Below are 72,089 nucleotides of genomic sequence, written 5' to 3'. Positions count from 1 at the left end.
ATGTTGAAAGTCATATATTTATAAGTCACCTGCAGTACCAGTTAGGACCCAGTCACCAACCACACCAGCAGGTTGGTCATCGTAGTAATAATAATAGTAAATCATCTGTAACTCACCATTACACTTAGTGCAAATGGTTTCGATCCATAATCCTCGTGGTGAAAAACACAAAATCTTCAATCCAAAACAATTGCAGTAATACTCTGTAAAGAAAACTAGTGTCTCTTAATATACACTCTATTCGTATTGTCACGCTCATACGTCAAACTGAGGCTTGAACACACTTCACTATCTCCCAACTCAATTGCTGTATCCTCCAACTTGGCCAGCATATAATATAAGTATTAGCTAATAATATGTATCATTCTCTCACAACTTCTCTGTGCTCAAAATTTATACAATCTGTCTTTAAATAATAAACATTAACATCAATTACCATTAAATACCTTAATGTGTAAGTTGAATCACCTTCCAATAATTTGATTCGCCTCAGAGTTACAAAATCAGCATGGTCTCAATCAGACCCTCGTAAATATTCCACAATCTCACGTTGTCCACGTATCTGTAGACCGAGATCAATATATTACATATATTAGCAAGCACTCTTATATCAATAGCATCATATATGCTGCATTTACCAAACTCTAATTATCTGTATTAGTATCAGTAATCAATAGGTACCTCAGTCTTTAGGTGAGTTCTCAATCCAATATAATTCCTGGTATACTCCGTTCCTAGTCAACAGTAAGAGACTCTCAAAGTAATCCAAAGTTTATCGCTATCCTCATACCAGTGGGCTGTGAACAAATAATTATAGTACATTAACGAGCGCCCTTCTGTCAAATAAGCATCTTGCGCCCAGCGTCTGTATTGCCATTCCACTCACCGCAAATCCGCTCCTCACTCCTCAGAATGACATTGGTTACTCTCGATGTGGTATCACTGTATACCAACATCGATCATGAATTAGGAATTCATGCAATTGACTTCTTTTTAAGTAAAAGAAGTGCTGAATACTACGATCACAATCAGATGATTTTGGAGATGACTAGATTAGTGCTTCAAAATAATGTGTTTCTTTTTGACGGAAACTGGTACAGACAGCGCCTTGGTACCGCGATGGGTTCTAGATTTGCTCCGTCCTTTGCGAACCTCTTCATGGGGTTCTTTGAGGCGGAGAGAATCTGGGGCCCATCCGGTAATAGATGGATACAATACATCTACTATTGGGGGCGGTACATAGACGACTGCCTCCTTATTTGGACAGGTTCAGTTGATGAACTTAAGGGTTTTTTTGACTATCTAAATGACAATTCACTGAACCTGTCATTTACTACTCATTATGACAAAAGTAGCATCAATTTCTTAGACATTGAACTGTTCATTAAAGATGGGAAAATTTGTAGTCGCATGTTTCGTAAACCTACTAGCTGCAACGCAGTTCTGCATGCTCAAAGTTGCCATCCAGTCAGCCAAGTAAATGCGATACCTTATGGTGAGATGGTAAGGGCAAGACGGAATTGCTCGATGGATAGCGACTTTGAGCTTAATCTCAATGATCTTACAAAAAGATTCTTGAAACGTGGCTATCAGAGTAAAGTGGTTGAGGAGGCTGCGACTAGAGCCAAGAAACTAAAGAGGTCTACAACCCTCAAAGACAAGTGTAGTATCCGTAAAGATGAAAAGATCCGCCTAATCACAAATTATGGTACTGATAGTGCCCAACTGTACAAAATCCTAAATAAACACTGGCATCTCTTACAGATGGATAGTGACTTAACACCTTTTATTGGAGACAAACCAGGACTAACGTTTAGAAGGGGTCGTACTCTTTCTAATTATGTCAGTCCTAGCTACCCTTTGAAAAATACAGTTCCCGACTGGCTCACTGGGAGATCTACAGGCTTCCACAAATGTGGGAGATGTAGCTCCTGTAGGTGGGCGGTAAACAAAATCAGAACTTTTAACTATAACAATACAGGTGAATATCAGATTAACATGTTTATCAACTGTGACACTACTTTTGTTGTTTATGTTATAGTTTGTTCTTGTAAACAGATTTATGTTGGTAGCACCATCAGAAAATTGAAAGATAGAATGGTTGAGCATTTCCGGGCATTGAAAACAGGGGATACCCGCTATCCAATAGCATCTCACATCGTTAGGAATTTTCACGAAAAAGAGAAACATGTTTTTAAATATCATGGAATAGATCACATTAAATCTGATGCTAGAGGTGGGAATAGGCAGTTACAGCTAAGACGTAAAGAAGTTATGTGGTTATTGAAGCTTAAAGCAGTTGAACGCGGTTTGAACATCGACCACGAATTTGAATACTATCTAGGACAAAGGTGAAGGATTGAGTTTGAGTAAGGTGTTTATCTTTACTCTGATAGAGCTATAACGATGTACAGATGAACAGATTGTACTTTGCACTTTGTAAAGTTTAAAGGATGTACAGATGGACAGATTGTATTATGTATGTTACTGTAATTCTTACCCTGTCTTCCTTTCATACTCTTCCTGACTCCTGGATGTACGATAAAATTCTGCTAAACTGGAGCCGAATGTTAATACCATTGGGACCCTTCTAACTGATACACACTGCCAGGTGTAGGTCGATTGGATTTTACCATGATTATCTAATGAATATTGAAAATTACTTACTGTAGTAACGCAATAGGTTAGTGACATTGAATAGATGATATAAATATCATACGTATGATTTGAGATAGCCATAGCAATGGGCTGTTAACAGTAATGAATGTAAATAGCGCACGGTGTTGCGCTTGTAATTAATAGAACTTATTCTCCTCCCTTTTACGTAATGTTGAAACAATGGTTTATAATTAACATTGAGTCTATGGGACTAACTGATAACGAGAACTAATAGTAACCCAGTCTTAGAATTGGTAATACTCTTAGGTACTATGACTACATACTCGTAAACTACTATTCTAAGATGGCGCCTGCGTATGTGGTTAGAGACTACTATACGAAGATGACACGCGTGCATAACGCGTTAATCTCAAGTTGATTTAGGAGTAATTACGCGGCGGATATTATTTGATCTAACGCTAAGGTACTGAATGCGGATAGATGGGATGTATATTTTAGCTAAGACTGGGAATACTGAGTATACTCACAGATACACCACTCTAAGATGGCGCCCGCGGATTAGAGTATTTACTGTCACTCTAAGATGGCGCGCTAGTCGAACGCGACCGTCTACAGAGGAGTGAGGAGCGGATTTGCGGTGAGTGGAATGGCAATACAGACGCTGGGCGCAAGATGCTTATTTGACAGAAGGGCGCTCGTTAATGTACTATAATTATTTGTTCACAGCCCACTGGTATGAGGATAGCGATAAACTTTGGATTACTTTGAGAGTCTCTTACTGTTGACTAGGAACGGAGTATACCAGGAATTATATTGGATTGAGAACTCACCTAAAGACTGAGGTACCTATTGATTACTGATACTAATACAGATAATTAGAGTTTGGTAAATGCAGCATATATGATGCTATTGATATAAGAGTGCTTGCTAATATATGTAATATATTGATCTCGGTCTACAGATACGTGGACAACGTGAGATTGTGGAATATTTACGAGGGTCTGATTGAGACCATGCTGATTTTGTAACTCTGAGGCGAATCAAATTATTGGAAGGTGATTCAACTTACACATTAAGGTATTTAATGGTAATTGATGTTAATGTTTATTATTTAAAGACAGATTGTATAAATTTTGAGCACAGAGAAGTTGTGAGAGAATGATACATATTATTAGCTAATACTTATATTATATGCTGGCCAAGTTGGAGGATACAGCAATTGAGTTGGGAGATAGTGAAGTGTGTTCAAGCCTCAGTTTGACGTATGAGCGTGACAATACGAATAGAGTGTATATTAAGAGACACTAGTTTTCTTTACAGAGTATTACTGCAATTGTTTTGGATTGAAGATTTTGTGTTTTTCACCACGAGGATTATGGATCGAAACCATTTGCACTAAGTGTAATGGTGAGTTACAGATGATTTACTATTATTATTACTACGATGACCAACCTGCTGGTGTGGTTGGTGACTGGGTCCTAACTGGTACTGCAGGTGACTTATAAATATATGACTTTCAACATATGTACTCATACTTGGGTACTAGTTTTTGATAGATACACATTGGGCTTTCAAGCTTTACTCTTGGTGACGGGTACTTCTTTGAGTTACTTTTTCTTATTGCACGGATTTGGTGAATTTTATGGAGAATTGTATTGTGAATGTTGAGCCCAACATTAAGTATTTCTTGTAATTTTGGTTAATGTATTAATTACAGCCCTGAAGAAGTCTGTATATCATATACTGATCAGACGAAACACGTGTTGGCTGGTATTTGTCGTATATTGGATGAAGAAATCGGAAGAAGAATTATTGGAATAAATGAATTTTGAACTTTGAGATCTTTGAGACTATATTTGAAGACGAGTGCTTGGTGGATAATTGCCTACCTTACACAACATGTTTTGATAAAGCCAAACCAGAGTTGCTATATAACCGCGAGGATTATAAGGCACTTAAGAGTATATGGTATGGCATTATCCTGAAACAGCTTAGGGAGTTGTTCCCGACAGCTGCAGACAGGCTCAGCTCATGCTAGAGCTCCATCTCACATTAAACCACGCACTCTGCCTCCAGGATTGATGAGGCCTTCCATAGGAGTGGCTCACAGGTTTATATGTGTCCAGATATAGGTTTAGATATAGGTATACTATATCTAAGTAAGGGGTGATTACACCACCTTACCCCAGCTGAGTGATCAGCCAGTTGTGTAAATTTAAGAACCAGCCAGGGGTGGCAAAAGATATGCTGCAGCCCCTGGTAGGCCTTGGTGGCTCCTATGCCCTGGGCACCTATAGTGCATTATACAGGGGCTGACAAGGAGTCCATTTTCAATTGTGGTATGTACCTAGGGTACATGGAATCCATTTTACAGAGAGAGCAGATGGCCTGGGGCCCTGATTAGCAGGGAACCAGGTCAACTAAGTCAAAAAACCAGCTAAACACAGGCAACAAATCTGGGGTAACCATAGTCAGGTAGCCACCTTCCTACAGTGTCTAGTGGGGAAGTACCACTTCTAGACATGGCTGTACGTGTGCTGTTATGTTATGTTATGTTGTTATGTTAAGTAGCTTTTATATAGTGTACGGCTACATCCAGCAATTTGGCCGCAACAGGGTCGTCCGCCGTGTCAAGGTGGAAGTTGAAATCACCGGCCACAACACAATGCTGTGTGGTCAGCGCCAGCTCAGAGACGGCTGTCTGCAGATCCTCCAAAAAGGAACCCACCGGGCCTGGTGGTCTATAAACCAACAACCCCTTCAAGGCCTGACCTGGGGACAGTCTGAGCGTGAAGGCGAGCGACTCGGCATTCCCAATGGAGTTCAGGGGAAGCACCGAGCAGGAGACGCTCTTTTTCACCACAACCGCCACTCCCCCTCCCCTGCCCTTAACTCTGTCCTGCCGGAAGATATTGTACGCAGGAGGAATGGCTGAGAAGACGTCCGGATTGGAAGCCTCTCCCAGCCAAGTTTCGGTCAGTAGCAAGCACAGGGGATTTTCCCTGACCAGAAGATCGTAAATGTGCAGGGCGTGGCGCCCTACCGACCTCGTGTTCAGCAGCGGGCAAAGATGCTTCACGCCAGCTGTTGCCGGGTGAGGAACCGTAGCACAAATCCAGGAAGGCGTCCAACCACAGCCCGGACAGCGTCGTTTGCCCCTAAACCGCCCCGGGAAAATGGAGCGGCAAGAGCTAGAATGGCCCCGCATGTCCCGCAATGACGCAGAGGAATAGCAAATCATCTCAGCCAGAGTATTGCCGGACCGGGGTCCCCCGCCGCCCCGACGCCTCCGGGACGCTGACGGGCGCAGACGGGCAGGACTCCGGCACGACTCAGGCTAAGCGAGGGCGTCCACCTGCGCGTCACGCTGCGCGTGAGGGAGCGACTTTAAGTAGGCGCTCCAATCAAGCCTGAGCGTGCGAGTCCGCTCCAAGATGGCGGCCGCCGCTGGCTGAAGTAGCCCAAACAAAGATGGCGCCCAAAATGACCCCCAGGACCCGGACCCACCAAAGTGGTGGTGCTTGGCAGGCAGAAAATGCCGTTTTTAAGGTGCAGGTAAGGGGAGAAGGGGGCGCTGGCAGCAAGCAGGCAGGCTAAAATCAGGGAAGAATGAAACAGAAAAACGAACCCAAATGCAAAACAGGATGTTTTAAAAAGTACTCGGCGCTAGTAGCAGCGCGAGCGCGGCGAAGTGGTAGATGGTCTAACCAGCACCATGCTAGAGCCTGCCTTAAGTAGGCGCTCCAATCAAGCCTGAGCGTGCGAGTCCGCTCCAAGATGGCGGCCGCCGCTGGCTGAAGTAGCCCAAACAAAGATGGCGCCCAAAATGACCCCCAGGACCCGGACCCACCAAAGTGGTGGTGCTTGGCAGGCAGAAAATGCCGTTTTTAAGGTGCAGGTAAGGGGAGAAGGGGGCGCTGGCAGCAAGCAGGCAGGCTAAAATCAGGGAAGAATGAAACAGAAAAACGAACCCAAATGCAAAACAGGAAGTTTTAAAAAGTACTCGGCGCTAGTAGCAGCGCGAGCGTGGCGAAGTGGTAGATGGTCTAACCAGCACCACGCTAGAGCACGCCTTAAGTAGGCGCTCCAATCAAGCCTGAGCATGCGAGTCCGCTCCAAGATGGCGGCCGCCGCTGGCTGAAGTAGCCCAAACAAATATGGCGCCCAAAATGACCACCAGGACCCGGACCCACCAAAGTGGTGGTGCTTGGCAGGCAGAAAATGCTGTTTTTAAGGTGCAGGTAAGGGGAGAAGGGGGCGCTGGCAGCAAGCAGGCAGGCTAAAATCAGGGAAGAATGAAACAGAAAAACGAACCCAAATGCAAAACAGGAAGTTTTAAAAAGTACTCGGCGCTAGTAGCAGCGCGAGCGCGGCGAAGTGGTAGATGGTCTAACCAGCACCACGCTAGAGCCCGCCTTCAGCAGGCGCTCCAATCAAGCCTGAGCGTGCGAGTCCGCTCCAAGATGGCGGCCGCCGCTGGCTGAAGTAGCCCAAACAAAGATGGCGCCCAAAATGACCCCCAGGACCCGGACCCACCAAAGTGGTGGTGCTTGGCAGGCAGAAAATGCCGTTTTTAAGGTGCAGGTAAGGGGAGAAGGGGGCGCTGGCAGCAAGCAGGCAGGCTAAAATCAGGGAAGAATGAAACAGAAAAACGAACCCAAATGCAAAACAGGAAGTTTTAAAAAGTACTCGGCGCTAGTAGCAGCGCTAGTAGCAGCGCCAGCGCGGCGAAGTGGTAGATGGCTGTGAGGGTGCTGGTGTGTGATTGGCTGGAGTTGGCTGGGATACCAGGATCCAGGATGTCTGGATGGGTCTGCCCAGTGGTGAGTGCTCAGATCAGCATGCTGATGTGAGGGGAGGGCTGCACCTGGTTCCTGATGGGGCTGGGCTTTCCCCACACAATGCTGGCCCCGCCCCCTGTGGTGCGTCTAACGACCCTAGCCCTGCCAGTGAATAGAGTGAGGTGATGAGCACATCAAGGGTGCTCCAAAACCAGCTGTGACTGTTTTCTCCCCCACCCTGCACCTACAGACAAAGGAATGTGCTGCATAAAAATGGGGCTGTGTCGCCACACAAACTGTTCTCTGCCAGGATCCTGCCTGAGGGGGCTGCTGCTGTTGCTGGGGCCAGGAAGACCGCCACTTGGATTATCTCCCTGCCTGGAGACCCAGTGAGCTGGCTCTGGGCCCAGCCTTGCCCCCTGCCTGCTTTAAGGAACTTTGCTGTGCCCCTAGCGCTTGGGAGCGCTGTGCCTGCACCCCTAGCGCTGAGAGCGCTGCGAATCGTCTTTGAGCGCTGGGAGCGCTTTACTTTCCCTTTTCGTGGCTGCCCACGCCACTTTTTGCCGATTTGACAGTCCCCTGGCAGGTGCCCACCCTGCCAAGGACCTTGTGCTTTACCCTGTCACGAGCGCTTTGGGAGCGCTTTATTGAGCTTAAGGCCGGTGCCCACCCGGCATTGCCCTGTGAAGTTTTCCCCGTCGCCGCCCGGCCGTACAGGAAGTCAGGCAGGCCGTGACCTCATTCCCCAGGCCGCGCTCTGATTGGCTGCCAGCCCGGGACAGGAAGGAGGGAGCCGGAAGCTACCGGGAGCCGACCCTGGGATCCGGTGCACTCACCCAGGAGAGAGAGAAGCCTTCTGTCCAGCAGCGGGGCAACCGTGGTGTGGGGAGAGCCCCGCAGCTGCCGAGGAAGAGAAGGAGCCTGGAGACCCTGGGAGCGCCCACCAGAAACCGGGTAAGTGGGGCTCGGTGTTCCCGTCTAGGGAGGAGGGCGTCGGGGCACATTGCCGGCGCCCGCCCTCCCCTCCAGTACCAGGGCTTTGTTGTCAAAGAGCCTGAGAGGCCCCGGGGGGGCCTCCCTGCAGATTTGAGCCCTGGGCGGGCTCCTACGTTACTGGGGCATTTCTTCAGGGCCGCGAGAGGCTCTGGGTGGCATCATTTCCTTTCGAGTCCCCCGAAGAGGGACTCCAACGCCCAGAGCCATTTGTTCTCTTGAGTCCCGGAGGGACTCCAACGGCCGTATTTTGTGTATGAGCCTGAAAGGCTCAAGGGGGCATTTTGATTTACTGAGAGCCCACGAGGGGCTCAGGCGCCACAACTATCTTTGAGAGCCCAGAGATTCTCAGGGGCCATTTGTTTATTCAGAGCCCAGCGAGGCTCCAAAAAGGGGACAGTCATTTCTACAGAGCCTGTGACACTCAGTAACACCAGCAAGTAGCAAACACAGTAAAACATTTTGGCCTGTATCTTTCCGCCGTCTTTGTAAGCCTGTGACACTGTGAGTTTCAGGAATTCCACAAGCAGCACTATAGGTGGACTCACTACTAGTACATACATAGTCAGATAGTACTAAAAAATGCCTTTTTACTTTTTTCTCTTGTTTTGCAAAAGAAATTACTGGTACGTGAACTTGTGGTAGCCGCCATAATGGCAGCTCACTCAGCTTTAACCCAAGAAATACAGACACAGGCCATGATGATGCAGACTCGCAGTACTTTAAGCAGTACATGCAGGTGGGAATAGGAATGTCTTACTTTTCTATAGGGGTGGCACTGCCACTGGCCATACTTCATCCACTCAGCGTCTGCGCTACTACATCATACACCTCTGCTATCGACGAGGAGGATAAAGAAGATAACATCCAGGCTTACAAAGTACGTCTATGATTCTTCTTAATGTCTCAAATGTACCAAAATTTCTTTTTGTTAACAACCAACTTACACCCTTTTCATTATATTTTGGAAACCGCTGTATTCTTTCTTATGTTGAATTGCATTCAACAAAACCATTTTTTACAGTCATAAATAAATATTAAGACTCGCTCGTCCTTCGTTTCACTCTTCTTTAGCTTTTCGTTCTTCACATCCCTAAACTACATCTGATCTGATATGACTTGGCTTTAAAATAAAAATTGGCCAGCTGAGTTCAAGTGAAATAGAGGGGACCATTGGTTACCAGAGAAGTACAGCCACTAATGCTATTACAAGTCAAGGTTGACTGTCTTCTCCGTGATAGCCCAAAAAGTAGTTATAAATTAGTAAATGTTCTTGACAGTACAGTGTACTTATACTAGTGTACTGTGTACTACTGTACAGTACATCATACACTCCTTTACGAGCCTACTCAAAAAAAATATAATAAGTAAGTAGTATAATAACTTACCACCATCCGCCGCCGCTGAGCCTTCCCCCCCAGCTCCTCCTGTTGGCACCGCCGCATCCAGAGTGGACCCCTCCGCACTGCTGGCCCCAGCACGGATGGTCATCTGTGCCGCATCAGATGTTGTGACGTCTAGGAAAAACATGTCATATTTTCAGATGCCATACACAACCCCCTATTTTGTCTCGTAATGGAAGGAAATGTTACATAACACATTTTGTATTACTGGGATTGAAAAAATGTTACGGTTTTGGGGAGGGTGTTAACCTTTTAGATGCTTATTCCATTAAATGCTACACTTCTTCTTTTGACAACTGATTAATGCTTGCTTAACGTGCACCATTTTTCTCATTACAGAAAGAAGATTCCATTGCCCTTCAGCCAGACGATTCACCAACTACTACTGAGTCACCACCAGCAGTACTTAAGTACTTTAAAGAAGGTGGGGGCTCACACACAGTTATTCTACTAATTTCCTGTGTCTGTTAGTGTTAACTATTTTTAAGTTTGAGTCATACTAATTTCATTCATGGGAATGTTGTTTAGAGTAAACTTTAACGTCATCTTCATCCATAAGAATACTACGCTATTAAAAAAAAAGAAATAATGTTTTCATTTCTCAATTGAAAATAAAAATTAAAAACTAACAAACACTGTGTGGTTTTTGTTCACGAGTGAGTGAGCGGAATGGTTTGAACTACTGCACTTGGCAGTCATGTTTCAGTAACTCAGATAGGCCAGGACTCGGAGGTAGTCTCTCTTCTTCTGTTCTTCTGGGTCGTAAAATCATTGGTCAGACATTCTAGATAGTCGGTCAGGGGAATTGGGGTTCAACTTCTGTTCGGACTGAGGTATGTCGAAAGTCGAACTGCACCTATCATCAACAATGTCCTATTTATCTTGTTCATACTTCTTTGTGTGAAGAATAGTCCCTGAAACAGTAGCGGTATGGGATGTGCTCCTCTCAAATCAAAAAGGCAACTGCTACCTTTTACTTGGTGTAAACAATGACATTTTGTTGTTGGAAATTGTCAAAGCACTTACATTAAGAAGACTGGAATAGACAGCAAGGGCAACCCAGAGGACTGCACTCAGTGCCTAGAGCTATTGCTGTATCAGAGTTTTGTTTCACACCGTTTGCCGAATGGACAAGCTTAGCTACCTACACAGACCGACTCATAATTGTAAATAGTAGTAGCACAGAGAGTGATGGTAGAGGCAGGATAAGAATGTAGAAAGTAGTCCACATTAGAAGAAGATCAAAGACTATTTTGTAAAACATAGAATTATTAGGAACCAGTTTGTAATGAATAGGAGCTGTAAAAGTTAGGGAAGTATAAGTATTAATATAACAATAGAACAACTTACTGGGGCCAGCAGAAGAGCCTGCAAGGGACTGCTCCTGTTCACCTTCTGCCACCGGAGTCTCTGTCGCCGTCGCCTTGCCCCTGGGAGGTCCTGGTGATCATGAAATAATGAAACACAACATGGATGATTGTTTTTTGGGAAATATTTGATTTCTTTGTACTCAATCTAAAATTATGTCAGGGAAACAAATTGCATCTGATCTGGTCAAGTCCCCCATTCACACCTTCATTCATACTACCGTGCTTCCCATTAGACTCACAGACATTCCGCACCCCGCTCCAGATAGGGGCGGTGCCAGAGTTCTTGGAGCGAAAGGCAAAATTCAATTTGCCTGCAAAGAGAACCCCAGGAATTGCTATTAAAAGTTGTTTACTGCAACTACACGGAACCTCATAAGGCCTTCCCACACCTTATGGAAAGCTCCGTCCCCCCCCACCTCAAAGTGCATCTCTCTGGTGGTCTGCGAGGTGCTGCCTGTTTTCTCCCACTGAACAACCAAACAACACTCCCCCCTCCGGCCACGGTGTTTGAACCTACCTCGCGCCGGGTTGGTACATTGGATTCCATAACAGCGACTAATCATGCGTGGCATTCTTTGGCTCGGAGTCACAGACAGGACCTATTGTATTCCCCACTAGTCCCTATTGACTGGGCTGTGTGGCTCTCACCGCTGCGGGAGAGGGGGGTCCTATGCGCGCTTCGACAATTGGGCATCCTCAAACTGGGAGACCTTTTCAAAGAGGGTACAGCGATCACCTGGACACAGCTGGCGCAATCCAGGCCGTCTGCTACGCTAATGCAGCGCTTCCATTTCCACAGAATCCGCGCGGCATTACGGGACACGTTGGGCGCGACCATGCAGGAGCCTCCGGAAACCCCGGAACTGACGTACGTTATCAAGACGCCATCCCCTAGTCACCTGGTGTCCCGGTTGTATCGGATAGGCCAGCGTAGCGGCCAACACACTATCTCCAAAGCCCGATCGGCATGGCAACGGGATCTGCAGGCAGAAATAAGCGATTCTATGTGGGAATACTGCTGCCGCAATACCAGAAAGGTTTCCATGAATGCTCGACATAGACTTATCCATTTTAAATTCCTCCAAAGAGTGTATTACACCCCTGAACGCCTACATAGGTATGGCCTCCGACAATCAGCGGAGTGCGAGCGCTGCCACTCTCCAGTTGCGGATTTCATGCATCTTGCGTGGACGTGCCCGGGCATCAACAGATTCTGGGCTGACATTTTTGGGGAGCTGGGCTCCATACTGGAGACTGAGTTACCGGTTGACCCGGCGCTGGCGCTCCTGGGACACTCCAGAATTCTCCCACCCGCGATGCGTCGCCTTGCAGACCTGGGACTCATAATGGCCCGACGACTGGTGGCGCGATGTTGGATGCGAGGTCCTCTTCCGACCAAAGATGGATGGTCCAGAGATATGCTATATGGGTGCACTCAGTCACAGCTCTATAGCGAGCTTCTACCCCCTCGCAGCAGACCGAAAAATTTCTGGGACCAGTACCTAACATATTCTACCAAAAAGTCTGATACGGATTCGGGGCATGAGGAGGAGGAGAACCCGATAGGGGAGGAGGACACTGAGGCTCAGGGCTCTATTCTTGTGGGTTAAGTGCTTAGTGGAGACCTGGACACGTAGCTGGCTGAATCTCCGGGGGCGATGGGAAGAACTTCCTAGTATGTCCTTTGACCGCTATTTCCAGTGTGTTACTTGCAGGGCGGGTCGTCACAGTACACAGGGGGCTCTGAGATTTGGAGTGGGTGGAGGGTATGTCACGGTTTGGGAGGACGGGTAGGGTGGAGGCATAGGTTTGGGACTCACGCAGAGGCGAGCACAGGGGTAGTTAGGGGGGGTAGGGGGTAAGTTCAGGAGGGGTGGTTGTAAGAGAAGTTATACGCTAGGTTTCAGGGGATAGACAGACATTCCACACCAACACACATATCACACAGTGGGACTGGGTGGGCTCCAAAAGGGGGGGGCGAGGTTAGGAAGGGTAGGTCATGGAACTTAGGGTATGTGTGCTCAAACAGTGGAGAAGGGGCAGGGTGTCCACTGTTCACTGTGGGGCTCCTGCTCCGTTGACCTGCCGGTCCTACCATGCTGATCTTGAAGTTTCCTTACATTGCTGCCGGCCTCCGGGTTGTAGGCATGGAGCTGTGTGTATGTACTGTCACTGAATAAAAGTTTATAACCCAAAAAAAAAAAAAAAAAAAAAAAAAAAAAAAAAAAAAACAACCAAACAACACATGGCAGAGGCCTTGAGAGGCAGAACTGCCGCGGCCATCCTGTGAGTCTGATGTTAGCTCAGTGCCCCCAAGTCCCCCATTCACACCTTCATTCATACTACCGTGCTTCCCATTAGACCCACAGACATTCCGCACCCAGCTCCAGATAGGGGCGGTGCCAAAGTTCCTGGCGCTCAAGGCAAAATTCAATTCACCTGCAAAGAGAACCCCAGGAATTGCTATTAAAAGCTGTTTACTGCAACGACAAGGAACCTCATAAGCCCTTACCACACCTTATGGAAGGCTCCGCCCCCACCTCAAAGTGCATCTCTCTGGCGGTCTGCGAGGTGCTGCCTGTTTTCTCCCACTGAACGACCAAACAACACATGGCAGAGGCCACGAGAAGCAAAACTGCCGCGGCCATCCTGTGAGTCTGATGTTAGCTCGGTGCCCCCAAGTCCCCCATTCACCCCTCTTTCACACCATTCATAGCCCAGTCCACAGACTGCACACACACTGCAGGCCTCCCCGACTATGCCTCTATATATAGCAAAGAGGTGAATGATGTCATAAAGCCTGCGAGACCCAGGGGTGTGATGTAGTACATGATGTCACAAACCTGCCAGGGTCAGGGGTGTGGTGTAGGAGATGACATCACAACCGATTGATGGGAAATGCTGATAACACTCAAGGCTGCCTTTGGGGACCAGTGATACATTATGTTGGTAGATATAGGTCCATCTTTCGCATAACATCACGGAAGCAGAAGATTGAGCGAAGGAAGTCAGTTATAATAATCGTATTATTAAGGTTTCCTGTTTTCTCTTTATTGCATACATGTTAACAGAATCTGTAAAATCGATGGTGAGATGGGCCTAGTGTACTGCACAGGAATGCACAGCTTGTCATTCTGTTTCTTCCTATCTGCTCTGCCCATTTCACAGGTGTGATTCAGGTATTCAAATGGCAGGGTGGGATCTAAGGGTTAGAAGACACCTTACATCAGTCTTCTGCACAGACTAGCAGAGCCTGGCAACGGTCTTATGGCTGGGCTCTGAGTCTTCGTCTGTGTTAGCCTTTCTGCTGGCCTGGCCTCCCATAGACTCCTTCTTGTGTAACTACACACGGCTTCAAGAGCATTGCACACACACATCCATTCAATAGAAGGTAGTTCTGGGTACCCTGGGGGGTCATGGTGCCCAAGGAATATGTAGTCTTGGGATGTACTGTTTCCTACTCCCAAAATTAAGATATCACACATAGCTGCTGGCTGCTTCAACCTTAAAAAAACATGTATGTTTTGTGCAAGAGGCATTCCAAATGTAGAATTTGCATTCCATACATAGTTCGAACGTTCCAAATTAGAAGCGGTGTTCCAATCTACATTCTAAAGGAATTCTTTCAATTCTAAATTAGAACTCTCATTCCAAACTTAGAACATCCTTTACAAAATAGAACTGTCAATCTTAGAACTCAAATGTTATTTGAGCAGAAAGCCTTGACATTACATCATGCCTTCATTGTGACACCAAAAACACCTTCATTACAAGTTTGTAAATTCGATTTTGCGCAGAAACTGGAGTTTCTGATCTAAGGGGTGTTGCAAAAAGAGTAACAGTACTGCACTTTGTGGGTTTCTCATGGACACATTTGGTCAGGTAAAACCTTATGAAACTTGTCCATGGAAAACAGCTCTGTGCTTGGGAAAAACCCAACAAAATCTGGGCAGAAAGGTGGACATCAGCTATAATTCTCCCGTGCTGAGAGGTAATTGCCTAGCAGTGCAATATTCTGCAACGTTGAATGTTTAAACACTACAGTATCGTCGATTGAAGTTATGACATTTCTGATGAGCTGGGCCTTCCTGCGTGCTGTCTGGGCAAGACTGGTCTAGAGCCAGGCATGAGCACCAACATCATATTTAACCTTGACAGCCTCCATGCTCAATAATGGACCCCATAATATATCTCAGATTATATAAGAAGAGTGGCTAGGGCTCATTTCCAGCCTCCAGGTACATGTCTGACTCCTATTTGTGACATTTTGAGGTGTTTGGTGTCAAATTCTTTTTTTTCCATTATAGCTTCTAGATATCAGAGTCACATCAGATTTCTAGTTCTGGACCCAAGAAGACCATAGTATACCTCAGATGACATACCAAGAGTGTCTAAGACCCATTTCTGGCCTCCAGGGGTGACTTTTTGAAGTTTTTGGGTGTAAGGGGGCAAAGTGACTTTTTCCACCCAGCCCAATGTTCTCAAAATCGGGTACGATATCAGGTGTTTCCCTTGGCTGGTAGCGGAAAAAAAACTTTATATAATATCAAAGTTATATATATCACATGAAAGCATCAGAGCTGACCTTTCTAACAAGTGTATTCGTATCTTGCGCACTCAAACAGTGTCTCTGATATCCATTCTGAGCTATTTGGAAAATTAGCAAATCTTGTCAAAAAAATGTTTTGGACGATTTTTGCTAATTTTCAGTATCAACCCACCTGACTGTTTTTGGGTCCCTGTGGCCACCAGGACCCTATATTATATCTCAGGTGATATAGCAAGAGTGTCTAGGGCTCATTTCCAGCCTCCAGGTACATGTCTGAGTCCTATTTCAGACATTTTGAGGTGTTTGGTGTCAAATTCATTTTTTCCATTATAGGCCTTAGATATCAGAGTCACATCACATTTCTAGTTCTGGACCCAAGAACACCATAGTATACCTCAGATGACATACCAAGAGTGTCTAAGACCCATTTCTGGCCTCCAGGGGTGACTTTTTGAAGTTTTTGGGTTTAAGGGGGCAAAGTCACTTTTTCCACACGAGGTCGTGGAACTCGGAGCTGGGTAAAAGTTTAGCTTGAGTGCCCTCCCCATGGAGGTCAAAAATGTTATTGCATCAAAATCATTTAAAAACTATATAGGTGTAATTGTAGTGCCCTGAATTCTATATGGCTGCATTTGCACCGTTCTAGGTATTTACAAAATGAATTTCTAACACTTTTGAAGTCTCCATGAAGTGAAAAATGACCAAGTCCTAAAACTTCACTGGTGCATCAAAGTGGTCAAAAAAGGTCAACATTGGGTTAAAATTAACAAAACATAGTGCTGCAGTGGTCCAATAGCAGGCTAAAGACATAACGGATGACACAGAATGAACAGTTTTACTAAACACTTTGAAAATTCGATTTTCAATTTCAGGGGGACAAGTTCATGGAAGTCATGGAACTCCGAGCTGGGTAAAAGTTCAGCTTAAGGGCCCTCCCCATGGAGGTCAAAAATGTTATTACATCAAAATCTTTTAAAAACTATATAGGTGTAATTGCAGTGTCCTGAATGCTATGTAACTGCATTTGCACTGTTCTGTGTGCCTCCAAAATGAATTTCTAACACTTTTGAAGTCTCCATGAAGTGAAAAATGACGAAGTACAAAGACATCATTGGTGCATGAAAGTGTTTAAAAACGGTCACAAATGCATAAAAATGAAAAAAACAAAGTGCTACACTGGCCCAATAGCAAGCTAAACACACAATGAATGACCCAGAATGAATATATTTACAAATTACTTGGAAAATGCTATTTTAAATTTCAGGGGGACGAGGTCACAGAAGTCATGGAACTCCGAGCGGGGTAAAAGTTCAAACTTTCCACCCCTCATGGAGGTCAAAATTTTTAATCCATCAAAATCATTTAAAAACTATATAGGTGTGATTGGAGTGTCCTGATTGCTATATAGGTGCATTTGCACTGTCCTGTGTGCCTCCAAAGGGACTTTCTAACACTTTTGAAGTCTCCATGAAGCAAAAAGTGACTAAGTCCAAAGACCATTTGGAGCATCAAAGTGTTCAAAAACGGTCAAAAATGCATAAAAACGAAAAAAAAACAAGTGCTACAGTGGCCCAATAGCATGCTAAACACACAATGAATGACACAGAATGAATAGTTGTACACATTACTTTGAAAATGCAATTTTAAATTTCAGGGGGACAAGGTCACGAAAGTCATGGAACTCCGAGCGGGGTAAAAGTTCAACCTTTCCCCCCTTAAGGAGGTCAAAATTTTAATACATCAAAATCATTTAAAAACTATATAGGTGTGATTGCAGTGTCTTGGATACATCCCACATGAATTTTAAACACATTAGGAGCATCTCTGATCAAAATAACCATAAAAATCCCAAAGCTGCATCAGTGCTTCAAAGTGCTCCAAAACGGTCAAAAATGGACGAAAATGAAAAATATTCTCCATATCTGAGTTTTTATAACATTCCTTAGATAATGTATATCTTGAATTAGTTTTAAATCCTTTTATTAAAAAGTTTCTTTTCTATGCTGCACTGGTGCAACGCCTCAAGTCTGAGAAGCTGCACCAGTGCAGCCGAAGCAGCACTGGTGCAGCCGAAGCAGCACTGGTGCAGCAAGAGTCAAGCTGGTAGCCTGACCTTTGACCAATCCGAGAAAAAAAAAGGTGTTTTTTTCCCTGGGCCCCTCCCCCAAACGAAAACACATTGACCTGAAGCCTAAGTGTATTCTGAGTCATAAAAAGTTTATTAGATGAAAAAATATTGTACAGGCACTTTTTTGCACAAAAAGTCACTTTTTGGCACTTTTTTGAGAGAAATAAAATAGTTCGCAGATTTTTTTTAAATCGACCGAATTAAAAAAAAATGCTCTTGTTGGATGGCTTTGGACATAAGGCCGCATAAACAAAAGGAATTTTTCAAATATCTGTTTTTCTCACTTTTTTATTGCTGTTTGAAATTTCTGACTTGACTTTTTGCATCATTGGTGATGCATGTGTTTAACATTGAGCTTGGGAAAATTGAAAAAAAAATAGACTTTGGGGATTGTTTACTAGGGCAAGTGATACATCAAATTAAGACGCATATTAAACTGAACCTCAAGCTGAAAAAAAAAACAAAATAGCATTTACGATCACTTTTTTATAAGCGACTTTAACAATTGTTTTTTAGCTATATTAAAAAACAAGGTAACGCCGTAAATTTTAGAAAAGAGATTTTTTCAAAGTAAAACATAGGTGTGACCTGCCTTCACATTAGGCTTCATAAACAAAAGAAAAAACATCTCTATGTGTTATATTCACTTTTTAATAACACATTTTCGTTTTAGGCACAAGCAAAAAGCAGCATTGGTGATGCATGTGTTTTTCAATGGGGTTTTTTAAAGTCTACCAAAATACGGTTTACCAATACATTTTCATTATTTTCTCTTTGGTATCTCATTATGCACATGTTAATAAACAGGTTCATGCATTATTAGCTAAATAGCATAAAAACACACTGAATTATTAACAATAATCTTTGAGATTCGGGTGACCAGATGGCCGGAAATCGAAAATCGCCTTGTATGGATTCAACTTCCATTTCGTGCACTTTCTATGTGGGCCACATGCATAAGAATTGGTACAATAATGCATACGAATCTTAGCTAGAATCTGCAATTGAAATTAAGTCTTTAACTTATATGCTTCAAGAATTATAGGGCACATTCTGCTATGTATAATATCCTATCCATTTCAATGGGACGACCAGATGGCCGCAAATTGAAAATCGCGTCGTATGGAAAGAAAATTTAGCTTGAAACAACCTGGAAAGAAAGGAATGGGAAACGAAATCAGTAAGCCACTGATGAACACAAACTTTTAATTAACATAACAAGCAAGGAACAATAACGCTAGAAACAAGAACGGTAAACTGTAGAAAATGAAAGTCAACAGAACATTCCTCCCCCCCCCCCACCCCCCCCACATTCTGGAACCTTCCAAAGTAGGGCAGGGTTACGGCTACGCCCAACTGGCGGCAACCCATATAAGGCGGGCCCTGCTGCCAACACTTGGTCAGGAAATCTTAACATATGGGGGAGCCGGAGGAGAGGCAGGGGCCAGCGGAGTCCAGCCGCAGCGGCCCTGGGTAGTTGCAGGTAGTCCCGCCACATGTCCACCCGGTCCGACCACCCATGGCCAGGGACCGACGGGGGGCCAACTGAGGCCGGCTGCAGCCGATAACCTAAGGAAGCCCGGTCCAGAGAAGAACGAGACACCTCTTCCTTTTCCCCTCCGTGACAGCCGCAGCAGCTCTGGGCGGCGGGATGTCCTGTCCATACCTCTGCAGAAATTTGTCCAAGTTGGGCTGGGAGGGAGAGGCGACGCGGACGAGCCTCTCCCACCTCCACGGATAGGAGGTCTCCCAGCCCCCGGCCCAACGCCGAACTCCCCCAGCCAGGCGGTGGTGCCATATTTTCGTAGCACCGAACATACCATGGTGGTGCCCCAGTACTTGCGCAGCACCGAACGTGCAACGGTGCCCATATTTTCGGAGCACCGAATATGCAATGACTGCACCGATACTTGCGCAGCACCGAACGTGCGCCGCAGGTGGCCATACCTCCGTAGCACTGGGCATGGGCCTTGTGGAGCACAGGGTGTGGAGAGACCATCGTGCATGCCCATGAAAGAGAACGGCCTAGAGTGCACCGGGAGAAGGAGACGGCGCGAACGAGTCTCCCTTGCCCCCCCCAGGCGGGGGCATCACAGCCGCACCCCAGCCGAATGTCCCGCTTCCACAACACAGAGTTCCACTCCCTATTTTGTCCTCAGAAAGGTCTCTTCCACTCTTGCAGACTCGATGAGAGGGGACTGCTGCAGGGCCTCAAAATGGCGTCTGGGTCCGCTGGAAGGCGGGTCTCGGCCGCTAGAGTAACTTTGAACAGCAATGTAACTCGGTCGCTTGCCCACCGGGACACGAGCCCCCACCTCCGACAACATCTCCACAGCCTTGAAGAGTCTGCAAAGGTACCCGGCGGAGCCCTCGGCCCCTGCAGGCTTCCGGTAAGGGACAACTGCCTTGATCGCCAACAAAATAAACATGACATTGCCACTCCTTCTGTTAGCATGAATTCTTGAACTGCCGAAAAGGACTCTGGTCCAACTGCCGGTTGTAGGAAACTTTTTCCTGATGCTACTTCCGGACTGACCCGGCCCCGCCCAAAATGGCGCCGGTATCAATAGGAACTTACGAACACCTCGTGGTGTTTCTTTTTGCTAAATAAAAAAAAACTTGATGTTCTGAGACATGTATATGATCCTTTGTACACTTGACAAGAAGAAAGGAGAGCTCACTCGACGAACATGTAAAAAGGATCCCGTTACAAATGATGATTACAAATGTACAATGTATTATATTTTTTATATATATATAGCTGATGTATAACCTCGCTTATGACGCACGCACACGGTATGCATATAGGAAATCTGATTGCAACTAGTCTGACTATGCTTCTAAATTATGAAATAAATGCCCCCGAACCCCCCCAGCCAGTTGATAGACGTTTTAGTTTGCTACAAATGAATTGATAAAACTTTCTAATGTTTTTTATTGCTGCAAAACAACATCCCCCACTGTACGCACTTTAGCCATTGCCGTGTCCGGCCAAATACGACTGCACCCTCATAAATCCACGTACTATGATTTTGCAAAAATAAAGGTTTTCGAAATTATGAACGGGTATTGCATGCTTTATTTGAAATATGGGATCGGCGGGAGAGTTCTTTTCTGTGCACCCTACCCTGCTCTCTCTTTAAGGTTATTAGAAGATGGTTGCCCAGCCCCGGAGGAAGGATCGGATCTACGACACGATACTCTGCCTTCAAGGTACGCGACTGACTCATGAACTCTCGCGTGGAGAAAAGACCTCGACTTCTGAGGATGGGTAAAACGAAACGGGATAAATAATGGAATGTAAAAGAAGGGTAAAATAAAACGATGTAAATGTTATAAAGTACGACGCTCAAAGGTATTAGGGAACAGAGCTGACCAAAGAACTGAAGAACCTTAGAACGTCACAGCATTGAAGGAGATTTAAGGATCCCGATAGTGAGATACATCTACTAACTAGATACCTCGCACTAGGTACCTCTGGTTTCCTTTTTACGTTTCCCTGCACACGACCTATAAGGACACACTGCCCCCCCCCCCGACTCCAGAAACCATACCCCAGGGATTCTACCCCGAGGAGGAAAGACGAGTATGAGGTAAGTAAAGGACTCTCGAATCCATGTATTTGATATGCGCGAATGTTGTCCCCCTCCCTTCCCCTCTTTTCCCTCCCTCTACAGGTTACATCAGGGGCCGCAACCGAGGTATGGCGAAGATCTGAAGCCTTGCCCCGTCTGATACGCGAAGCGGACCAACGCTGCAAGGTGGCGCCTAAGCACGCCCACAAACTACTCACGTAGCAAACGAGCCCATAAATTTAGTATGATCTGATGAAAAATGATCACCCTTAACCCATGCTGCACGAATGAACCCATGTCACGTATGATTTGAAACTATGAGAGAATGTGTGTGTGTGACTGAAGCGTTGACTCAACTGGTCGAAGGACCAAGAATGCAAGAAAGTGCGACACAGTGGTACCCGTTTTCCTTTTTCTCAAAGCATGTCCCCTCTACCCTGTCTAATGCTCGTCCACCTCAAACTGCATGCTTTCAAGATTCTAACGCAGACCCGTAAATGTCCTTTGCTGTGTAATGCACTAAATAGCCTTTCTTAAATACACTGCCACTCTCCATGTCGCACGTGTACTATTTAGCCTGCTGTTGCACTCTCTCTCTCTCTCTCTCTCTCCTTCACACTCCCACTCTTCCGAGCGATTAGCTCCGAAATTGGCAGACTGCCACCCCTAGCGCACCACCCAATTGGCTCCAAATACCGCCAGTATTTGCACAAAACTTGTCTTTAATAAAATCACCATGAGACCGTGTCACTACCTCTCCTTTCTGCTAAATTGACGAAACCGAGAATTGGCCATAAGGGAAAGGACAGGTAAGACGACTGAGGTTCCCTAATCTGACCCGTAATGAGGGAACTACATGTCAGCGGCTCCTATTATGAGATAAAATGCCTCAGATGACGCGACCTTCCCCGTTCCGAATTGTCGCAATACCCAAACCGTAAAGGTAATCGAAACCTCCCCATCTTCCCAGGACGCACCCAGTATTGCGTTCAGTTGCCCCCGATAAGAGTTTTTAACTATCCTTCACCCCCCGATCGTAAGAGATGGGTCGACTTGCGACTAACGCAGGCCAGCTGTGGTCCCTAGAAATGATTTTTTCGATAGGCAAATTTCAGAGTTTGGAATTCGAGAAATGCCACTGAACGCTCACCAACTGAACTGTGGCCTTCTGCCGATAGTACCCTTATAACCCAAAGTAAGATGATGCCCCCCCATCACAGTTTTCTATGTCCCTAGTTATTTTCCCATGAGACCCCTGTCTTTTCTAATTTAGTAATCAGGCCGCGAGAGGCTGCATAGGAACCAGAATGATGTTTTACAAAGTTAAAGATTAGACCGAAGCGAAGAAAACCATTACAATGAACCTTGTCGAAAGCGAAAATGTTTAGTTAAAAGGCAGGATGCATTGATAAAATGAAAGATGTTTAGCCTATGTTCGTCCCTCAGCGAGATACCTATTAGTACCATGTTGATAGCTCACAACACCCTTTTGTAAATATAAACCCCTAGAGAACGGTATAGCTTTGTCAGGCTTGTATTACGAAGGTGGGTCTCCATCAGATGAACTGTCGTGACTATAGTAAACAGTTGTGAAGGAAAGTCATAGTAAATCCAGCAGGCCCACCATCGATCATTTATATGTCAGTTGTGAACCCTAATATAACGGACGTTTCTATTGTCATTTACCTGGAGCTGGGAGAGAAATAGACTTGTGTGATTACCTTCCTCTGCCCATTCTCTAAAGACTGTCTTTTCAAACTCCTTCAAGGGTACAGCTGTCGGAGGAAAGAAGGACCGGATGTGGGAGCACGTGGCCTGACTACAGACTATGGAACGTCTGCGGCATGGGCCAAGGCGAGACCGCGACAGAACGGAGCTGCAGGACGAGGCACTATTTCCGACAAAACAAGAGGAGAGGGCTGACCTGATGCCCCTGTCCAATGTTCAAATGTGTGCCGAAAGGTCCCCGCTCCCTAAACTCGGTCATAAGCCCGCCTACCTGAAATCTCTCGTTCCCCTAGTTTGTTCCCGACCTGGCCATTGCTCCACCCCCCTTTTTCTCCGACCTACCCTATGGACTATTTGTACACTCTTCTTCCACCTGAACTTTTTGACTATCGACTCCGAAAGACACAGGGCGAAAAAGACCTTTTCGACCAGAAACGCGAGGAAAAGGTCGTGCCCTGCAACACGGGACCTAGAATAGAGCTGGACCCTTAGCTCCACCGCCGGTGCTCCACAGCGCCAACAAAGGACTGAGAACTCAGTAACTTCGAACATTGACACCCTCAATCATCGTTTCTGCTACGTCTCGTTTCTCTCCCAGCCACCATTGTATTGATTATGCTCCAACCAAATATATACGGAGCCTGTATATAATAACCTGTATGCAATGTACTGACTGCTCGCTACAGAATCATTTTTTGTATTACCTTACTATGACTTTCCTGCTAACAAGTTTATCAAAGTTTTTCAATAGGCCCGCCTCCTAAAACTAGAGATCTTAAATGTAGTGTTTACGACTCCTTCACCTGGGGTCCTACTGCTTTTTCTTATGCCCACCATAATAGACTTGAATAGGAAATAGATCAGCAAGATGTCTTGAATATGTTAAAGGGAGGACTGTGGAAAATTAGTACGGTTTGGTAAACATTATCTGCGCCATCTTGCCTTTTCCCCTGATGCCACACTTTTGTCGTGCGCGCCCGCCATTTTTTTAGGTGCCTCGATCAGGACCATCCCTTTTGCACGCCACTGGCCCCCAACATAGCCCTTCGCCCTCGCCAAGCCTGCACGCTGACCAACCCCCCCTCGCTCGCACATGCTTTGAGTCATAAACCCCTCTTCAGCGCAGTTCTGCCTCAAAGCCCCATCCTGTTCCCAGCGCGACCCCTCCCTTCATTCTTTTCATAGTCCCCGGCCCTTTGATACAAAAAAACCCCCTTTTCCTGTGCCCGTTTGTCTTCCTTGTTCCCAGGCAGACACCTAGCTCTGCCGATACTATTCCTTGCCCCTCCCCGTACAGTTGAAAGCTTCCCTCATCAAAGGACCCCCGAGTTGATCAGAGCCCCCACCCCACGAGATCCGATCGAACCCCCCACACTCCATGAATCGGCGGAATATCCAGCTGCGCGATAACCATCACCTGTTGTGACCGGGGTGGGGACTTCTACTGTAAATGTGTGTGGGAACGGGCCCGAAGGGGAGATTCCGGGAATGTCTTTCCGTACATCAAAGCATTGCCATGAATATGTAAACTGTAATAAAGCCACAAAAACCTGTATATAAGGGGCCAGGCCTCAGAAATAAGTTAGAGCACCTCATGACGATACCTGCTGTCTGATTTGTCGTGTTCTCCTCCGGAGAGAATAAACCTTGTTTCCTGCCTTCCAGTCTCCAGCGCCTGCCTCTTCATTGATTAATGTTTCGTGGGTTAAAGAGGCGATACCGCCGGGCAAATACCGATTGTCCCCGACCTTAGTTTCTACACTAGCACCATTGGTTTTGCAAATGCTTGCTTGATCTTGTTATTAGCTACTGTTGGTAAGAACTCCTGCAGCAAGCTAGAGCCTCGAAGGGCGGCATGAATCGAGGGATTTGTTATTTGTAGACGTGCAATGAAGTCTGTGCTGGCCAGCCTGTGGCATGTTTATGCAGACTCGAGGTGGCGCTTTTCCTATAGTCCCCACTTTGTTTCTGGAACTCAGAGTTTGTTGCTTCGGCCTGCATGGGGGGGCTCTCAGGGGGCACTGTGGATGGTAATCCCCACCCCAGGTGACCCCTAAATGTACATCATTCAAGGTGATCAGTAAAAGGCGATGTTGATGAGATGATGTCTGAAGGGTGTGATCGTAACCTTGGCTTCCCCACTTGACCACGATTGCATGAACCTGTGACACGAATGTCTCGTCCTGCACCTCTCGCTCTCTACCTGGCGAGCACCGGCAGCAGACTGAACCTCAACATCAAGAGTATCTGTTTGGGACCAGCCATGCCTAGAAGTGTCTCCCTTGCCTTATATTGTACTAGTCTCACTATTCACCATCTGGTGAAGTGAGACCACGAGAGCTGTCTCGTCTGCTACAATAATAACCTTTATGAAGTGCTACGCCGGCGTCTAGGCGCTGTTCATCGGGTGAGGTGCATGCTATGTGGAGGCCACGATCATGAAAGGCTTCTGCTGTGTCTTAAGAGGTTGGCGAGATGCTGCTTGCTTGCGCTGCCGCAGTCCACAGGTGACCGGTCACTTCGACATGTACAGTGGAGTTGTAGTCCGTGTGTGCTGTGCGGTGCATCCTGCTTTTTCCTTCTACACCGGCTGTTTTTGAGTGGAGTTGGAGTTGTAGTCCGTGTTTGCTGTGCGGTGCATCCTGCTTTTTCCTTCCACACCGGCTGTTTTTGAGTGGAGTGGGAGTTGTAGTCCATGTGTGCTGTGCGGTGCATCCTGCTTTTTCCTTTCACACTGGCTGTTTTTGAAAGGAGTGGGAGTTGTAGGCCGTGCGTGCTGTACGGTGCATCCTGCTTTTTCCTTCCCCACCGGCTGTTTTTGAGTGGAGTGGGAGTTGTAGGCCGTGTGTGCTGTGCGGTGCATCCTGCTTTTTCCTTCCCCACTGGCTGTTTTGAGTGGAGTGGGAGTTGTAGGCCGTGTGTGCTGTGCAGTGCATCCTGCTTTTTCCTTCCACACCGGCTCTTTTTGAGTGGATTGGGAGTTGTAGTCTGTGTGTATTGTATGGTGCATCCTGCTTTGTCCTTCCACACCCGCTGCTTTTCAGTGGAGTGGGAGTTGTAGTCCGTGTGTGCTGTGCAGTGCATCCTGCTTTTTCCTTCCACACCGGCTGTTTTTGAGTGGAGTGGGAGTTGTAGTCCGTGTGTGCTGTGCAGTGCATCCTGCTTTTTCCTTCCACACCGGCTGCTTTTGAGTAGAGGGGGAGTTGTAGTCCGTGTGTACTGTGCAGTGCATCCTGCTTTTTCCTTCCACACCGGCTGCTTTTGAGTGGAGTGGGAGTTGTAGTCCGTGTGTGCTGTGCGGTGCATCCTGCTTTTTCCTTCACACCGGCTGCTTTTGAGTGGAGTGGGAGTTGTAGTCCGTGTGTGCTGTGCGGTGCATCCTGCTTTTTCCTTCCACACCGGCTGTTTTTGAGTGGAGTGGGTGTTGAAGGCCTTGTAGCTACCTGCTGGTGTCCCTTCTATCCACCTGGCCCACCCCCTCCCATGCATACTGTTTGCACTACGCGCCTGCACCACTGAAATCCTTGCACTGCCCCTACCTGCCCGCCACTGCCAGGGCGTTGAGCTCTGGTGTCTGTTGAATGGCAGAAAGGCAAATTCCTCTTCTTGCCATTACATCTTCGCTGGATGGGGCTTGGAATAAAGCAGATCCTTCTCTGCACCCCTCTTCCAAGTCAGTCATCTGTTAAACTTTACTCCTCCCAGAGCAGGGTCTGCTATCCACCCCTGCTAGGGGAGCTCCTGTTGCTCCGGGGTGGACCTTACAAAGCATGTTAACAAATTGCTGTATTTTGTGCATGCCTTCGGGTCCCTCACCTCTGTCCTGAGTAGACTCGGCCTTGGATGCTGTATCCTGTCCTTGCCGTTGGGTGGACAGAGTAGAGAATTTACCGTCTGTAGCCTGTCCCTGTAGAGGGTGCTTCACCGTCACGCCGGTGTGGCCCCGGTACAACTTTACTGGCTGTCTGTAGTTAGTGTATGACATGGGTTAGTGGAGTTGTTGTTTTTTCTTTACTCCTGGGTGGAGTAAACCGGAGCAATGAAATTCTGACATTCCCATTTCACTTATAATTGGTGATCATAACTAACTCACTCTCAATAACTCACTCGCTAACTCTCTCACTCTCACTAACTAAATCTCACTCACTCTCACTAACTCAATAACTCTCTCTCACTAACTAACTCACTCGCTAACTCTCTCACTCTCACTAACTCTCTCACTAATTTCATCACTCTTACTAACTCTCTCAATCTCTCACTAACTATCTCCCACTAATTAACTCACTAAATCTATCACTCTCAATAACAAAGTAAGTAACCTTCACTCTCCTGTTATTTATACCCACCCCTTTGTGGAAAAGTAAATTTTGCCATGTTGTATGTGCCTACGTGTTCCCTATGTTATGTTATATGTGCATGATCGATATGCATGTATTCCCCTATGATCGATTAAAGACGCAATTATAGTTGTGTCCATCTCTAGTATGCCAGTTTCCAGTTTTCGTGAATACAACGAATATCGGGCCTATGTAAAGCTACGTTGCCACGTTTTACAGTGTGCACGTTAATTCATTGAATTATCCCCGTTTCTAGGCCTCAAAAGGGCCCGGACTTAGATTCAGCGCCTGTTTTCTGAACCCTCTCCAAGGAGCGATACAGCCCCCACCTGTATCCCTGACTCTTAGCTTACTTTCATGCCTCGCAGTGCCCGGCTCGGCCTGGCTCTGCCTCCCAGTCTGCCAAGAATATGTTATGTTTCTAGTTATCAGTCCAGCCCTCCTTCTCTGCATTCCTAAGCTACTGAATCGCATCAATAGTTTCCGTCATGGTCTAGCCTTTATGTCTCCATGTAAGAGAAATACTGTATTAATATTTATAGAATATTCCCCGCACACGCACTACATGTAGAATTATGCATGCACCAGTCTTAATGTCTGTTAGCCTTTACTCTGATAACTTTTGGATTCTATCAACATGTACTCTAAACACCAGATACTAGATATGCCTGGGTACATGTCGCTCTGACACTCCAGACTTTAGTCTCCTCTTCTAGCGCAGAAGTCATAGCCCCCCAGTTCTCCCTGGTAACACGTCATTGTCAGTTTGCGCGCACCACTAGGTTAGAGGTCCCAGCTGCTCAGGTAGCCCCCTCCATGTTTCCGCCCCGTTTATGACATATTCTGTTACGTTTACATCACATGTCTGTGTATACGCCCTGTACACGCCTTCTTGTTACCTCATTTTGCCCTTATCTTTCGCGACTGCTACAAACTCCGCCTACTGCTACGCCTACTGTATTGAATGCAATGTATTTTGTTTAACTATATATACTAATGTTCTGTTATTAAAAGTTATGCGCATCATTCCCAGATCCTGCCCCCGGCAGCTGTCGGGCCCTGCCATCCCATTCCCATGCAGGCTGTCCTGTTCCTGTCCTTTTATGCCTGATTAAAGCCTGTACACTCTAGCTACCTCGAATCTTGACTCTTATTTATTGAGCTATCTGTTTGTATGAGTATCCCGAAAAATAGAACCGGTAATTAATTATTTATTTACCACATAATGGCGCCCGAATAGGGACTTGCCCTTTCCCCACGCGCCGGAGAAGCCACGCAGGCCCCCTGATCCTCTGCAGCCGTGACGGAACCATACCGTGCACGTGCAGATATTTCTGCTTCAAGTATCCCTCAGGCCCACGGAGGAGACGGAGGTTGCGGTCCAGCGTCCAGACGAGGTGGTGGAGGAACGCGGCGAGTCCCGACCAGAGCCCAAGCCGAGAGTCCAAGGTCCGAGGTATCCGGAGGCCCACCTGTAACTAAAGTCCGAGGTTCGTCCGTCCGTCGTTGTAGCAGTCCAGTCCAGTCCGAGGCCTTCCGTTCTTGCTGCCCGGTGAGTACCATTGCTGGGGTAGTATCTAGACAGGGTCAATTGATTTGTCTCTGGTCCGTGGGTTTGGGTACACAGATCCAACACGAAGTGTCCACTTAGGTGGATGCGGGTCCTGACGTGTCTCTTTATGGGACCGGTAAGTTTCGTACTGTTTTAGCAGTGCATCTAGTCATTCTAGTAAGTTTCTGTTCCAGTAAGTTCTGTTTTTGAGAAATTCATGTATTCTGTTTTCAGTATTTCAGGTAATATTCTGTCCAAAATGTTATTTCATGTGTTTTCAATGTCGTGGTATGAATGATTCGTTTTTCAGTTATTATTGTGTTTATCGTGTATTGTATTGTGTCCAGACTCCAGCCTAGTTATGCCTCTGTTCTCAAAGTTACGTCAGTTAAAAACTAGAAAAGGTCTGCTCGAGGAAGCAATTCCTGTCCCGCCTAGGGACAGTCCAGGTCATTTTATGTATCAAAAGCATGGCATAAGTGCCATATTATATCTAGATTTATGGGTGGAGTACACCAAGGAATTAGAGGAAAAGTATAGATGGCCCGTATCAGGTACGTGGGATGCCGAGTGCATCATGCGAGTAGAAGAAGCATTATGGAAAAAGAAAGCCAGACAGTCCCAGAGAGACGCCATCGAGTTATGGCGCAAAGAATCTCATAAAAGAACAGAAAAAGAAATCATAAAGTCTGAATTAAGTAGAGAATCCTCAGAAAGAGCCCAAGAAAGGGAATTAATTGAAGTAGGTGAACGAGTTAAAGCCGAACAGTAAGACAGACAGAGAAATGCCCTCATTAAGGGTATGTATCCTCTTCTTGCCGAGGGTTTGCCAAAAGCAACCCCGGAAGCACCATGTAATTTTCCGCCGCCATTAGTTCCGATTAAGCTACGTCACAAACCGACCGCAGCTGATATTTTTCTCTCGTCCTATTTGGACGACACAGTCCCAGAATATGCGAATCCTGCTCCGCCAGCTCCGGTAAATAATGTAATTCCTGTTCCTCCAGCCACCGGGGCACCTGTTACAGCACGGTACCCCCGGTCCAGTCCATAGTACAAGTTCCCGCTACATCGGTCACTCTGCCAGCACGAAGAGTATCAGTCGACGATTCCAGTTTAGGGGCCGCGGGAGGAGGTCCTCCGGGTACCCCGCCGCCACACAAACGTATAACGTTAGTCGAGTTACATGAACGTGCGTTACAGCGTACGCCCAAACATCAGTCCGTTGCAGATATCAGGCGAGCTCTCACCGAATGCCGTTATGATCCAGTCCCAGGCGATGATAATATGGTTATATATTCATTGCGCGCAAGACGGGTGACCAAGTATTTGGACACCCTACCGAATATGAAAGAAGATCTAGACAGAATATATCGTTTCATCCGTACAGGAGAAGATCCAGAAAGTATTGGCGAAATCATGTCTCTAAGGAAAGCTGAGACTCAGCTCATGCTATTAAAGTTTCTAATCAATTGTTTAATAAGGGAACAAGATTATCCAGACAAAGATCCAATCGAAATGAAAGTCCTGACAAAGTGGAGTGATCATATAGCCGAGGGAAGACACAAGACACTCAGTAGTATAGACAGTATGTACAAGAAAATTCGTAAGGAAATAATAAGGTTACACGAGAAACGCAAAACAGCACAAGTAAGCGAGAAAGAAGATAACTCTGATACTGAAGAAGTAGAAGACGAGAATACCGGCAGAATAGCGTATGTAGGTAAATCTAGATTTCCAGACCGACATTCACGCCTAGAACACAAGAAAGTCTTTCATCTTCCAGCACCAGAACAATATTCTCTAGAACAAGTATTTCAAGCTACCGATCACATTCTGAAATCACGAATCGGTTATAGTGAACTTAGTACCATGCATGAACAAGAACTAGCTCGATCAGCAGTCCGATGGATTACTGATTCTACCACTTTTCCAGACAAAATAGTGGCACAAATGTTTCTGAAACTGCCCCCAGCCGAGCAACGACTGGTGGGTATGTATATGATCCAGCACCTCATTACACTATATGAAGGACAACATTCTGATCCAGATCCGTTACATGATATTCTGAACGAGTTACTCCAGTATAAATGGAAAGGTTTAGGTACCGATTTAAGTAGTGTCATTCTAGAACAGCGCCACAAATATAGAACGTTTCTGAACCCGCATTTTGTTCACGTCTCACCTCCAGAAAGTAAACCATTTTACATAGATAGACAGCATCCGTTACGAGAAGTACACCCAGTTAGGACACCGGGTGGTGAAATGCAACGAGTATTTGTTTACACCCCTATCACATAGATGGAACTCTTAGAGATGAAGAAATTAATTCCCTGTCACGACAAAGATCCAGCAGGGTTCCATCGAGAATTAAAAGACATGCTCCGTATGGGAGAATACACGTATCCAGATATCATTAAAATGTTAAAGGTCCTGTTGCCCGCAGGGGTATATGAAAAACTCAAGGAAAAGGAATGGGAGGTGGGAGAGAAAAAGATTGATTGGACAGCTCTAGAAGCTGAAGATAAAATACGAGTACCAGGTACCGGTCTTGGGGACAAATGTAAAGAATTGCCCGAGTTATTGATACAAGTTTTGCCAAGGTTATTAGCCACGAAAAAGGAAGATTGGGATGCAATCTCAGCATGTAAACAGAAACAGGATGAAGATACTAGTGATTTTTATTCTAGATTTGAAAAATGTTTTATTATTAACAGTGTTTTGAAGACAGGTAGCGAGTCATACCCTCATCTTTTTGTTACTAAACTAGTCGAGAATTCAAGCCCACAAGTTAAAAATCGAGTTTTTAAAGTCGAAAGTACCTGGCAAGCTAGTACCCCGTCACAAATGTTACAGATGCTCCAGTATCACCAGAATAGAATCAGGGAAGAGCAAGAACACGAAAGGAGACGTATGAAAGACACGAAAATGAAAGTACTAGTTGCACAATCTGTTCCACAAGACAGTCAGAAGAGGGGTCCGAATCAAGCCAGTCATCCTGCAGCTCCCGTTAAAGGGACATGCAATTATTGTAAACAACCAGGTCATTTTATAAACGAGTGTGCAGTTCTGAAACACAACATAGCAACTGGTAAGACTAAAGAAAGACCACGTCCGCCTAGACAAGAACAAGTTTCACAGACTTCCCAGACACCACAGAATGCACAACAGACAGTTCCAGCACCGCAGCCTATTGCTGCAACACAGCATGTTACACAGCAGATGTACCAGTATGCCCAGACAGAGTATCCAGAGTATCAACCGTATTCATGAAACAGCCTAGAGAGGGAGGTAGGCTTGCCTCTCATCGAGATACCTGTAGATCAAGAGGGTCCCTATGTACATAGTCAAGTATTGGGGAAAGACAGAAAGTTTTTGATTGATACAGGGGCAAGTAGGACTACTATCAGTCATGACGAGGTTCCAGGGGCTCCGCTCTCAGGCTCTAGAAATGTTTCCCTTGGATTTTCAGGAAAGCCTATTGTTAACGAGATTTCAAAGCCAGTTACTCTAGAAGTTGGTCCATTGTCCCGAACTACTGATTTGTTACTTACGAAGTCATGTCCAGAAAATTTGTTAGGCATTAAAACATTAAAAGAATTAGGTGCAGTTATTTGCTGCTCTCCAGAAGGAATACGATTGTTTTTAAGAGACTTTAAAGGTCATTATGTATTACGTGATTTTGATCCAAGATTGTCCAATGTTCCACAGCATTTATGGGCGCAAGGTCCAACTGATGTAGGTTTTATGCGAATCACACCCCATCGTGTGACCCTCAAGCAAGGTATAGTCTTGCCACGGATCAGACAGTACAGATTGCCACCTGAGGCTGTAGCAGCCTTATCCAAAATTATTGACGAGCTCATTGCTCAAGGAGTAGTCGTAGAAACTGACTCCAATGTATGTAATTATCCTATCATTCCAGTCATGAAACGTACTGATCCAAATGCACCTCCAGTATATCGATTAGTGATTGACCTTCGAGAACTTAATAAATGTATCATACCCCAGTATCCAGTAGTCCCAGATATTTCATCTCTATTGACAGCTATTGATTCTGAAGCTACATTTTTTACTGTTATAGACCTCAAGAATGCATTTTTCAGTGTCCCGATTCATCCAGACAGCCAGTACCTTTTCGGTTTTTGTTTAAATGGAAGGAGCTATAAATTCACACGAGCTCCTCAAGGTTTCACAGAAAGCCCTAGTATTTACAGTCGAGCACTTAAAAGACAACTAGACAATATTCACATGCCAACTGACACTGCCCTGCTCCAGTATGTAGATGATCTACTGATCACAGCCCGTTCTGAACGTGACTGCGAGCGAGCGTCACTTACAGTTCTGTATTTCCTAGCCGAGATGGGGCACAAGGTGTCCCCTTCGAAGCTTCAATTCTGTGTCCAGCAAGTGATCTACTTAGGCCACTTACTGTCCAAGTGGGGTAGGCAGTTGACACCAGACCGTATCCACTTAATAGCGAGTCTTCCACAGCCCAAGACACAGAAGGAGGTACGTGCTTTTATTGGCCTCACTTCTTATTGCAGACAATGGATTCCTCAGTATGCATTTCTAGCAAAGCCACTGATACAGTTAACGACACAGGAGGCAGCCATATCGACTGTCCTCCCTTGGACATCTGAACATACACTTAGTTTTAATGAGTTAAAGAAAGCTTTATGCCAAGCACCTGTTCTAGCTACACCGAACTACAGTAAGCCTTTTACACTTTTTGTCACAGAACGTGATGGTACTGCATTATCTGTTCTCACACAAGATCAAGCCGGACAGTACAAGCCTTGTGCTTTTTTTTCGAGCACATTAGATCCAGTAGCCCAGACTTTGCCTGCGTGCCTCAAGTCAGTTGCAGCCACAGCTCTAGCAATCAGACAAAGTGATTCCATAGTATTAGGACACTCCCTGACAGTACAAGTTCCACACTCCGTGGAAGTTCTTTTAAACCGAACACAGACTCAGCACTTGACCATTGCACGTTTAACAGGTTATGAACTGACACTGTTCCAGCCACACATAGAAATCAGACGCTGCAACGTTCTAAATCCTGCTACTCTGTTACCATCAGTTACTTAAAATCCTGCCACACATGACTGTGTGGAAGTCATTAACACTATGACTAAGCCAAGACAAGACCTGACAGACATTGCATTACCTGATCCCGACCTGACACTTTATGTGGATGGTTCATGTATGAGAACGAGTACAGGAGAACTAGTAGCCGCGTATGCAGTGACTACTGACACTGAAGTTATTGAAACACACCGTATTGACACACTGTCTGCTCAAGCAGCAGAGCTAGTTGCTCTGACCCAAGCCTGCATACGTGCCAAGAACCTGAAAGTAAACATATATACAGATTCACGTTACGCATTCGGAGTTGTACACGACTTCGGAGTGCTCTGGCAGGAGAGAGGTTTCATGACTTCTCATGGAACCAAGATTCAGCATGGTCTCCTCATTCAAGCTCTGTTAGATGCAATACATTTACCGACAGCTATCGCTATCATGAAGTGCAAGGCACATACGAAAGTTACTGACATCATTTCCCAAGGTAATGATCTAGCAGACCGAACAGCCAAGCTTACAGCTCAGACACCAGACATTCCAGTTAACAAGACACAGACATCCACTCCAGAACAGATTACTTGTATGACAGTTAAGGACCCTACACAAGATGTCATAGACATACAGTTACATGCTACTCCTGAAGAAATCAAGAAATGGTCCGAACAAGGAGGGGTCCAGACAGATCAGGGATGGTTGACGAAGGGAAAAGCCACATGGTTTCTCCCCGACTCTATGGTTCAAGTCATTATCAATACCGCACATAGTCCAGCACACCTAGGAGAAAAAGCCATGTTAGACAGTATTCAGAACCTTTGGTTTAACAAGCACTTACGAGCTGCAGCCAAGCAGAAAGTCCGTACTTGTATGATATGTTGTCAATTCAATCCAGGTAAAAGTGTCCCGGTGGAACAAGGTGGATTCCAACCTCCTGACCACCCTTTCGAAGTCCTCCAGATGGATTATATTCAGATGGAGCGATGTCGAGGTTTCAAGTATGTCCTTGTAGTTGTATGCGCTTTGTCCAGGTGGACAGAAGCATATCCAGTTCCAGATTACACAGCAGCGACCACTGCCAAGCAGTTGGTTCGTGAATTCTTCCCCCGTTATGGACTCCCTAGGGTCGTGTATTCTGATAACGGCCAGCCATTCTCATCCGAGTTAATGAAACATGTTTCCCTCTTGTTAGGGTACCAGTGGAAGTTCCATTGTGTGCGCCATCCTGAAGCAGCCGGTCTCGTAGAGAGACATAATCAGACCCTGAAAATCCGTATTGCCAAGACATGTAAAGAGAAAGGTGTAGACTGGCTAGTTGCCCTGCCAGTTGCTTTATTCTTTATGCGAATGGTCGCACACTCCAGATCAGGTCTGTCCCCTTATGAGGTCGTATTCGGCCGCCCCCCAAACATGTGGGGTACACCTAGACCCCGCAGTATTACAGATGTTTCCAGTAATATGTTGACAGATTACCTAGCTTCCTTGATGTCTGCCCTACACTCTTGTCGTTCACAGGTTGCCGCTACATTCCCAGACAATACTGAAGTGAAACCACATGAGGTCATTCCAGGCGACCTCGTCCTTGTAAGGAATTTTGATCGTTCAAGTCCGCTGGAGCCTCGTTGGAAGGAGCCACGACTTGTCCTTCTGACCACCCGTACGGCCGTGAAGTTGGAGGGCCGCAAGGGTTGGGTCCATCTGTCCCATATCAAGAAGTTCCATGGAGTCCGGAAAAAGACATTTTTAAAGGACATTTCTAAAGACTGTCTGAAAGACGGCCTGAAACCAGACATTGATCTGAATCCTGAACTGAAAGTTCCTCTGTTAGAGAAAACTCCGCAACAGGAGTATAAGTTAAAGCTCCGGTCTAGTAAAATAAGTCAGCCAGTTTAATTGTCTAAGTCCCTCTCGGGTGAAACGGTTAGACAGGTATCTGACATGTATGAGATAGACCCCCATAGTGAGAGAGTTAGTCAAAACTCTATCCGATGTATCGTTTTTCTAAGTTTTCTATTGTTTCTAAGTTTGATGGTTACCTGCACAAGTTATGCATTGCATTTATGTTTTCCAATTTCTCATGTAAATAAGTTTTCTAATGCTACAGTAGAGCACACATTTAGTGATCTGCCTCCTCACGAGTTATCCTATCGTCTTGCTGTGAGAAGTTGGCCTGGTAGGGGATGTTTCCAATTCTGGAACCACCTACTACCTGACCAAACAATCCCTTATGGTGTCTGGTTGTAAGTCAACCTTATTAGACAAGCTATCCTAGGGGTAGCATGGACTAAGCAGCCTAAAGGCTTAACTTAAGAGGTCGTGTTAAGCGAGCTGTTTTACCACATACAATCCTGTAATACCAAATGAAAGGACACCACACAAGTATATATTATAAAAATATATGTGTTTATTACTAAAAACAATCCCCAGTTTCTTTATGAATAAAGGGGCACAAGCGTTAAATCAAAAGCACTGTTTAAACATACAAAGTTGCACAATTATGGATGAGGGCGGGTGGCCACTCAAACCATATACTAAACAAGTGGTATAAGAGAGGCCACTCGAACAGTGGTTAGGCCTAGGGCCTAGGGAATCGCTGGGAGCAGTCAGGACAAGCAATGCTGAAGTCGGGAATGGCCCTCGGGATTCGGGAGATGTGCGGAAAGCGCACGCATGCACCAATGTTAACCAATGGTGCGTAAAAGTCAAAGAGTTAAAGTTTAAGGACACTTCCGCTGAACCTAGAGGAACAAAACTTAACACACAGACCCTAGAGGTGTGCACCAGTGTGGGAACACCGGCGGAGCAAAGTTACCTCACCCACAGGAAGTGGGTGCACAGGGTCGAAGAGGCGTCGGGTTTTGACACGCAGGTTCTTGGCGCTTGAAGCTGAAGACGCTGCAGGCGATGTGAAGGAGAAGTGTCCGGTGGATCCAAGGGTGGATCTGAAGGGGTGAAGACCTGAAAGCAGAGGGGACAGTGTTCAAAGTCACTGGCCAGTGACCACCGTGGAACCAGATTGGAACCAGGCAAAGTCGGGTGCAAACAGGTGATGAGGTGTTGCTTCTCTCTGCAGCCACGTGGACACGAAGAGGTCAAGGACGTCCAGGAGTCGATCACGAGCTTTCCCTTGAAGTCTCTAGCTGATGGCGGTGTCGGCAACTCGATTGAAGCAAACAAGCCTTGGCTAATGCAAGCCACGGGGAAAGTGAAAAAGGCTTATTACTCGGACCAGCAAGGTCAGAGCGGGTACTCCTTTCTACAGAAGCGAGGGCAGGTCTGGAGCAACCAGACCCACAGTGTAAATCGTAGGTTTCGTCGCCAAGATGGCCGCTGACCACGTGACAAGCGGCCGGGATGGCGAGTCGAGTGGCACAAAGCAAAAGGGCCCCACGCAGATCGTGGAGATGCTGGAGGGCTGATCTTTGGTGAAAATACTGCTCTATTGTTGGGCTTCTCTAACCCCAAAGAGTCGAGGGTGCCTCGGGTGCTGCGCAGTCAGCGTCTCGGGGGTCTTTCAAGATGTCCGCTCCCACGTCTCTCGGTGCCTCCACGGGTCCCTTCTTTGCAGGGACTGTGGATCGGGCTGGGAAAAGTCTGGGAAGCTGGGTCTTGTCAGGCTCTGCACTCGGGCTCCGGCGGGAGGCAGCGGCAAAGCAGACGTCGAGGTGCTGGGTGGTGCCTGTGTTCACAGGGTGGCCCCTCCTAGGCCACAAGGGAGATGCTCTTCAGTCTTCTGTTCATCAGAATGTCGAAGTCCAGTCGTCTTCTTAGTTTAAAGGTGATTTCAGGATGATCTGCTGTGCTAGGGCACTGCTCCCACTCTTATTCCAATCTGAGGGGTGGATCACCTGCTAGGTCCCTCCCTATGGGTGGGACCAGGAAGGGGGGTGGTTACACCCCCTTTCCTTTGTCCAGGTCTCACTGGAGCTGGGGCTGGGCTGCCCCAGAACCGGTTTGACCGGATTATGCAAGGGGAAGCCTTGTGCTCCCCAGGCACTGTCTGGTTTCTTTCAAACCTCCCTGCTACAATACACTATCTCCTGTCTGGAGGGCGGTGACACCCTCCTGTGACAGGAAACCCTTTGTCCAGGCCCCATCTGCTGAGTTTCGGTCAACTGCAGGGGTCCAGACATTTGTCTGTGGCAGAGGCATCCATTTTGTGGATCTAAGGTCCTTTTTGAAATTAACCGCATTTAAGCAAAGTAACATGTCTTACCCCTCTAGAGGGGTGGAATGCTATCCCCGTCGCCAGAACTGGCGAGGGGATAGTATTCCAAATCGTATGACACCTTACACGACATGTTTTGATAAAGCCAAACCAAAGGTGCTATATAACCGCGAGGATTATAAGGCACTTAAGAGTATATGGTATGGCCTTATCCTGAAACAGCTTAGGGAGTTGTTCCCGACAGCTGCAGACAGGCTCAGCTCATGCTAGAGCTCCATCTCACATTAAACCACGCACTCTGCCTCCAGGATTGATGAGGCCTTCCATAGGAGTGGCTCACAGGTTAATATGTGTCCAGATATAGGTTTAGATATAGGTATACTATATCTAAGCAAGGGGTGCTTACACCACCTTACCCCAGCTGAGTGATCAGCCAGTTGTGTCAATTTAAGAACCAGCCAGGGGTGGCAAAAGATATGCTGCAGCCCCTGGTAGGCCTTGGTGGCTCCTATGCCCTGGGCACCTATAGTGCATTATACAGGGGCTGACAAGGAGTCCATTTCCAATTGTGGTATGTACCTAGGGTACATGGAATCCATTTTACAGAGAGAGCAGATGGCCTGGGGCCCTGATTAGCAGGGAACCAGGTCAACTAAGTCAAAAAACCAGCTAAACACAGGCAAAAAATCTGGGGTAACCATAGTCAGGTAGCCACCTTCCTACATAACCCCCCCCCCAAACGAAAGGAGATAAGGCTATCCTTGGCCAGGTAAGCCTATATTGCCTGAGTGGCCATATAAGGAAGTACCTGCACTAGCATGGGTACCCCCTGTCTCATGGTCCACTAAGCAGTCCCTCACCCTTTGGGTATTAGAGGGTCTCCACCATAGGGAATCACTACCTTGGGTGTGTTTATGCAAAGTTAAAGGCTGGTTTGGATATGGAGTATTGAAGTGAGGCTCTACTAATTTAGGGCTTAGCTTCCTCCAATTATCTTCCACCATGTGTGCCTTTCTTTCTTTAACTGAGTTGCACTGTGCTCTCAGGGTCAACCTCTGGCTACCTAAAGCTGGAGGCTGGGTCCCTCTGTTTGGCTTGCTGGAGGGACAGTTCAGGTTTGGGCCCCTTGGGTCCCAGGTTTGGCTGTGCCCAACAGAATCCATCTGTGGGAGGTCCCTAACTGTTTTTAAGGGGGCTCCCTCAGGAGTTTTTAAAGTTTTCACCTTACTAGGGCTACTAGTTTTGGTGCACCTAATCTTTTGATGGGGGTGCTTTATTTGACAGGGGGCCCTCTGGGTCTCACTGTCCTTCTTGTCCTCTGCAGCCCTGGGCTGGCTAAGGCAAGGTAGAGAGGGGCAGGTTGCCTGCTCCAGACTGGGTCCCACCTGAGAAGGGTCCACCGCCATCAGAGGCTCTGTCAGGCCAGGCCTAACAACCTCTGGGGCAGTTCCTTCATCAGGGGTAAGATCAGTTCCCTGAGGAGGCTGATCCTGTCCTAAAGTCTGGTGAGGGGGAGATTTCTCTTCCTCCTCCATGCTCTCAGTTTGTGTGGAGTTATCCATCATTTCAGGCTTCACAACACACATATCAGTTTGAGTTTGGGCTGTGGCCATCACAGCCCCACCAACCTTTTCAGGAGGAGACTCAGTTTGGGTTTCTGCTGTTATCATAACAGCTTTGCTATTCTGTTCAGGAAGAGCTTTTGCTAAAGATGGGGCAGAGAGTTTCTCAGCCCTACCAACCTTTTCAGGAAGGACATCTTGAATTGGGGCTGTAGCCATTACAGCCCCACTAACCTTTCCATTGGAATTCACCATTCTAGAATGGGTTTCCTGTTCAACCTCAGCCCAGGCTGAGATTTCCAAATCATTACCAAGTAGGCAGTCTACAGGCAAGTTTGGTGACACTGCCACTCTCTTTGGGCCAATGACACCTCCCCAGCTGAGACTTACTACTGCCATGGGATGATTTGTTTGGATTCCATCAATGTTTGTAACCTGGTATGTGGCACCAGGTAAAAGTTGCTTAGAGGGGACTATGCCATCAGCCACCATGGTGATGCTAGCCCCTGTGTCTCTAAAAGCTTCAACTTTCAAACCATTGATGATGGGTTCTTGTCTATACTTGCTCAAAGTATTTGGGCAAGCAGAGAAGTTGGCAAACCCCATGCCAGTCTCATAAACAAGATCATTGGGTGATGGGGACCTGGATAGGCCAGGGTCCACCTGAGCTCCAACAGTAAACCCACCCAGATTCCTGGGTGTGCTTCCACTTCCTGGGGGATTACTGCTGACAGTAACAGGAGGTGTTGAAGCTGGCTTTGGAGGTATATTTTCTTTATTGTTATTCTTGGGACAACAGTTGTCTGTTTTGTAATGCCCCACCTGTTTACAGGCATAACAATAAGGCTTTTTCTCAGTTGAAGAAGTGTCTTGGGACCCACCCCCATCCTTGGAGTTTTGGGGCCCTGGGGAAGTCTTTTCTTTATTTTTATCCCCACCCTTATCTTGAGGCTTGGTAGACTCCTTCTTCTGGTTACTGTCCTGATTCTTAGGCCTAATCCTGGTTCTGACCCATTTGTCTGCCTTCTTTCCCAATTCTTGGGGAGAGGTCAGATCAGAGTCCACCAGGTGCTGGTGTAAGAGCTGGTTCTGACAATTACTTAGGATCTGCTCCCTCATAATCAAATTATACAATCCTGTAAAGTCATGTACTTTGCTGCCATGTAGCCAACCCTCCAGAGCCTTAGTTGCACAATCTACAAAATCAGTCCAGTCCTGAGTCTGTGTCTTCTGGGTATCTCTGAACTTCAACCTGTACTGGTCAGTGGTTAAGCCAAACCCATCTATCAGAACACTCTTCAGGACTTTGTAATTGTTTGCATCCTCATGTCTAACAGTGAGGAGCTTATCTCTCCCTTTCTCTGAAAAGGAGTACCATAAGATTGCTGTCCACTGTTCCTCAGGAACCTGCTGTACCATGCAGGCTCTCTCAAGAGCAGTTATCCACTTGTGGATGTCATCCCCTTCCTTGTAGGGGGGCACAATCTTTGTCAGGTTTCTACTATCATAGGACCTGGGTTTCTCTTTAGGAATATTGCTGCCACCAGTGGCATCTAAGCCACACAATTTTTGCTCTCTTGCCAAGGCAAGTTTAGCTTGAGCCAAGGCTACCTCCTCCCTCTCTATCTGGAGTTTGACAGCCCTCATTCTGGCCCTATGCTCTAGCTTTTGAGAAGCACTCATGCCTCTCTGTGATTCTCTGGAGGCACTAGAAACATGAGAGTCCCCTGAGGGAGATCTCACTCTTCTGTTGCCTGGGAGAATAACATGTTGGGTTCTGGGGAGGTGCTGGCCCTCTCCATTCCCCAGTAGGTCCAAGTTGGCCTGGCTAAGCCTGGCAACTGGAGCCTGGCTACCCTGATCCTGAACTCCTAAGTCCTCATCTAAGTCATCATCATCCTCCTCCTCCTGAGGGGGATCAGTTTCAGGGGGGTTCCCTCCATTTCCTGTGTCTAGGGAAGCTGCCTTTGCCTTCTCTAAGTCATCCTGTTCTAGGATTTCTACCAGGATTTGGCAGGTGGGGCTTCTGCCCCTTTTTAACCCTCTTGCTTTGCACAAGGCAATCAAGTCTCTACGGGTTAACTTGTCATATCCAAAAGTTGCCTGGGTAGGGTCAACTGTCACAGGAGTAGACCCGGAGGCTTTTCCTGTGTCAGACATGGTTACTAGTGAGGTGTAAGTGGTGCACTTACCTACACTAAGTGTTTTCCTACTGTACCTTGCTAGTTAGTTGTAGTCAGGGTGTGCTAATCCCTTCAACCTACAACTACTAAGTTCAGTAGAACTTAATATGCTAAGCTTTTGATTTATATGTACCTAGAGGTACTTGATGTGATCTTTCAATTTGATATAAAGATTGCAATGGTAAAACAACAGCAAGCTCAAATCCGCACCGCTGCTCACCAATGTGAGAAGTTGGCCTGGTAGGGGATGTTTCCAATTCTGGAACCACCTACTACCTGACCAAACAATCCCTTATGGTGTCTGGTTGTAAGTCAACCTTATTAGACAAGCTATCCTAGGGGTAGCATGGACTAAGCAGCCTAAAGGCTTAACTTAAGAGGTCGTGTTAAGCGAGCTGTTTTACCACATACAATCCTGTAATACCAAATGAAAGGACACCACACAAGTATATATTATAAAAATATATGTGTTTATTACTAAAAACAATCCCCAGTATTCTTTATGAATAAAGGGGCACAAGCGTTAAATCAAAAGCACTGTTTAAACATACAAAGTTGCACAATTATGGATGAGGGCGGGTGGCCACTCAAACCATATACTAAACAAGTGGTATAAGAGAGGCCACTCGAACAGTGGTTAGGCCTAGGGCCTAGGGAATCGCTGGGAGCAGTCAGGACAAGCAATGCTGAAGTCGGGAATGGCCCTCGGGATTCGGGAGATGTGCGGAAAGCGCACGCATGCACCAATGTTAACCAATGGTGCGTAAAAGTCAAAGAGTTAAAGTTTAAGGACACTTCCGCTGAACCTAGAGGAACAAAACTTAACACACAGACCCTAGAGGTGTGCACCAGTGTGGGAACACCGGCGGAGCAAAGTTACCTCACCCACAGGAAGTGGGTGCACAGGGTCGAAGAGGTGTCGGGTTTTGACACGCAGGTTCTTGGCGCTTGAAGCTGAAGACGCTGCAGGCGATGTGAAGGAGAAGTGTCCGGTGGATCCAAGGGTGGATCTGAAGGGGTGAAGACCTGAAAGCAGAGGGGACAGTGTTCAAAGTCACTGGCCAGTGACCACCGTGGAACCAGATTGGAACCAGGCAAAGTCGGGTGCAAACAGGTGATGAGGTGTTGCTTCTCTCTGCAGCCACGTGGACACGAAGAGGTCAAGGATGTCCAGGAGTCGATCACGAGCTGTCCCTTGAAGGCTCTAGCTGATGGCGGTGTCGGCAACTCGATTGAAGCAAACAAGCCTTGGCTAATGCAAGCCACGGGGAAAGTGAAAAAGGCTTATTACTCGGACCAGCAAGGTCAGAGCGGGTACTCCTTTCTACAGGAGCGAGGGCATGTCTGGAGCAACCACACCCACAGTGTAAATCGTAGGTTTCGTCGCCAAGATGGCCGCTGACCACGTGACAAGCGGCCGGGATGGCGAGTCGAGTGGCACAAAGCAAAAGGGCCCCACGCAGATCGTGGAGATGCTGGAGGGCTGATCTTTGGTGCAAATGCTGCTCGATTGTTGGGCTTCTCAAACCCCAAAGCACAGAGTCGAGGGTGCCTCGGGTGCTGCGCAGTCAGCATCTCGGGGGTCTTTCAAGATGTCCGCTCCCACGTCTCTCGGTGCCTCCACGGGTCCCTTCTTTGCAGGGACTGTGGATCGGGCTGGGAGAAGTCTGGGAAGCTGGGTCTTGTCAGGCTCTGCACTCGGGCTCCGGCGGGAGGCGGCGGCAAAGCAGACGTCGAGGTGCTGGGTGGTGCCTGTGTTCACAGGGTGGCCCCTCCTAGGCCACAAGGGAGATGCTCTTCAGTCTTCTGTTCATCAGAATGTTGAAGTCCAGTCGTCTTCTTAGTTTAAAGGTGATTTCAGGATGATCTGCTGTGCTAGGGCACTGCTCCCACTCTTATTCCAATCTGAGGGGTGGATCTCCTGCTAGGTCCCTCCCTATGGGTGGGACCAGGAAGGGGGGTGGTTACACCCCCTTTCCTTTGTCCAGGTCTCACTGTGGCTGGGGCTGGGCTGCCCCAGAACCGGTTTGACCGGATTATGCAAGGGGAAGCCTTGTGCTCCCCAGGCACTGTCTGGTTTCTTTCAAACCTCCCTGCTACAATACACTATCTCCTGTCTGGAGGGCGGTGACACCCTCCTGTGACAGGAAACCCTTTGTCCAGGCCCCATCTGCTGAGTTTCGGTCAACTGCAGGGGTCCAGACATTTGTCTGTGGCAGAGGCATCCATTTTGTGGATCTAAGGTCCTTTTTGAAATTAACCGCATTTAAGCAAAGTAACATGTCTTACCCCTCTAGAGGGGTGGAATGCTATCCCCGTCGCCAGAACTGGCGAGGGGATAGTATTCCAAATCGTATGACACCTTACACGACATGTTTTGATAAAGCCAAACCAAAGTTGCTATATAACCGCGAGGATTATAAGGCACTTAAGAGTATATGGTATGGCCTTATCCTGAAACAGCTTAGGGAGTTGTTCCCGACAGCTGCAGACAGGCTCAGCTCATGCTAGAGCTCCATCTCACATTAAACCACGCACTCTGCCTCCAGGATTGATGAGGCCTTCCATAGGAGTGGCTCACAGGTTAATATGTGTCCAGATATAGGTTTAGATATAGGTATACTATATCTAAGCAAGGGGTGCTTACACCACCTTACCCCAGCTGAGTGATCAGCCAGTTGTGTCAATTTAAGAACCAGCCAGGGGTGGCAAAAGATATGCTGCAGCCCCTGGTAGGCCTTGGTGGCTCCTATGCCCTGGGCACCTATAGTGCATTATACAGGGGCTGACAAGGAGTCCATTTCCAATTGTGGTATGTACCTAGGGTACATGGAATCCATTTTACAGAGAGAGCAGATGGCCTGGGGCCCTGATTAGCAGGGAACCAGGTCAACTAAGTCAAAAAACCAGCTAAACACAGGCAAAAAATCTGGGGTAACCATAGTCAGGTAGCCACCTTCCTACACTTGCTATGAGAAATAACACATTTGTAAGAATGTTGCACTATTCACACCAGACCAGCAATGCTACTAATTGTTGGGTGTGTGGTCGACTCCCCCCTTTCCAGACACTGAAGGGAGTTCTGCCACTCTTTCCTTATCCGTTTTCACATAATGGTTCGTGTGGAGCATGGTCCATGTTAACGTCATCTTCAAATGATGTGTCCCTTCTGAATAGAACATGTTTTCCAGACAAGCAAGGTCTCCCCCATAGAACAGGGTTAGATCTAGAAAATGAAGTTTACAATTTAGGTAATTATTCTTCGAATTTTATGGTCCTGAATGTTCAGTCTGATACTACTCCAGACTTACCTGCTATTTCAGTACTACCAGTCAAAGGCGAATTATGTGTCCGAAAGAATGGTTCCGCACATGTAGGACATAGTGATTGTACTACTACTGTCGAGTATAGTGACAGTGGGAAATCTATTTTCAAAGCTTCACGTCATTCTTATTTTGTTTGTGGTCAGACCGCATATGTTCATCTGCCCCTCGATTGGGATGGAACATGTTATATTGCCTTCCTACTGCCACCAGTTTTTCTAGCCCCATCTGATTATCACAGAAACACACATCTAGTACACGTCAGAAATAGACGGGAGATTGAGTCCCCAATTGTCGATCAAACTGAAACTGCTCTAGAACAGTATACAGATTTCAATAGAGGTTTCTTTTTCTTTATAGGACCTGTCCAGAATAGTAAGTCAATCCGTAGGTTAACCAGAACCCTTGAAGCAGTAGTGAATGAGACTACTTCTGCTCTAGGTAACTTAACCGAAGAGCAATCTGCTATGAGATTTGTCGTGCTCCAAAATCGTCTCGTTCTTGACGTCATACTGGCCGATAGAGGAGGAGCATGTAGAGTCATCGGATCTAGTTGCTGCATTTTCATTCCTAATAACGCGCCGTCTGTTTATTCAGCTATAACCAGACTTCATAAAAGTGCCCATCAGTTACACCAGAATCCAGGCTCCTGGACATGGTCTGGTTGGCTCTGGAGTATCATATCTGCCTGGGGATGGAAAGTATTGTCATTCCTAGGTATTGCAGTAATGATCATATTCAGTTGCTGCCTCTGTATACAATGTGGCCCTGCGATTTGCGGCATTTGTGCTACCTCTTGTATTCCTAGTCCTAAGTCCCGTTCCAGGACAATTCGAGACGAGCAAATGATGCTGTATGAAATGATAGATGGTATCATGAATATAGATGTTTCCTGATGGAAACGTAGGGCACAAGGAGGGAATGTGGAAAAGTAAATTTTGCCATGTTGTATGTGCCTACGTGTTCCCTATGTTATGTTATATGTGCATGATCGATATGCATGTATTCCCCTATGATCGATTAAAGACGCAATTATAGTTGTGTCCATCTCTAGTATGCCAGTTTCCAGTTTTCGTGAATACAACGAATATCGGGCCTATGTAAAGCTACGTTGCCACGTTTTACAGTGTGCACGTTAATTCATTGAATTATCCCCGTTTCTAGGCCTCAAAAGGGCCCGGACTTAGATTCAGCTCCTGTTTTCTGAACCCTCTCCAAGGAGCGATACAGCCCCCACCTGTATCCCTGACTCTTAGCTTACTTTCATGCCTCGCAGTGCCCGGCTCGGCCTGGCTCTGCCTCCCAGTCTGCCAAGAATATGTTATGTTTCTAGTTATCAGTCCAGCCCTCCTTCTCTGCATTCCTAAGCTACTGAATCGCATCAATAGTTTCCGTCATGGTCTAGCCTTTATGTCTCCATGTAAGAGAAATACTGTATTAATATTTATAGAATATTCCCCGCACACGCACTACATGTAGAATTATGCATGCACCAGTCTTAATGTCTGTTAGCCTTTACTCTGATAACTTTTGGATTCTATCAACATGTACTCTAAACACCAGATACTAGATATGCCTGGGTACATGTCGCTCTGACACTCCAGACTTTAGTCTCCTCTTCTAGCGCAGAAGTCATAGCCCCCCAGTTCTCCCTGGTAACACGTCATTGTCAGTTTGCGCGCACCACTAGGTTAGAGGTCCCAGCTGCTCAGGTAGCCCCCTCCATGTTTCCGCCCCGTTTATGACATATTCTGTTACGTTTACATCACATGTCTGTGTATACGCCCTGTACACGCCTTCTTGTTACCTCATTTTGCCCTTATCTTTCGCGACTGCTACAAACTCCGCCTACTGCTACGCCTACTGTATTGAATGCAATGTATTTTGTTTAACTATATATACTAATGTTCTGTTATTAAAAGTTATGCGCATCATTCACAGATCCTGCCCCCGGCAGCTGTCGGGCCCTGCCATCCCATTCCCATGCAGGCTGTCCTGTTCCTGTCCTTTTATGCCTGATTAAAGCCTGTACACTCTAGCTACCTCGAATCTTGACTCTTATTTATTGAGCTATCTGTTTGTATGAGTATCCCGAAAAATAGAACCGGTAATTAATTATTTATTTACCACACCTTTAACAATAAACACCATAAAAAGGCAACGATTAGAACAGGCAGATACAAGGTGCCAGCATTCAAACATAAAAAAACACAAATCATTACTTCTAATTAATAGTTTTTTATCATCGTCATTTTGTTGTACATTATACATCATAAGTAACAAAAATGCTTCTCACACTTCTTTATTATAACATTTCAGCATACTGCAGACTTCTGCACAACACAGCTTAAAAACAAACACAAACTCAATATCTCTGCCTTAACACTTATTAGTTCCCAAAGGCAAGACCTATTGGCTATGCCAATGCTTGTTTTGTTTATTTCAGCAGGATTACTTTTTGTCACTATTAAATTAGCTTCACACATTCCCTTTATTGCTGGATTTTGAGACCCTTCACCAGGGCTCAAGTCCTAAAAAAAGAAGTGGGGGGACTCATCCGAAAAAGAGGTGCTACAGAGTATGTGACTACGGGCCAGCGATGCAGTAACACTGGCAGTAAAAACTGCTTGCAGTTTGATACCAGTGTTGATTTATATCATCTTGTTTACATACTAATAGGTTAGTTCACAAAATGCTAATTTGGAGTAGGTCCCAATCCTGCCTACCTCATTAATATTTATGAGATTAGTTTCACATTGTGACGCACTCTGACTGGCCACAATCATGGGGCTGGTGGCCTGTGCAAGATTCTTCCTACTTGCTGAAATAAAGCTTGAATTCCGCGGACAGGAGATGTGCACGTGTACGGACAGGAGATGTGCACTCTGTACGCATGCACATCTCCTGTTCCCTCCCCCTGTCGGCTCCACGGAGCCAGCTTGTTCATTTTTGCAATTGTGCAACAATCTTGCTGTAGCATGGACTGAAACAAAAAAATATGTTTGCTCCATTTCATTATTACACAAAAAGCAAAACGATGCTAATGTATTTCACAAGCCAAGTGGAGTTTGCTACCACCAGCAGTAACTGTTCCAGCACGAAGTGTTCTGCACACCACAGACTTTCAGAAATGGGGGCCTAAGTTTTTAAAGGGAAGACTTCTTTACAAAACACGCACAGGTCAAACCTTCAAAGGGACAATACGATGAAGGGAATGATATTATTAATTCCAGTTTCTTGCCTTTGCTTAGACTGCATTCCAGGTCATTGTTTTTCACACACTATGCCATTCCAGACAGAGACCACACATATGCAAATCAGTCTTGCCAAACACATGTTAGAGGCTAGAATGTTTGACAAAATAATATGTTCAATGAACCTGTCCAGAAGCGACTAAAGCAGAGAGAATATCTAAGATTTTATTTGGGGGCATTGGTGATTAAACTGGTCAGCAGATGTAACTGATCACCGGAAGTCAAGGATGTAAAAATATATTAATATATTTTTTGGGATTTTAGACATCTTGCCAACGGATATAATGGAATTCAATCCAAACTTTTGTAAAATATGTTCCTGTGTTGCATGGTCTAAGTCTTCCTCAAAAGCAAACATACAAGTTTATACTTTGCGAAGTCTAACGTCATTAAACCTGCAAGCTTTAATGACATAAGGAAAGATGGAAGCTTCCTCTTCAGGCAGAGAGACTGTGAAACACAGGGACAGTACTGCACACGTGGGATTTCGGATAAGGGGTAGGGAAAGGGTTGCATGATACTCCCTCCATCAGAACTCCTCACCTGATTAAATAAGACATTATTTGTGAACGAGTCAATTAACGCAATCAATTGTAATATTTTATAAACTTGCACTGTGTATGTATAATTTGCTTTTGAATGTCTGTGGTTGAAGTCTTAGAAAAAAACAGTGTTCAAGTTTGTCACTTTATCAGCTGAGGGCACAGCTACGCAGTCCCCGTCTTTTGTGATATAGACATATTAATACAAAATAATAAGGAACGCGTAATGTTTCACACAGTCGTGTTGTGTTTTAGTCTTAGCGATCCTCGCTCAAAAGGGTATGTGGTAATCTGGATGAGAAGGCTGACTTCAAAGAAGTTGTTTTATTATTCAAAGATGCTCCTGGCAAGTACTGTTCTCGAAGATCTTAAAATTGGTCTGGCCAAAGGTTTCAGCTCACTTGACTCCACGAGAAGGCAAGTACTTGGGGTCTCATTTATAAGGCTATGCCTCACTTTTACGCCACCGATGCGTCACTTTTTGTGACGCACCAGTGGCATAAAAAATGCGCCTTGTTGAGTCATATTTACAAAGAGACGCATCTAGGTAGAATCGTCTCTTTGTAAACCCCTGCGCCACATTATACCTGCGCCAGGTATATGTATGCAAGGGTGGTGTATTGACGCAAGGAAGGGTCGTAAAAGTGACGCAGTGAAATTATGAGATTTCACTGCGTCACTTTTAGGACACCGTTGCGTCAAATTCTTGAGCCTGCCTCACAGCAGGCGTAAGACTGACGCAGGCCCTTTCACATGGGGTTTGCCCCATGTGAAAGGACGCATTGCTGGAGTTGCGTCACTTTTGTGACACACTCTAGCAATGCTTCACTTTTGCGCTTACAGATACGTCAGAAATACTGACGTATCTGTAACTCCTTGCGACATGATGCATCATACATTAAATATGACGCATCAGGAATGTCGCAAGGAGTGCGCACTGAAAAGTGACACATCGCTGCTTTCACGCAGCGTTGCGTCATTTCTCATAAATGAGGCCCCTGCAATGGAACTCAGAATGTACGCAAGACAACAGCAGTATTTCATAGACCCTAAACCTTATCTGCAGATGAACGGGACCCCTCACTGAGTGGTACTGTTCATCTGCAGATAAGGTTTAGGGTCTATGCAACATCCATTGGGCTCACGGGGCTTCAGCCCCCCCCGTCGTGTCTGTCAGCCCGGGCAGAGACAGCTTCGGGGGCTGGTGACCATCTCGTTGCAGCCGCACCCGAGGACTTAACAGGTCTTTAAAAGACCATTTACTTGTAAATGAGGCTTTTGTTGTGTTTTCGCCCCTTCTTTCAGTCACTCTGTCTATGGTTGGAAGAATTAGCCCCCCCCCTGAAATGTAGCTCTAGTTGCCTGCCTGCCGCTCAGTATCAAGAATATAATTAGGGCTCCTGGTTTATGGTTTTGATATTTTTTAAAGGTAGTAAAAACGAGGTTTGACCAATCCGAGAAAAAAAAGGTGTTTTTTTCCCTGGGCCCCTCCCCCAAACGAAAACACATTGACCTGAAGCCTAAGTGTATTCTGAGTCATAAAAAGTTTATTAGATGAAAAAATATTGTACGGGCACTTTTTTGCACAAAAAGTCACTTTTTGGCACTTTTTTGAGAGAAATAGTTCGCAGATTTTTTTTAAATCGACCGAATTAAAAAAAAAATGCTCTTGTTGGATGGCTTTGGACATAAGGCCGCAGTCCAGGGATGACTTCTGGCCTCCTGGGATGACTTTTTGAAGTTTTGGGGTTTAAGGGGGCATAGTCACTTCTTCCATCCAGGCTACGTTGCTCAAAATCGGGTACGATGTCAGGTTCTTCCCTTGGCTGGAAGCTGAAAAAAAAACTTCAGATAATAGCAAAGGTAGATAGATCAAATGAAAGCATCAGATCTGAGCTTTCTAACAAGTATATTTAGGTCATGGGTACTCACGAAGTGACTGTGATATCCATTCTGAGCTATTTGTTAAATTAGCAAATCTTGTCAAAAAAACTTTTTTTGACGATTTTTGCTAATTTTCGGTATCAACCCTCATGGCTGTTTTCGGGTCCCTGTAGCCACCAGGACCCCATAATATATCTCAGATGATATAACAAGAGTGGCTAGGGCTCATTTCCAGCCTCCAGGTACATGTCTGACTCCTATTTGTGACATTTCGAGGTGTTTGGGGTCAAACTCATTTTTTCCATTATAGGCCATATAGCTCAGAGTCACATCACATTGAGCTCAGAGTCACATCAAATTTCTAGTTCTGGACCTAAGGACCCCTTAGTATACCTCAGATGACATACCAGGAGTGTCTAAGACCCATTTCTGGCATCCAGGGATGACTTTTTGAAGTTTTGGGGTTTAAGGGGGCAAAGTCACTTCTTCCATCCAGCCTAAGGTGCTCAAAATCGGGTACAATGTCAGGTTTTTCCCATGGCTGGAAGCTGAAAAAAAACCTTCAGATAATAGCAAAGGTAGATAGATCAAATGAAAGCATCAGATCTGAGCTTTCTAACAAGTATATTTAGGTCCTGGGTACTCACAAAGTGACTGTGATATCCATTCTGAGCTATTTGGAAAATTAGCAAATCTTGTCAAAAAAACTTTTTTTGACGATTTTTGCTAATTTTCGGTATCAACCCTCATGACTGTTTTCAGGTCCCTGTAGCCACCAGGACCCCATAATATATCTCAGATTATATAACAAGAGTGGCTAGGGCTCATTTCCAGCCTCCAGGTACATGTCTGACTCCTATTTGTGACATTTTGAGGTGTTTGGTGTCAAATTCATTTTTTTCCATTATAGCTCCTAGATATCAGAGTCACATCAGATTTCTAGTTCTGGACCCAAGAAGACCATAGTATACCTCAGATGACATACCAAGAGTGTCTAAGACCCATTTCTGGCCTCCAGGGGTGACTTTTTGAAGTTTTTGGGTTTAAGGGGGCAAAGTGACTTTTTCCACCCAGCCCAATGTTCTCAAAATCGGGTACGATATCAGGTGTTTCCCTTGGTTGGTAGCGGAAAAAAAACTTTATATAATATCAAAGTTATATATATCACATGAAAGCATCAGAGCTGACCTTTCTAACAAGTGTATTCATATCTTGCGCACTCAAACAGTGTCTCTGATATCCATTCTGAGCTATTTGGAAAATTAGCAAATCTTGTCAAAAAAAATTTTGGGACGATTTTTGCTAATTTTCAGTATCATCCCACCTGACTGTTTTTGGGTCCCTGTGGCCACCAGGACCCTATATTATATCTCAGGTGATATCGCAAGAGTGTCTAGGGCTCATTTCCAGCCTCCAGGTACATGTCTGAGTCCTATTTCAGACATTTTGAGGTGTTTGGTGTCAAATTCATTTTTTCCATTATAGGCCCTAGATATCAGAGTCACATCACATTTCTAGTTCTGGACCCAAGAACACCATAGTATACCTCAGATGACATACCAAGAGTGTCTAAGACCCGTTTCTGGCCTCCAGGGGTGACTTTTTGAAGTTTTTGGGTTTAAGGGGGCAAAGTCACTTTTTCCACCCGAGGTCGTGGAACTCGGAGCTGGGTAAAAGTTTAGCTTGAGTGCCCTCCCCATGGAGGTCAAAAATGTTATTGCATCAAAATCATTTAAAAACTATATAGGTGTAATTGTAGTGCCCTGAATGCTATATGCTGCATTTGCACCGTTCTAGGTATTTACAAAATGAATTTCTAACACTTTTGAAGTCTCCATGAAGTGAAAAATGACTAAGTCCAAAAACTTCACTGGTGCATCAAAGTGGTCAAAAAAGGTCAACATTGGGTTAAAATTAACAAAACATAGTGCTGCAGTGGTCCAATAGCAGGCTAAAGACATAATGAATGACACAGAATGAACAGTTTTACTAAACACTTTGAAAATTCGATTTTCAATTTCAGGGGGACAAGGTCATGGAACTCCGAGCTGGGTAAAAGTTCAGCTTAAGGGCCCTCCCCATGGAGGTCAAAAATGTTATTACATCAAAATCTTTTAAAAACTATATAGGTGTAATTGCAGTCTCCTGAATGCTATGTAACTGCATTTGCACTGTTCTGTGTGCCTCCAAAATGAATTTCTAACACTTTTGAAGTCCCCATGAAGTGAAAAATGACGAAGTACAAAGACATCATTGGTGCATGAAAGTGTTTAAAAACGGTCACAAATGCATAAAAATGAAAAAAACAAAGTGCTACACTGGCCCAATAGCAAGCTAAACACACAATGAATGACCCAGAATGAATATATTTACAAATTACTTGGAAAATGCTATTTTAAATTTCAGGGGGACGAGGTCACAGAAGTCATGGAACTCCGAGCGGGGTAAAAGTTCAAACTTTCCACCCCTCATGGAGGTCAAAATGTTTAATTCATCAAAATCATTTAAAAACTATATAGGTGTGATTGGAGTGTCCTGATTGCTATATAGGTGCATTTGCACTGTCCTGTGTGCCTCCAAAGTGACTTTTTTACACTTTTGAAATCTCCATGAAGCAAAAAGTGACTAAGTCCAAAGACCATTTGGAGCATCAAAGTGTTCAAAAACGGTCAAAAATGCATAAAAACGAAAAAAAAAACAAGTGCTACAGTGGCCCAATAGCATGCTAAACACACAATGAATGACACAGAATGAATAGTTGTACACATTACTTTGAAAATGCAATTTTAAATTTCAGGGGGACAAGGTCACGAAAGTCATGGAACTCCGAGCGGGGTAAAAGTTCAACCTTTCCCCCCTTATGGAGGTCAAAATTTTAATACATCAAAATCATTTAAAAACTATATAGGTGTGATGGCAGTGTCTTGGATACATCCCACATGAATTTTAAACACATTAGGAGCATCTCTGATCAAAATAACCATAAAAATCCCAAAGCTGCATCAGTGCTTCAAAGTGCTCCAAAACGGTCAAAAATGGACGAAAATGAAAAATATTCTCCATATCTGAGTTTTTATAACATTCCTTAGATAATGTATATCTTGAATTAGTTTTAAATCCTTTTATTAAAAAGTTTCTTTTCTATGCTGCACTGGTGCAACGCCTCAAGTCTGAGAAGCTGCACCAGTGCAGCCGAAGCAGCACTGGTGCAGCCGAAGCAGACCTTTGACCAATCCGAGAAAAAAAGGTGTTTTTTTCCCTGGGCCCCTCCCCCAAACGAAAACACATTGACCTGAAGCCTAAGTGTATTCTGAGTCATAAAAAGTTTATTAGATGAAAAAATATTGTACGGGCACTTTTTTGCACAAAAAGTCACTTTTTGGCACTTTTTTGAGAGAAATAAAATAGTTCGCAGATTTTTTTTTAAATCGACCGAATAAAAAAAAAATGCTCTTGTTAGATGGCTTTGGACATAAGGCCGCATAAACAAAAGGAATTTTTCAAATATCTGTTTTTCTCACTTTTTTATTGCTGTTTGAAATTTCTGACTTAACTTTTTGCATCATTGGTGATGCATGTGTTTAACATTGAGCTTGGGAAAATTGAAAAAAAATAGACTTTGGGGATTGTTTACTAGGGCAAGTGATACATCAAATTAAGACTCAAATTAAACTGAACCTCAAGCTGAAAAAAAAAACAAAATAGCATTTACGATCACTTTTTTATAAGCGACTTTAACAATTGTTTTTTTAGCTGTATTAAAAAACAAGGTAACGCCGTAAATTTTAGAAAAGAGATTTTTTCAAAGTAAAACATAGGTGTGACCTGCCTTCACATTAGGCTTCATAAACAAAAGAAAAAACATCTCTATGTGTTATATTCACTTTTTAATAACACATTTTCGTTTTAGGCACAAGCAAAAAGCAGCATTGGTGATGCATGTGTTTTTCAATGGGGTTTTTTAAAGTCTACCAAAATACGGTTTACCAATTCATTTTCATTATTTTCTCTTTGGTATCTCATTATGCACATGTTAATAAACAGGTTCATGCATTATTAGCTAAATAGCATAAAAACACACTGAATTATTAACAATAATCTTTGAGATTTGGGTGACCAGATGGCCGGAAATCGAAAATCGCCTCGTATGGATTCAACTTCCATTTCGTGCACTTTCTATGTGGGCCACATGCATAAGAATTGGTACAATAATGCATACGAATCTTAGCTAGAATCTGCAATTGAAATTAAGTCTTTAACTTATATGCTTCAAGAATTATAGGGCACATTCTGCTATGTATAATATCCTATCCATTTCAATGGGACGACCAGATGGCCGCAAATTGAAAATCGCGTCGTATGGATTCATATTGCGTTGTATGTACCTTACGTGTAAGCCACATGCATTTAAAATGACACAATGTAGTAGGGTATGCTATAGAATGTGTTGCAGTTGGAAATCAAGCTCTATCTAGTATGGATCATGACTGATGACACAATATACGTGACTCATTTTGCAAAAAATGGAGGCAAATTTTATAAAACATGCGTTTAATCACTGAATGATTCTCACCACTTCTAAGCATGGCACAGGCATGACAATGACCACAGGGCAGTGGCATGATGGTAACTGTATGCTGCACTCAGAATTATGGATCCAGATTGTATGGTTTTAGAATTATGGGCCACAACGTAAGGCATATTTTTTCACACATGTGACGTTATTGAAAAACATCATACATTCAACTTCACATTTTGTAGCCAAAAGCATAAAGTGTTCTTCAACACACATGAAAGTGAAAAATAAAAACTTTTCCTGAAGATTACACTTGATTTGTACCTTGTCCCTATAAGCCACAAATATGAGAGTTACCACTATAAAGTGTAGATGTCTTAGCTACATACTGTGATTGAAATTAGGTCAGTACCTCATATGGTTCAAGATTTATAGTGCACCACATACTATGTAATATATCCTATCCATTTCAATGGGTGACCAGATGGCTGCAAATTAAAAATCGCCTCGTATGGATTCAAATTGCTTTGTATGCACCTTGTGTGTGAGCCACATGCATATAAAATGGCACACTGTAGTAGGCTATGTTATAGAATGTGTTGCAGTTGGAAATCAAGCTCTATCTAATATGGATCTTGACTGATGACATAACATACGTGACACATTTTGCAAAAGCTGGAGGAATTTTTAAAAAAATATGTGTTTAATCGCTGAAAGATTCACACCACTTTGAAGCTTTCCACATGCATGAAAATGAACACAGGACAGTGGCATCATGTTAGCTTAATGCTGCACTTCCAATTATGGATCCAGATTGTATGGTTTTAGAAGTATGGGACAAAATGTAAGGCATACTTTTTCGTACATGCGACGGTATTGAAAAACGTCATACATTCAACCTCAAATTTTGACAACTTTACAATACGCCACACACATAATAATTCACATGGGTAAGATGCACATCACTAGGAACAAAGTGCTGTTTAAATTATGTCTCTATAATGTACAGACTATGAATTATAGCCAAAAGTATAAAGTGTTCTACAACACACATGAAAGTGAAAAATAAAAACTTACCTGAAGGTTACACTTGATTTGTACCTTGTCCCTATAAGCCACAACCATGAGAGTTACCACTATGAATTGTAAAAGTCTTAGCTACATACTGCAATTGAAATTAAGTCAGTACATCATATGCTTCAAGAAATAGAGTGCACTACATCCTCTGTAGTATATCCTATCCATTTCAAAGGGTGACCAGATGGCCGCAAATTAAAAATTGCCTCGTATGGATTCAAATTGCTTTGTATGACTGTTTTCAGGTCCCTGTAGCCACCAGGACCCCATAATATATCTCAGATGATATAACAAGAGTGGCTAGGGCTCATTTCCAGCCTCCAGGTACATGTCTGACTCCTATTTGTGACATTTCGAGGTGTTTGGGATCAAACTCATTTTTCCCAATATAGGCCATAGAGCTCAGAGTCACATCACATTGAGCTCAGAGTCACATCAAATTTCTAGTTCTGGACCTAAGGACCCCTTAGTATACCTCAGATGACATACCAGGAGTGTCTAAGACCCATTTCTGGCCTCCAGGGATGACTTTTTGAAGTTTTGGGGTTTAAGGGGGCATAGTCACTTCTTCCATCCAGGCTACGTTGCTCAAAATCGGGTACGATGTCAGGTTCTTCCCTTGGCTGGAAGCTGAAAAAAAACCTTCAGATAATAGCAAAGGTAGATAGATCAAATGAAAGCATCAGATCTGAGCTTTCTAACAAGTATATTTAGGTCATGGGTACTCACAAAGTGACTGTGATATCCATTCTGAGCTATTTGGAAAATTAGCAAATCTTGTCAAAAAAACTTTTATTGACGATTTTTGCTAATTTTCGGTATCAACCCTCATGACTGTTTTCGGGTCCCTGTAGCCACCAGGACCCCATAATATATCTCAGATGATATAACAAGAGTGGCTAGGGCTCATTTCCAGCCTCCAGGTACATGTCTGACTCCTATTTGTGACATTTCGAGGTGTTTGGGGTCAAACTCATTTTTTCCATTATAGGCCATATAGCTCAGAGTCACATCACATTGAGCTCAGAGTCACATCAAATTTCTAGTTCTGGACCTAAGGACCCCTTAGTATACCTCAGATGACATACCAGGAGTGTCTAAGACCCATTTCTGGCATCCAGGGATGACTTTTTGAAGTTTTGGGGTTTAAGGGGGCAAAGTCACTTCTTCCATCCAGCCTAAGGTGCTCAAAATCGGGTACAATGTCAGGTTTTTCCCATGGCTGGAAGCTGAAAAAAAAACTTCAGATAATAGCAAAGGTAGATAGATCAAATGAAAGCATCAGATCTGAGCTTTCTAACAAGTATATTTAGGTCCTGGGTACTCACAAAGTGACTGTGATATCCATTCTGAGCTATTTGGAAAATTAGCAAATCTTGTCAAAAAAACTTTTTTTGACGATTTTTGCTAATTTTCGGTATCAACCCTCATGACTGTTTTCAGGTCCCTGTAGCCACCAGGACCCCATAATATATCTCAGATTATATAACAAGAGTGGCTAGGGCTCATTTCCAGCCTCCAGGTACATGTCTGACTCCTATTTGTGACATTTTGAGGTGTTTGGTGTCAAATTCATTTTTTTCCATTATAGCTCCTAGATATCAGAGTCACATCAGATTTCTAGTTCTGGACCCAAGAAGACCATAGTATACCTCAGATGACATACCAAGAGTGTCTAAGACCCATTTCTGGCCTCCAGGGGTGACCTTTTGAAGTTTTTGGGTTTAAGGGGGCAAAGTGACTTTTTCCACCCAGCCCAATGTTCTCAAAATCGGGTACGATATCAGGTGTTTCCCTTGGTTGGTAGCGGAAAAAAAACTTTATATAATATCAAAGTTATATATATCACATGAAAGCATCAGAGCTGACCTTTCTGACAAGTGTATTCATATCTTGCGCACTCAGACAGTGTCTCTGATATCCATTCTGAGCTATTTGGAAAATTAGCAAATCTTGTCAAAAAAATTTTTGGGACGATTTTTGCTAATTTTCAGTATCAACCCACCTGACTGTTTTTGGGTCCCTGTGGCCACCAGGACCCTATATTATATCTCAGGTGATATAGCAAGAGTGTCTAGGGCTCATTTCCAGCCTCCAGGTACATGTCTGAGTCCTATTTCAGACATTTTGAGGTGTTTGGTGTCAAATTCATTTTTTCCATTATAGGCCCTAGATATCAGAGTCACATCACATTTCTAGTTCTGGACCCAAGAACACCATAGTATACCTCAGATGACATACCAAGAGTGTCTAAGACCCATTTCTGGCCTCCAGGGGTGACTTTTTGAAGTTTTTGGGTTTAAGGGGGCAAAGTCACTTTTTCCACCCGAGGTCGTGGAACTCGGAGCTAGGTAAAAGTTTAGCTTGAGTGCCCTCCCCATGGAGGTCAAAAATGTTATTGCATCAAAATCATTTAAAAACTATATAGGTGTAATTGTTGTGCCCTGAATGCTATATGGCTGCATTTGCACCGTTCTAGGTATTTACAAAATGAATTTCTAACACTTTTGAAGTCACCATAAAGTGAAAAATGACTAAGTCCAAAAACTTCACTGGTGCATCAAAGTGGTCAAAAAAGGTCAACATTGGGTTAAAATTAACAAAACATAGTGCTGCAGTGGTCCAATAGCAGGCTAAAGACATAATGAATGACACAGAATGAACAGTTTTACTAAACACTTTGAAAATTCGATTTTCAATTTCAGGGGGACAAGGTCATGGAACTCCGAGCTGGGTAAAAGTTCAGCTTAAGGGCCCTCCCCATGGAGGTCAAAAATGTTATTACATCAAAATCTTTTAAAAACTATATAGGTGTAATTGCAGTCTCCTGAATGCTATGTAACTGCATTTGCACTGTTCTGTGTGCCTCCAAAATGAATTTCTAACACTTTTGAAGTCCCCATGAAGTGAAAAATGACGAAGTACAAAGACATCATTGGTGCATGAAAGTGTTTAAAAACGGTCACAAATGCATAAAAATGAAAAAAACAAAGTGCTACACTGGCCCAATAGCATGCTAAACACACAATGAATGACCCAGAATGAATATATTTATAAATTACTTGGAAAATGCTATTTTAAATTTCAGGGGGACGAGGTCACAGAAGTCATGGAACTCCGAGCGGGGTAAAAGTTCAAACTTTCCACCCCTCATGGAGGTCAAAATGTTTAATTCATCAAAATCATTTAAAAACTATATAGGTGTGATTGGAGTGTCCTGATTGCTATATAGGTGCATTTGCACTGTCCTGTGTGCCTCCAAAGTGACTTTCTAACACTTTTGAAATCTCCATGAAGCAAAAAGTGACTAAGTCCAAAGACCATTTGGAGCATCAAAGTGTTCAAAAACGGTCAAAAATGCATAAAAACGAAAAAAAACAAGTGCTACAGTGGCCCAATAGCATGCTAAACACACAATGAATGACACAGAATGAATAGTTGTACACATTACTTTGAAAATGCAATTTTAAATTTCAGGGGGACAAGGTCACGAAAGTCATGGAACTCCGAGCGGGGTAAAAGTTCAACCTTTCCCCCCTTATGGAGGTCAAAATTTTAATACATCAAAATCATTTAAAAACTATATAGGTGTGATGGCAGTGTCTTGGATACATCCCACATGAATTTTAAACACATTAGGAGCATCTCTGATCAAAATAACCATAAAAATCCCAAAGCTGCATCAGTGCTTCAAAGTGCTCCAAAACGGTCAAAAATGGACGAAAATGAAAAATATTTTCCATATCTGAGTTTTTATAACATTCCTTAGATAATGTATATCTTGAATTAGTTTTAAATCCTTTTATTAAAAAGTTTCTTTTCTATGCTGCACTGGTGCAACGCCTCAAGTCTGAGAAGCTGCACCAGTGCAGCCGAAGCAGCACTGGTGCAGCCGAAGCAGCACTGGTGCAACAAGAGTCAAGCTGGTAGCCTGACCTTTGACCAATCCGAGAAAAAAAAAAAGGTGTTTTTTTCCCTGGGCCCCTCCCCCAAACGAAAACACATTGACCTGAAGCCTAAGTGTATTCTGAGTCATAAAAAGTGTATTAGATGAAAAAATATTGTACGGGCACTTTTTTGCACAAAAAGTCACTTTTTGGCACTTTTTTGAGAGAAATAAAATAGTTCGCAGATTTTTTTTAAATCGACCGAATAAAAAAAAAATGCTCTTGTTGGATGGCTTTGGACATAAGGCCGCATAAACAAAAGGAATTTTTCAAATATCTGTTTTTCTCACTTTTTTATTGCTGTTTGAAATTTCTGACTTGACTTTTTGCATCATTGGTGATGCATGTGTTTAACATTGAGCTTGGGAAAATTGAAAAAAAATAGACTTTGGGGATTGTTTACTAGGGCAAGTGATACATCAAATTAAGACTCATATTAAACTGAACCTCAAGCTGAAAAAAAAACCAAAATAGCATTTACGATCACTTTTTTATAAGCAACTTTAACAATTGTTTTTTTAGCTATATTAAAAAACAAGGTAACGCCGTAAATTTTAGAAAAGAGATTTTTTCAAAGTAAAACATAGGTGTGACCTGCCTTCACATTAGGCTTCATAAACAAAAGAAAAAACATCTCTATGTGTTATATTCACTTTTTAATAACACATTTTCGTTTTAGGCACAAGCAAAAAGCAGCATTGGTGATGCATGTGTTTTTCAATGGGGTTTTTTAAAGTCTACCAAAATACGGTTTACCAATACATTTTCATTATTTTCTCTTTGGTATCTAATTATGCACATGTTAATAAACAGGTTCATGCATTATTAGCTAAATAGCATAAAAACACACTGAATTATTAACAATAATCTTTGAGATTTGGGTGACCAGATGGCCGGAAATCGAAAATCGCCTCGTATGGATTCAACTTCCATTTCGTGCACTTTCTATGTGGGCCACATGCATAAGAATTGGTACAATAATGCATACGAATCTTAGCTAGAATCTGCAATTGAAATTAAGTCTTTAACTTATATGCTTCAAGAATTATAGGGCACATTCTGCTATGTATAATATCCTATCCATTTCAATGGGACGACCAGATGGCCGCAAATTGAAAATCGCGTCGTATGGATTCATATTGCGTTGTATGTACCTTACGTGTAAACCACATGCATTTAAAATGACACAATGTAGTAGGGTATGCTATAGAATGTGTTGCAGTTGGAAATCAAGCTCTATCTAGTATGGATCATGACTGATGACACAATATACGTGACTCATTTTGCAAAAAATGGAGGCAAATTTTTATAAAACATGCGTTTAATCACTGAATGATTCTCACCACTTCTAAGCATGGCACAGGCATGACAATGACCACAGGGCAGTGGCATGATGGTAACTGTATGCTGCACTCAGAATTATGGATCCAGATTGTATGGTTTTAGAATTATGGGCCACAACGTAAGGCATATTTTTTCACACATGTGACGTTATTGAAAAACATCATACATTCAACTTCACATTTTGTAGCCAAAAGCATAAAGTGTTCTTCAACACACATGAAAGTGAAAAATAAAAACTTTTCCTGAAGATTACACTTGATTTGTACCTTGTCCCTATAAGCCACAAATATGAGAGTTACCACTATAAAGTGTAGATGTCTTAGCTACATACTGTGATTGAAATTAGGTCAGTACCTCATATGGTTCAAGATTTATAGTGCACCACATACTATGTAATATATCCTATCCATTTCAATGGGTGACCAGATGGCCGCAAATTAAAAATCGCCTCGTATGGATTCAAACTGCTTTGTATGCACCTTGTGTGTGAGCCACATGCATATAAAATGGCACACTGTAGTAGGCTATGTTATAGAATGTGTTGCAGCTGGAAATCAAGCTCTATCTAATATGGATCTTGACTGATGACATAACATACGTGACACATTTTGCAAAAGCTGGAGGAATTTTTTTAAAAATATGTGTTTAATCGCTGAAAGATTCACACCACTTTGAAGCTTTCCACATGCATGAAAATGAACACAGGACAGTGGCATCATGTTAGCTTAATGCTGCACTTCCAATTATGGATCCAGATTGTATGGTTTTAGAAGTATGGGACAAAATGTAAGGCATACTTTTTCGTACATGCGACGGTATTGAAAAACGTCATACATTCAACCTCAAATTTTGACAACTTTACAATACGCCACACACATAATAATTCACATGGGTAAGATGCACATCACTAGGAACAAAGTGCTGTTTAAATTATGTCTCTATAATGTACAGACTATGAATTATAGCCAAAAGTATAAAGTGTTCTACAACACACATGAAAGTGAAAAATAAAAACTTACCTGAAGGTTACACTTGATTTGTACCTTGTCCCTATAAGCCACAACCATGAGAGTTACCACTATGAATTGTAAATGTCTTAGCTACATACTGCAATTGAAATTAAGTCAGTACATCATATGCTTCAAGAAATAGAGTGCACTACATCCTCTGTAGTATATCCTATCCATTTCAAAGGGTGACCAGATGGCCGCAAATTAAAAATTGCCTCGTATGGATTCAAATTGCTTTGTATGACTGTTTTCAGGTCCCTGTAGCCACCAGGACCCCATAATATATCTCAGATGATATAACAAGAGTGGCTAGGGCTCATTTCCAGCCTCCAGGTACATGTCTGACTCCTATTTGTGACATTTCGAGGTGTTTGGGAACAAATTCATTTTTCCCAATATAGGCCATAGAGCTCAGAGTCACATCACATTGAGCTCAGAGTCACATCAAATTTCTAGTTCTGGACCTAAGGACCCCTTAGTATACCTCAGATGACATACCAGGAGTGTCTAAGACCCATTTCTGGCCTCCAGGGATGACTTTTTGAAGTTTTTGGGTTTAAGGGGGCATAGTCACTTCTTCCATCCAGGCTACGTTGCTCAAAATCGGGTACGATGTCAGGTTCTTCCCTTGGCTGGAAGCTGAAAAAAAAACTTCAGATAATAGCAAAGGTAGATAGATCAAATGAAAGCATCAGATCTGAGCTTTCTAACAAGTATATTTAGGTCATGGGTACTCACAAAGTGACTGTGATATCCATTCTGAGCTATTTGGAAAATTAGCAAATCTTGTCAAACTTTTTTTGACGATTTTTGCTAATTTTCGGTATCAACCCTCATGACTGTTTTCGGGTCCCTGTAGCCACCAGGACCCCATAATATATCTCAGATGATATAACAAGAGTGGCTAGGGCTCATTTCCAGCCTCCAGGTACATGTCTGACTCCTATTTGTGACATTTCGAGGTGTTTGGGATCAAACTCATTTTTCCCAATATAGGCCATAGAGCTCAGAGTCACATCACATTGAGCTCAGAGTCACATCAAATTTCTAGTTCTGGACCTAAGGACCCCTTAGTATACCTCAGATGACATACCAGGAGTGTCTAAGATCCATTTCTGGCCTCCAGGGATGACTTTTTGAAGTTTTGGGGTTTAAGGGGGCATAGTCACTTCTTCCATCCAGGCTACGTTGCTCAAAATCGTGTACGATGTCAGGTTCTTCCCTTGGCTGGAAGCTGAAAAAAAAACTTCAGATAATAGCAAAGGTAGATAGATCAAATGAAAGCATCAGATCTGAGCTTTCTAACAAGTATATTTAGGTCATGGATACTCACAAAGTGACTGTGATATCCATTCTGAGCTATTTGGAAAATTACCAAATCTTGTCAAAAAAACTTTTTTTGACGATTTTTGCTAATTTTCGGTATCAACCCTCATGACTGTTTTCGGGTCCCTGTAGCCACCAGGACCCCATAATATATCTCAGATGATATAACAAGAGTGGCTAGGGCTCATTTCGAGCCTCCAGGTACATGTCTGACTCCTATTTGTGACATTTCGAGGTGTTTGGGGTCAAACTCATTTTTTCCATTATAGGCCATATAGCTCAGAGTCACATCACATTGAGCTCAGAGTCACATCAAATTTCTAGTTCTGGACCTAAGGACCCCTTAGTATACCTCAGATGACATACCAGGAGTGTCTAAGACCCATTTCTGGCCTCCAGGGATGACTTTTTGAAGTTTTGGGGTTTAAGGGGGCAAAGTCACTTCTTCCATCCAGCCTAAGGTGCTCAAAATCGGGTACAATGTCAGGTTTTTCCCATGGCTGGAAGCTGAAAAAAAAACTTCAGATAATAGCAAAGGTAGATAGATCAAATGAAAGCATCAGATCTGAGCTTTCTAACAAGTATATTTAGGTCCTGGGTACTCACAAAGTGACTGTGATATCCATTCTGAGCTATTTGGAAAATTAGCAAATCTTGTCAAAAAAACTTTTTTTGACGATTTTTGCTAATTTTCGGTATCAACCCTCATGACTGTTTTCAGGTCCCTGTAGCCACCAAAAACTTCACTGGTGCATCAAAGTGGTCAAAAAAGGTCAACATTGGGTTAAAATTAACAAAACATAGTGCTGCAGTGGTCCAATAGCAGGCTAAAGACATAATGAATGACACAGAATGAACAGTTTTACTAAACACTTTGAAAATTCGATTTTCAATTTCAGGGGGACAAGGTCATGGAACTCCGAGCTGGGTAAAAGTTCAGCTTAAGGGCCCTCCCCATGGAGGTCAAAAATGTTATTACATCAAAATCTTTTAAAAACTATATAGGTGTAATTGCAGTCTCCTGAATGCTATGTAACTGCATTTGCACTGTCCTGTGTGCCTCCAAAGTGACTTTTTAACACTTTTGAAATCTCCATGAAGCAAAAAGTGACTAAGTCCAAAGACCATTTGGAGCATCAAAGTGTTCAAAAACGGTCAAAAATGCATAAAAACGAAAAAAAAACAAGTGCTACAGTGGCCCAATAGCATGCTAAACACACAATGAATGACACAGAATGAATAGTTGTACACATTACTTTGAAAATGCAATTTTAAATTTCAGGGGGACAAGGTCACGAAAGTCATGGAACTCCGAGCGGGGTAAAAGTTCAACCTTTCCCCCCTTATGGAAGAGGTGTGGCGCCGCGGCCAGGGCGACTGACGCTGGAATCTGGGGACCACGGTTCGATTCCCGGCTCCGGCGGCAGGTCAGCCCAGCACCATGTGACTCTGGGCAATAGCTCCCTTAATCTTCCCGACGGCCCCCCAGCGCCTAGAGACCCTTACGGGTGATTGTGCGCTTTACAAATGTGGACTTTACTTTACTTTTACTTATGGAGGTCAAAATTTTAATACATCAAAATCATTTAAAAACTATATAGGTGTGATGGCAGTGTCTTGGATACATCCCACATGAATTTTAAACACATTAGGAGCATCTCTGATCAAAATAACCATAAAAATCCCAAAGCTGCATCAGTGCTTCAAAGTGCTCCAAAACGGTCAAAAATGGACGAAAATGAAAAATATTCTCCATATCTGAGTTTTTATAACATTCCTTAGATAATGTATATCTTGAATTAGTTTTAAATCCTTTTATTAAAAAGTTTCTTTTCTATGCTGCACTGGTGCAACGCCTCAAGTCTGAGAAGCTGCACCAGTGCAGCCGAAGCAGCACTGGTGCAGCCGAAGCAGACCTTTGACCAATCCGAGAAAAAAAGGTGTTTTTTTCCCTGGGCCCCTCCCCCAAACGAAAACACATTGACCTGAAGCCTAAGTGTATTCTGAGTCATAAAAAGTTTATTAGATGAAAAAATATTGTACGGGCACTTTTTTGCACAAAAAGTCACTTTTTGGCACTTTTTTGAGAGAAATAAAATAGTTCGCAGATTTTTTTTAAATCGACCGAATAAAAAAAAAATGCTCTTGTTGGATGGCTTTGGACATAAGGCCGCATAAACAAAAGGAATTTTTCAAATATCTGTTTTTCTCACTTTTTTATTGCTGTTTGAAATTTCTGACTTCACTTTTTGCATCATTGGTGATGCATGTGTTTAACATTGAGCTTGGGAAAATTGAAAAAAAATAGACTTTGGGGATTGTTTACTAGGGCAAGTGATACATCAAATTAAGACTCATATTAAACTGAACCTCAAGCTGAAAAAAAAAACAAAATAGCATTTACGATCACTTTTTTATAAGCGACTTTAACAATTGTTTTTTAGCTGTATTAAAAAACAAGGTAACGCCGTAAATTTTAGAAAAGAGATTTTTTCAAAGTAAAACATAGGTGTGACCTGCCTTCACATTAGGCTTCATAAACAAAAGAAAAAACATCTCTATGTGTTATATTCACTTTTTAATAACACATTTTCGTTTTAGGCACAAGCAAAAAGCAGCATTGGTGATGCATGTGTTTTTCAATGGGGTTTTTTAAAGTCTACCAAAATACGGTTTACCAATACATTTTCATTATTTTCTCTTTGGTATCTCATTATGCACATGTTAATAAACAGGTTCATGCATTATTAGCTAAATAGCATAAAAACACACTGAATTATTAACAATAATCTTTGAGATTTGGGTGACCAGATGGCCGGAAATCGAAAATCGCCTCGTATGGATTCAACTTCCATTTCGTGCACTTTCTATGTGGGCCACATGCATAAGAATTGGTACAATAATGCATACGAATCTTAGCTAGAATCTGCAATTGAAATTAAGTCTTTAACTTATATTCTTCAAGAATTATAGGGCACATTCTGCTATGTATAATATCCTATCCATTTCAATGGGACGACCAGATGGCCGCAAATTGAAAATCGCGTCGTATGGATTCATATTGCGTTGTATGTACCTTACGTGTAAGCCACATGCATTTAAAATGACACAATGTAGTAGGGTATGCTATAGAATGTGTTGCAGTTGGAAATCAAGCTCTATCTAGTATGGATCATGACTGATGACACAATATACGTGACTCATTTTGCAAAAAATGGAGGCAAATTTTATAAAACATGCGTTTAATCACTGAATGATTCTCACCACTTCTAAGCATGGCACAGGCATGACAATGACCACAGGGCAGTGGCATGATGGTAACTGTATGCTGCACTCAGAATTATGGATCCAGATTGTATGGTTTTAGAAGTATGGGCCACAACGTAAGGCATATTTTTTCACACATGTGACGTTATTGAAAAACATCATACATTCAACTTCACATTTTGTAGCCAAAAGCATAAAGTGTTCTTCAACACACATGAAAGTGAAAAATAAAAACTTTTCCTGAAGATTACACTTGATTTGTACCTTGTCCCTATAAGCCACAAATATGAGAGTTACCACTATAAAGTGTAGATGTCTTAGCTACATACTGTGATTGAAATTAGGTCAGTACCTCATATGGTTCAAGATTTATAGTGCACCACATACTATGTAATATATCCTATCCATTTCAATGGGTGACCAGATGGCCGCAAATTAAAAATCGCCTCGTATGGATTCAAATTGCTTTGTATGCACCTTGTGTGTGAGCCACATGCATATAAAATGGCACACTGTAGTAGGCTATGTTATAGAATGTGTTGCAGTTGGAAATCAAGCTCTATCTAATATGGATCTTGACTGATGACATAACATACGTGACACATTTTGCAAAAGCTGGAGGAATTTTTTAAAAAATATGTGTTTAATCGCTGAAAGATTCACACCACTTTGAAGCTTTCCACATGCATGAAAATGAACACAGGACAGTGGCATCATGTTAGCTTAATGCTGCACTTCCAATTATGGATCCAGATTGTATGGTTTTAGAAGTATGGGACAAAATGTAAGGCATACTTTTTCGTACATGCGACGGTATTGAAAAACGTCATACATTCAACCTCAAATTTTGACAACTTTACAATACGCCACACACATAATAATTCACATGGGTAAGATGCACATCACTAGGAACAAAGTGCTGTTTAAATTATGTCTCTATAATGTACAGACTATGAATTATAGCCAAAAGTATAAAGTGTTCTACAACACACATGAAAGTGAAAAATAAAAACTTACCTGAAGGTTACACTTGATTTGTACCTTGTCCCTATAAGCCACAACCATGAGAGTTACCACTATGAATTGTAAATGTCTTAGCTACATACTGCAATTGAAATTAAGTCAGTACATCATATGCTTCAAGAAATAGAGTGCACTACATCCTCTGTAGTATATCCTATCCATTTCAAAGGGTGACCAGATGGCCGCAAATTAAAAATTGCCTCGTATGGATTCAAATTGCTTTGTATGACTGTTTTCAGGTCCCTGTAGCCACCAGGACCCCATAATATATCTCAGATGATATAACAAGAGTGGCTAGGGCTCATTTCCAGCCTCCAGGTACATGTCTGACTCCTATTTGTGACATTTCGAGGTGTTTGGGATCAAACTCATTTTTCCCAATATAGGCCATAGAGCTCAGAGTCACATCACATTGAGCTCAGAGTCACATCAAATTTCTAGTTCTGGACCTAAGGACCCCTTAGTATACCTCAGATGACATACCAGGAGTGTCTAAGACCCATTTCTGGCCTCCAGGGATGACTTTTTGAAGTTTTGGGGTTTAAGGGGGCATAGTCACTTCTTCCATCCAGGCTACGTTGCTCAAAATCGGGTACGATGTCAGGTTCTTCCCTTGGCTGGAAGCTGAAAAAAAACCTTCAGATAATAGCAAAGGTAGATAGATCAAATGAAAGCATCAGATCTGAGCTTTCTAACAAGTATATTTAGGTCATGGGTACTCACAAAGTGACTGTGATATCCATTCTGAGCTTTTTGGAAAATTAGCAAATCTTGTCAAAAAAACTTTTTTTGACGATTTTTGCTAATTTTCGGTATCAACCCTCATGACTGTTTTCGGGCCCTGTAGCCACCAGGACCCCATAATATATCTCAGATGATATAACAAGAGTGGCTAGGGCTCATTTCCAGCCTCCAGGTACATGTCTGACTCCTATTTGTGACATTTCGAGGTGTTTGGGGTCAAACTCATTTTTTCCATTATAGGCCATATAGCTCAGAGTCACATCACATTGAGCTCAGAGTCACATCAAATTTCTAGTTCTGGACCTAAGGACCCCTTAGTATACCTCAGATGACATACCAGGAGTGTCTAAGACCCATTTCTGGCCTCCAGGGATGACTTTTTGAAGTTTTGGGGTTTAAGGGGGCAAAGTCACTTCTTCCATCCAGCCTAAGGTGCTCAAAATCGGGTACAATGTCAGGTTTTTCCCATGGCTGGAAGCTGAAAAAAAAACTTCAGATAATAGCAAAGGTAGATAGATCAAATGAAAGCATCAGATCTGAGCTTTCTAACAAGTATATTTAGGTCCTGGGTACTCACAAAGTGACTGTGATATCCATTCTGAGCTATTTGGAAAATTAGCAAATCTTGTCAAAAAAACTTTTTTTGACGATTTTTGCTAATTTTCGGTATCAACCCTCATGACTGTTTTCAGGTCCCTGTAGCCACCAGGACCCCATAATATATCTCAGATTATATAACAAGAGTGGCTAGGGCTCATTTCCAGCCTCCAGGTACATGTCTGACTCCTATTTGTGACATTTTGAGGTGTTTGGTGTCAAATTCATTTTTTCCATTATAGCTCCTAGATATCAGAGTCACATCAGATTTCTAGTTCTGGACCCAAGAAGACCATAGTATACCTCAGATGACATACCAAGAGTGTCTAAGACCCATTTCTGGCCTCCAGGGGTGACCTTTTGAAGTTTTTGGGTTTAAGGGGGTAAAGTGACTTTTTCCACCCAGCCCAATGTTCTCAAAATCGGGTACGATATCAGGTGTTTCCCTTGGTTGGTAGCGGAAAAAAAACTTTATATAATATCAAAGTTATATATATCACATGAAAGCATCAGAGCTGACCTTTCTGACAAGTGTATTCATATCTTGCGCACTCAGACAGTGTCTCTGATATCCATTCTGAGCTATTTGGAAAATTAGCAAATCTTGTCAAAAAAATTTTTGGGACGATTTTTGCTAATTTTCAGTATCAACCCACCTGACTGTTTTTGGGTCCCTGTGGCCACCAGGACCCTATATTATATCTCAGGTGATATAGCAAGAGTGTCTAGGGCTCATTTCCAGCCTCCAGGTACATGTCTGAGTCCTATTTCAGACATTTTGAGGTGTTTGGTGTCAAATTCATTTTTTCCATTATAGGCCCTAGATATCAGAGTCACATCACATTTCTAGTTCTGGACCCAAGAACACCATAGTATACCTCAGATGACATACCAAGAGTGTCTAAGACCCATTTCTGGCCTCCAGGGGTGACTTTTTGAAGTTTTTGGGTTTAAGGGGGCAAAGTCACTTTTTCCACCCGAGGTCGTGGAACTCGGAGCTAGGTAAAAGTTTAGCTTGAGTGCCCTCCCCATGGAGGTCAAAAATGTTATTGCATCAAAATCATTTAAAAACTATATAGGTGTAATTGTTGTGCCCTGAATGCTATATGGCTGCATTTGCACCGTTCTAGGTATTTACAAAATTAATTTCTAACACTTTTGAAGTCTCCATGAAGTGAAAAATGACTAAGTCCAAAAACTTCACTGGTGCATCAAAGTGGTCAAAAAAGGTCAACATTGGGTTAAAATTAACAAAACATAGTGCTGCAGTGGTCCAATAGCAGGCTAAAGACATAATGAATGACACAGAATGAACAGTTTTACTAAACACTTTGAAAATTCGATTTTCAATTTCAGGGGGACAAGGTCATGGAACTCCGAGCTGGGTAAAAGTTCAGCTTAAGGGCCCTCCCCATGGAGGTCAAAAATGTTATTACATCAAAATCTTTTAAAAACTATATAGGTGTAATTGCAGTCTCCTGAATGCTATGTAACTGCATTTGCACTGTTCTGTGTGCCTCCAAAATGAATTTCTAACACTTTTGAAGTCCCCATGAAGTGAAAAATGACGAAGTACAAAGACATCATTGGTGCATGAAAGTGTTTAAAAACGGTCACAAATGCATAAAAATGAAAAAAACAAAGTGCTACACTGGCCCAATAGCATGCTAAACACACAATGAATGACCCAGAATGAATATATTTACAAATTACTTGGAAAATGCTATTTTAAATTTCAGGGGGACGAGGTCACAGAAGTCATGGAACTCCGAGCGGGGTAAAAGTTCAAACTTTCCACCCCTCATGGAGTTCAAAATGTTTAATTCATCAAAATCATTTAAAAACTATATAGGTGTGATTGGAGTGTCCTGATTGCTATATAGGTGCATTTACACTGTCCTGTGTGCCTCCAAAGTGACTTTCTAACACTTTTGAAATCTCCATGAAGCAAAAAGTGACTAAGTCCAAAGACCATTTGGAGCATCAAAGTGTTCAAAAACGGTCAAAAATGCATAAAAACGAAAAAAAACAAGTGCTACAGTGGCCCAATAGCATGCTAAACACACAATGAATGACACAGAATGAATAGTTGTACACATTACTTTGAAAATGCAATTTTAAATTTCAGGGGGACAAGGTCACGAAAGTCATGGAACTCCGAGCGGGGTAAAAGTTCAACCTTTCCCCCCTTATGGAGGTCAAAATTGT

The sequence above is a fragment of the Lissotriton helveticus genome (genome assembly GCF_964261635.1).
Source record: "Lissotriton helveticus chromosome 1_1 unlocalized genomic scaffold, aLisHel1.1 SUPER_1_unloc_30, whole genome shotgun sequence".
In the NCBI taxonomy this organism is placed as follows: domain Eukaryota; kingdom Metazoa; phylum Chordata; class Amphibia; order Caudata; family Salamandridae; genus Lissotriton; species Lissotriton helveticus.
Note: the sequence above shows the minus strand (reverse complement) of the source record.